The 72,089-nt window shown below is 39.4% G+C and overlaps 1 protein-coding gene and 1 long non-coding RNA gene across 2 annotated transcripts; both read right to left on the bottom strand.

Moving 5' to 3' along the window:
- Positions 1 to 32,610: 32,610 nt before the first annotated feature.
- Positions 32,611 to 33,182, bottom strand: LOC125196719 (uncharacterized). Its single transcript, XR_007171933.2, has 2 exons — positions 32,940 to 33,182; positions 32,611 to 32,867 (listed from the first exon to the last, which is right to left on the bottom strand). It is a non-coding gene; the product is annotated as an uncharacterized LOC125196719 (long non-coding RNA).
- A 25,909-nt stretch (positions 33,183 to 59,091) lies between these two features.
- Positions 59,092 to 59,559, bottom strand: LOC148927526 (uncharacterized). The gene is made up of 2 exons (XM_089056627.1): positions 59,378 to 59,559; positions 59,092 to 59,314 (listed from the first exon to the last, which is right to left on the bottom strand). The coding sequence occupies exons 1-2, from the start codon at positions 59,557 to 59,559 to the stop codon at positions 59,092 to 59,094; spliced, it is 405 nt and encodes a 134-aa protein (XP_088912753.1).
- Between the last annotated feature and the right edge of the window lie 12,530 nt (positions 59,560 to 72,089).

Below are 72,089 nucleotides of genomic sequence, written 5' to 3'. Positions count from 1 at the left end.
ACTTTCGTCGCACTATGGAAATGTTGTGATTGATGGATTGTTGAGAAAGTGGGGAGTTTGTTTGACTGGTCAGTCTATGAAATTATTTTTGTGATACTCGATGATATTTCCTTTGATAACTGCAAAAACTCGAGTTCACTATGGTAAGGGTGGCATAATTAATAAAATGTTTTGGCATGAGTCCACTGGTTATTTAGATGAATTATGAAATCTTTTGATGATAGTTAGATTTTTGGTGTTGTCGTGTCTCCATACATGACGTCACTCCTCTTGAACGTTTCCGCTAGAGTCTATAGTTCTTATCTTGCACTATTATTGAATTTGAATCTTTCTAGAGTTTTTATTTGAATTTAAGGCTTTCTTGTTGGAAAATACTAAATTATGGCTTTGTTATTTATCACATTTATTGATGGTCAAATTTTTTGATTAAACCCTAGTCTTTTTCTTCGTCTCTTTAAGATCCTTTAAGTCGTGATCGTTCGAATTTATTAGCCCTAGAAGGGCATGTTAGGTTTGGTATACTGAAAAGCATGTTTCGAGCAAGTTTCTCTCGAATAGAATCTTGCTTGTATACGTAAAACTCTATAATCCACTTTTAACCCGATTCAATATTATTCGAGCAGTTACGCATGAATAGAATCAGTATATTATTACATTGTGTTTGCTTGTACATTTATAAGATGTTTTATAAACATTTAAATGTATAAGAAGCAAACAAAGTCTAAGTCTTTTGCTTAGTAGACTGGTTGTGGGCGTCGTCCACTTTAAGGTAACACAGTCGGTTCTATGCAATGCTTTGCAAAAGGCAAAGAAGAATTTCACAACCCAGATAGGCTTAGACTACCTATCGTGAAAGGTTGCAATGTCAGTCCGATTATTTCTAAGCCTTACTGAAATAAGATGACGTTGGTGTGGTATAGCACTGAATGGATCTAACAGCAAGACGTGTCTTTATGCTATCTACTGAAAGACTAGGTCTTGATAAATAACTATTTCTTAATCTACATACATTAGCATTGAGCATACCGTATTGATTATGCACTACTTTGACATATCAAATGGTGCGGGTTTTTCGCCACCCAATAATCCTGATATATTAGGTAGTGGTGATTAATATCTAGCGGTGCTAGGATTGCTATTATGTTGAATCGTGCGCGAGGTGAGTCTTGTTTGATAATGTCCTTAAGAGGAGCTTGAACAAGGTTTTATTATTCAGAAAACTGGCCAGTTGGAGTTTTATCGCTCTATGAATAATAATTAAGTGTTTCTTGCTAAGTCCACTCTTGGAATTAATAAGATGTTAATTAATTATGTCCATAGCAGACATTAATTAATTAATGGACATTTATATCTTAAGCGCGGGAAATAAATAATGTAAAAAATGGAAACCCGGATTACTTCTGTAGTGGCTGCTCGTAATATTCCAATATAAGCTTGTATTAAATTGTGGGTTCAATTTAATTAGTAAAAAAGCTAATTGGGGGAGCCCATATCCAAAACCTTCCATAGATCCCTGACTAGGCCCAATACGAACTTAATATAAATAGGAGAATAAAGGAGAGACAGAAACACAATTAATTAGTTTTAGAAATTTTCGCCCCCCTCTGTTTTAGAGGAGATCGAAAATTCTCTCAGCTCTCCTCCGTGAGATTTTTCTGTCTTCTTTATTCGAGTCCTAGTATTTTGATAAGATCAGCCCACCCTGATATTGAGATACAGTTCGGGAACCAGTCAGAAGATCCGTGGTCTAGTATTGAAGATCATCGTGGAGAAGGCGCGAGCAATCGCCGATTCTTTGGAGAATCAAATCGGTAACTCTAAACCGTAGAAATCATGGTTAGGATTTATATTTTCTAAGCATGAATTATTTGCATTCTAGCATGCAATTATCTGTTTAACATGTGAATTGATTAATCGCATAATCGGCCAAATAGATCTGTATCTGATTTATTTGTTTTGTACAAGTCTTCCGTTGTGCAAGGGGCACCAAACCCCAGCAGGGCGGTCGTGACAGTGTTGTTTTAGATCTCTTTTTTTTTAGGATTCTGTGTTAAGTATAAACTGGTAAAAAATAAAAGCAAGATTTCCTTAGTAAGTGCGATCAAAGAGACGATGCATGTCAATTTTGAAACCTCTTTCCTTAATTAATCGAAATTTATTTGGACGAAGTAAGGAAGATAGAAAGGCCTTAGTTCGAACTAGTTGTGAAGCCCTCTAAAAAGCGAGTTAAAAGCTTAAAAGTAGAACACTTTCTACTGATTAAATAGAGGGAGAGACCTGCCACTTGATGCTTAGGTGAAAATGACATAGGGAGTAAGGACTAAAGGCAATAGGCGAAACGAATGAGCTTAAATTCTTTCGAATCTGATAGACCCGCATCATTGTAAGGACACCCAGTAGTTGACCAAGTTGAGCCTAATGAAAGTTGTTCCTTCTTTTGTCACCTCAGCCTTCATTTCATGTGAACAAGGGGGCGGAGTTGGGGCAACACACCAATTGGGGTAGAAAATAGGTTGATAGAATAGGAGATTCTTTAACTTGACCCCATAGAAATGTTAGTTAGAAAATGGACATGAAGAAAAAGAAAAGAAATTATAACTTAGCCCAGGAAAAGAATAGGGGGAAAGATAACGGGCAGGAAATATTGTAATCTGACCCAGTAAAAAAAAAGAGAAAAAAAAAATATATATGTTTAGAAAACGGGCAAGGAAGTGTATAGCCTAACCCAGAAAAAAATAGAAAAAGGAAAGTCAGAAAAGGTGGGTAGGAAAAAAATTGTTACCTGACCCAGTAGATGACAGTAAGGAAATAAGGGCCAAAATGGCCAAGGAGCAGCTTCAATTTTGGTAATACAACATTGTAAATAGGGAGGTTGTTCCGACTTTTGACCCTAAGTTCACATGTCCTTTGCATTATTGTTTTACATATACGCTATGAACTTAGGCCCCTGATAAGGCTCTTTCCATGCATTGGTTTTGGGTTAAAATTATGTGCATTTGGGGCGCTAATCTGTGTTTCTGAGTTCAGGTGCGTAGTAAATCTGCCGGACCTAGGAGTTGTTGTTACCTGACCTGGCAGATGCAAAAGAGATGAAATTGAGCGAAAATCACATGTCATCGTTCGGACCTGGGAGAATTAGAAGTTGGCGACAGGAGCGGAAAGAAGTAGAGAGCAGATATTTTAGAGCGTCTTAATCAAGGGCACAAGCGTCAAATCACCAAAAGGATGCCCTAGGGATCAGAGCCTCTCCTATATAAAGAGATCAACATTAAGGAAGAAGGCGGCACTTATCATCTTTTACATAGACAACTGGATATATCATCTCTCGATCAGCTTCAACACATCATACTTAGCTCCCTGTTTTTCACACTTCAAACTCGTTTCACTTGCTGCGCACTTGGAGATGGGGTGATTTCAGGCCGCCGTAGTGGTTCTCATCATTTTTCTGTCGTGTAACACCGCCTTGTGAAGGCAAAGAAACAATATTTATCTTGCTTTGTTTAGTTTGCTTTCGTTCCAAGTACTCGTTGTTTTAGTTTCGTACTTTGGTTTCTGACTTGGATTTCCTGGATCTGAACTATTTCTCTTTATTATGGAAGTTTTTTTTATGTTGGTTTTTATTGGATCTCGTTGAGTTGACGCTTATTTCTTGCTTTTTAGCTTTCGTAATTGTTGATTGTAGGATGTTTGGAGCTGAGATCTGTTGGTTTGTTGTTGGAGGTTGTGGATTTACGTATGCAGATGTTTAGATATGCTGAATCGTGGTGGATTTGAGTTGGAGTTTCGTAGATCTGGTGTTTGTTGTTTACGTTTTGCATGATTATGGCTATTTATTTTCTGTTTCTACATCCTCTAGGTCCAGTAGCGTAGATCTGTTAGTTTAGGCTTTAATTTCTCGTTTTAAGCTTAGATCTGAAGGTTGCTCAGTTTTCATGGTGTTTAATGCTCTATTTTATCTGCTATTCTTGTTTGATTCCCGAAGAAGATGAAGTTTGTTGATGGTTAGAACCAGATCTGCTTTTGTCAGTACTTTCTGCATGTACCTTGCTTTTCTGCATGTTCTCCAGACCCTGTCAATACTTTCTGCATGTCTTTTTACTTTTCTGCTTGCTTTTCCAGACCCTGGTAGTTTAAGGAAACTTGTCCCCACTGTTTGCTTTGTCTTTGTTTGTCCAAATTAGTAAAGTCCATCAAGTTAAGTTAACTCCAATTGTCTTAGAACTTTAAAATATTTTGATTCTCAAAGTCATGCATGTGTCGTACGTTCTCATTTCTTAGACCCAGTTGGTAGAGTAAAGTAGTCTAAGTCTCTCAGACCCAATAGTTTTGGAAATTGAGGCCATCTAGACAAACTGACAAACTGACTAGGTAGATGAAGGGAAGGGGAGGAATCTGAGACTGTAGACAATTGGAGAGACCTTAAGCTTGTGGGGATGACTGTTAAAATATTAAACCAGTTTATACATATGTGTTTTTCTGTGTTTGATTTCTTTTATGTGTGTCTATGTGTTTAAGTCTTTTTGTGTCTAGGTTTAGGACTTTTTATGTTTTCGTGTGTTTAATAAAAATGATAACCATGACCAAAATTTGCCTTATTTCTTTATTTTATCTTTCATACTTGAGGACAACTATGGTTTAAGTGTGAGCGGTTTGATAAGGTGATACGCTCGGACTTTGCAATATTTTAAGGCCATTATTTGGTTCGTTTTTAATGTCAAAGTCACTCTACATGTCCAATAATTGCATATTTTATACATTTTGGTATTTTGACGTGTTTTGTGAGAAATGTGCATAATTGAGCTGAAAAAAGGAATCAAAACGCAAAGTCTGGAAATCTGGAGTTCAGACGGCGACCAGCGACCACCGCAAAGTCTACGGCGATCACTGGCGCCCGGCGGTCAGTGATCTGTAGCGGCCCGCCTTGGAAAATCCACGCTTGGAAACGAGTCTCGCCCGGTGACCGCTGTAGATCATGCGGCGGCCCGCCGCCGAAGAATAGAGACTCTGGACTGCAACCCGGCGACCGCCACAGAATGTGCGGGGGCCCGTCGGAGAAAGGCGGCGAATCTGTATTGCCCTATATCTACTCCAAGATTTACCATATTTTAAAGACATTTTCCTTCTACAATGAGGATTGACTCTCCCCTATATATATGACCTCAAGCTTCATCAAATTAGAGCTTATTTTTGCAAAATAATTCCCAGAGATCAAAAACTAGAGTACGTCATTGTCCAAGTAGTTGAAGAAGGATTTCAAGAACATCCAGAACGACAAGGATTCAACATGTGGGTTTTATTTGCTTTAGTTTTATGTTCAAATTGTCTTCCCTCAATCTATGTGTTTAGCTTATTCCATTATATGTAACTAAACACATAGGATTCAAGGGATGTGTTGGTAGCGACTTTGGTTAGACAATTCCAGTTTTCTATTTATTATCCGTTTTGCTTTTACTTTGTTTCTTCCCTAAGTTAATATCGATGTTGCATGATTGAGTGACACAATTATGTATGATTTAATATAACTTGTTTCATAACTGTGAGAGAGTTCTTGTGAGTTATGTCCACTTAGTAGACGCTACAGTTAGCTTCCCTTAAAACGACATTGTTAATTGAGAGTGAGGACTTTTCAATGGTCTTAGGAGCTTTTTGGAGTTACATGTTAGGAATGACAACCCTAATATTGTAATCAACGTTTGTATCGCATGAGCATAGGCTAGGTGACTCGTTCTATCAAAGTAATAACTGTGTTAGGCTATTGTAGTTTGGAATATGTATAATCATAATTGTGAACACACATCCCTGGAATTCCCCCTATCTCTATACTTTCATCTCCGTGATTTATTTGCATCTAGTCGTTTATTGCTTTCTTTTGTTTTCTGTTTTCAAAATTTCCCAAAAATCACAGATAGACAGTCTGTGTTTGTTTTCCCCGTGTTCGATATCCGGTACTGATCTTTAGCTATACTATATATACTATGTATACTTGCAGGTTTATTTAGTGCTAAAAATATTGCTCTCATTTTATTTTTATTTTTATTTTTATTTTTAGTTTCTTTTTGTTTTAATGGATTTCCCCACAGGCATGGAGAATCCATACGGTTACTATGACGAGCAACAAGAGGGATACTACGAAGAGTGCTATAGCCCCGACCATGGGGGATCATACTATAACCCAGATAGCTCTGATTACTCCTACGATGCACAAGAGTACTATTCTGATGATTATTCTTAAATATGTGCTGGTATGGAGGATCAACCCCACTCTGATTGGGAAGAACTGTTAGAAATCTACATTGCTGAAGTTCTTGAACACAGAAAGGTGATAAATCGGTGGTTGGATAACGTGGAAAGGAGTACAAACATCTTGGAGAGAGGATTGGCAAACCTTGTCACTCAAGTAGGGATGCTGGAATTCAATATTGGTATTCTAGCTACAGCTATAGGGAGCAAGCACACCACGGGGATGCTTTGCCAGAAATCAATCCAAAGGGAAAGTGTCATGCTGTGCAGCTACGCAGTGGGACCACGTACCAATCCCCGGAAGTAGGAAAGAAGTTGCCGATGACGTGTGGCGGTCCGCTGCAAAACCCCACGGTGGTCCGCCAGTTAACTCACAACCAGTTGAGCTCGATTCTGGAACAGTCACTAACGAAGCCGCCGGCGGTCGCCACACCTCAGCGCGGTGGTCCGCCGGACAAGAGGCAGCAGCCAGACGATCAGCTACACGGCAGTGTCGCCATTCCATATCCTCAAAGGTTGAAAAGTAAGAAGCTTGATGCCTAGTGTCGCCATTCCATATCCTCAAAGTCCACATCATTATCCCACTGGTGGAGGCTCTGCAACAAATGCCCAACTATGCCAAGTTCTTGAAAGATGTTGTCGCTAAGAAGAGGAAGTGGGGAAAGTATGAGACAGTGGGCTTAACTGAAAACTGCAGTGCTATCATTCAGAAAGGATTACCCAAGAAACATAAAGATCCAGGGAGTTTTACTTTATCTTGTGTTTTAGGGAATAATGTAGAGGGTAGAGTATTGTGTGATCTTGAATCTAGCATTAATTCGATACCTTTGTCTTTTTACAGGAAACTCAATGTTGACAACATCTGTCCCACCTCAATTACCTTGCAAATGGCGGATCGGAGCACGACAGCACCAATGGGAATAGTGGAAGATGTTCTGGTAAGAGTTGGAGAATTTATTTTTCGAGCTGATTTTGTTGTGTTAGACATGCAGGAAGACAAGAATGTGTCGTTGATTCTTGGAAGGCCATTTTTAGCTACCGGAGGAGCCATGATAGATGTATAGAAGGGGGAGTTAACATTGAAACTACATAATGAGAGCATCACCTTCAACATCTACGACGCCCTAAAATTTCATGGAAAAAGAAGGGTATCAAGAATATAGTGTCATCCAAGTCGTCCCAGACTGTGTGGGGGAAGTGGAAGTCACTTTTCACCAAACTCAGGATCCCCTCGCATCTTGTCTCATCAATTCTTTCACACCTAATGTTGACTTATCTACTTGTGATGCTAATGTCTGTGCTATGGTTGCAGAACTTGAATTGCTACCGGAAAGAATCCCTAAAAAAGGGAATGCATTCTTACCACTGCGTACTCCCGAAGAGGAAGAGGAGCGAAAGAAGGCGTTGGGGAAGCCACGAGGACCACCTAAGGTAGAGTTGAAACCACTCCCCGAGCATCTCAGGTACGCATTTCTAGGGCCAGATAACACCTTTCCAGTTGTTGTATCTGCTGCTTTGAGTAAAAAAGAGTGTGAAAAGTTGTTGTGTGTGCTAAATAAGTATAGGTCTGCAATAGGATGGTCCATTAGTGACTTGAAAGGGATTATCCCAACCACATGCATGCATAGAATTCTACTTGAGGAAGGGCATAAAGCTCATGGGTAAGTCCTACACAAGTAGTAGCTAAGAAAGGGGTGATGATTGTAGTGCCCGGTCAAGATGGAGAGATGATAGCCACTAGAGTAGCCGCACGTTGGAGAGTTTGCATTGATTATAGGATGTTAAATGCAGCCACTAGGAAAGATCACTTCCATTTACCTTTCATTGATCAAATGCTTGATAGACTAGGGGATATGATTACTACTGCTTCCTTGATGGTTATTCTTGTTATAATCAAATTGCAATTGCTCCCGAAGATCAACATAAGTCTGCTTTTATTTGTCCTTATGGTATTTATGCCTATAGGAAAATGTCTTTTGTCTTATGTAATGCTCATGTTACTTTTCAAAGATATATGATGGCTATATTTCAGTATTTGATTGAAAAAGGGATGGAGGTCTTATGGATGATTTTTCTGTGTTTGACATATCTTATGATCATTGTCTTAAAAATCTAGCTAAAGTTTTGCAAAGATGTGTAGAAACTAACATCGTTCTCAATTGGGAAAATTGTCACTTTATGGTGAAAGAAGGTATAGTTCTAGGGCATAAAGTATCTTCTGCAGGGATAGAAGTTGACAGGGCAAAGATTGCAGCCATTGAAAAACTCCCACCTCCATCCAATGAGAAGGCAGGAAGAAGTTTTCTAGGGCACGCAGGATTCTACCGGAGATTCATCAAGGATTTCTCTAAGATCTCTAAGATTCATCCAATGTGAAATTTAATTTTAGTTCTGATTGCTTGTAGACTTTTGAGAACTTGAAGAAAGCTTTAGTAAGCGCTCCCATTCTCATCACCCCAGATTGGAGTCAACCATTCGAAATTATGTGCGACGCAAGTGACATTGCAGTTGGCTCAGCTTTGGGGCAGAAGAGGGACAAAATTTTTAGAGTCATATTATTCTAGTAGAACTTTAGACTCTGCTTAAGCTAATTATACGACTACTGAAAGGGAGATGCTTGATATAGTATATTCTTTTGATATATTTAGAGCTTATCTTGTTGGAACCAAAACTATTATTTACACTGACCATCCAGCTATTAGGCACTTGTTTGCAAAGTAGGATGCAAAGCCTAGACTCATCCGATGAATTTTGCTACCTCAAGAGGATTGGGTGGCCATAGTTGAGAGGTGTCATTCGTCACCAACTTGAGGACACTTTGGTGTGCAAAGAACCACGATTGAGATCTTGCAAAGCGGTTTCTATTGGCCTACCATCTTCCATGACTGTGCCAGCTTTGTTCTTCAATGCAATGAATGCCAACGCAAGGGATGAATATCTAAGAAGAAGGAAATGCCTATGAACACCATCATTGAGGTAGAACTGTTTGATGTATGGGGGATAGACTTTATGGGAACATTCCCAAAATCAGGAGAGTACCAATATATCTTACTTGCAGTTGAATAGGTATCTAGATGGGTGGGAGCAATTCCAACCAGGACTAACGATTATAAAGTTGTCACTGCTTTTGTTAGAAAAAACATTTTTTGTAGGTTAGGAACACCCCGTGCTCTCATTAGTTATGGAGGATCTCACTTCAACAATAGATGGTTAGACAACGTGTTGGACAAGTACGGAGTCAAGCATAGGGTCACCTCGCGCTACCATCCTCAAGCAAATGGGCAAACTGAGCTAGCAAACAAAGAGATCAAGTCAGTTCGTCAAAAGACAACGAGTGTGAACAGAAAAGATTGGGCCCTTCGGTTAGATGATGCATTGTGGGCGTACCGCACCGCCTACAAAGGTCTTATAGGTATGTCTCCTTATCAACTTGTGTTTGGAAAATCATTCATTTGCCTCTTGAGACGGAGTACAGGTTGTATTGGGCGATCAAGAAGCTAACCAAGATTTTCAAAAGGCCGGTGATGAGAAGCGTCTTTTTCTCAATGAAATGGATGAATTTCGAATGGAATCCTATGACAGCTCATCCACACACAAGGAACGAATGAAGGCTTACCATGATAGGATGATCAGTCCACGAGAGCTCACTTTGGGGGATGTAGTTTTGTTGCACAATTCGAGACTTTCTCTGTTCCTCGGGAAGTTGAAGTCTAAATGGACTGGGCCTTACATGATCAAGAAAATCTATGACAGTGGAACAGTTGAATTGCTAGCCCCGGATGGACATTGTTTCATGCCAATGGCCGCGGCGGACCGCCACCTGAGCAGAGTCTCCAGCGCGATTTTTCAAAATTTTTCGAATTTTCACACCGTCCAACCTCTACGCTAAATTTTTCAAGGTATATTTTCTTTTTAGTAGTTTACTCACATCCCAACCAACTCTACCAATTTATTTACATTTTGATTCCCAAAAATTTTGTATTAGGGTTTTCATTTTGTATTTGGGAATAAATAAGTTTGGGGGGATGAAGTGGTGGACCGTGAGTTTAGGTTTTTGTATTAGGGTTTTCATTTGGATTTAAGTTTTTGCTTTTTTTTTTCAACCCCGTAGGAGAATTTTATTTCTAAAAATTTCTTGAATCCATGTCATGAACTTAACGTGAAGAACTTAGAAACACGCATGCTTAGTGACACACTTTAGACAGAGTTGCCGATGATATTACATTCTATCTATGTTTTAAGTATGGCTTGACGTCTTGATTTGATGGTTTGGTGAAAAGGTACATAATTAGTGAATTGCTTGTTCGCCTTGATTCATGCTTATACCTTGTGAGGATTTAAGCTTTAATTTCTTTCTTGTGTGATTTATCTGTATTCGTGTATATGTTTCTATAACTTGCTCCTAGTCTTACCTAAGTTTACATAGTGTTTCAGTTGATTTAGGAGGATGATTGGCCATCATTTCTAGCTTAATTTTATTTAAAATTTTTCGATCCTCTCAAAATTTCAAAAATTTTCCCTTTGGAGCCAATTTTGAGCCTTTAAGCCTATTCTTTGGAAGCCAAAATAAATGGGGACAATTCCTTGGGTTAGGGACAGGGCGAGGTTTTATATTAGGGCGGCGACTCTGAGTGTGTGCGTGTCAACTGGCCAGGAGGGTGCCTAGACCTAGCCGTGTCGTTGGGTCTGTGCCTAAAACCTCTTGTCAACAAAAATACCTCAACCCACTTCTACTGGCTAGTATAGTGGAGTAAGGGTCGATCCCACAGAGATGGATGTAGGCGAAGTGAAATTGCAAAGACATTTTGGAAGGGTTGGTTAGCTACCACGCTTTTGGGGTTGAGTTCTACCTAGGCGTAAAATTAAAATGAGACTCTACCTATACTGACCAGTAAGTAACTAAATGCTTAATGCTGTTGGATGTGTACGTGAATGTGAAAGTTGGACACCTAGTTATGCATATGAGAAGCTACTAGACGAAACTTACTAAAAATGACTAGACAAAAGGTAAAGGGAATCAAAGGACATGCTGGCAGACTGGCTGCTGGGTTTGCAGAAAAGCTGAAAAAAGTGCAAGTACAAAAGCAAAAAGTAACAAAAGCAACATATCTTTGACTGTGACATTTTCGTCTTCACCAAGCTAAACTAACCAGATCTAACAAACTCCATTGATGAATGCTCGAGCTCAAAAATTCGTAAATGCAATATTTAACTTGAAATTAAGAACGAAAGCAAGAAAAACTGAAATTTACGCATACTGGTCAACAGGACAGGGTGACAGAAACAAGCAGAAACGAATTCCATGCATTTTTGAGAAACTTAACCATATTAAAACTTGTAAACACTTTTGGAAATACTATATCTAACTAAGCTAGGCAGATTCAAGCACTTAAACAACATAAAACTATCAGATCTAGCTAACTAGAGAGATTTAAAGCAATAACAAAGCTGAAACTCAAATAAAACCATAAAAACTTAACTTCATTCAAACTTTCAAACCAAAAGATGCTTTAAACAGATTAACTACTGAAATCCGAGACAAATGTAAGTAAAACAAGTTCTTAAACTAAGAAAGCATTTAAAGAAAGCATGTAAATGGCCGATGGCTTCTTCTGAGACTGGAACTGGCCTACGGCAGCTGGAATAATTCAGGCATGATGACTCCCTGCCGGCTGGTGGCCGGAATCTTCATGGCAGGCTGCCGGATTTAGGGAGTGGAACTTAGAGCTAATGGAGTTATTCTCCCAAAAAGTGTTCTCAAAGTGATGATAAAAGTCAAAAGTTATTCCTCCTTATGTTCAACTCCTATTTATAGGGTGGCTTGCCCTAATTTCTAGGGCTGCCTCTTCATGCGAAATGACAATTTTGCCCCTCTTTAGTAGTTGATTGTTCCAAGCAAGTCCTTCTTTCTCTTGTCCAGTTCCGTGGCATCCATCCTAGCTAGTTTGCACTGCTCATACTGACCAGTTTGCACACTTTTGCTGCTTTTTCACCCGAATTCCTTCTAATCCTTTTCATCTGATTTAGTACCTCAACCTGCACACTTTAGCAACTATATTGTAGATATTATCCAATAAAGCACGTTATACTGACCAGTAACCAAGGCTTAGAACGAGACTCATCAGTTAGTAAGTTTTTGTTATCTTATTTTGTAAAAGGAATTGGAGAGATAGGAAGGAAAGTATAAAAGTAGTGTGCTTAAATGTAAGAAAGTACTAGTTGTGAAATAGAAAAATTCAAAGTGTGTGCTTGATCTTAGAAAGGATGCTTATGAAAAGAAAAGAAAAGAAAAATAAAAGAAAAAGAAAAAGAAAAAAAGAAAAAGTGTGAAAGGTTGTGAAAGAAAAAAAAAAGAAAAGAATAATCAAAGGATTGGAAAGTGGGTTGAAGGAGAAAAATAAAGTGTTAACAGTGTCTTGGGTTTTAGAAAAGTGGGGTCACCTTAACTTTACTTGGGCTATTTTATTTTGAGTCACTTTTTAGCCAAATATTCCTCACCTACCAAAGAGCCTACATTACAACCTAAGATAAAGACCTTTCGGACTTTTGATGTTTAATCACATCTAGTAGAGGAGGGATTAGACTTTGAGCAAGCCTTTGGTTAACTTTTCATGATGCATGATTTGAGTGCTTATACACATTACCTTTATACACTTTGAGATTGAGAGAACACTTCCCATCTTTGAAAGTTTGCCACATGTGATTGCTTTAATTCAAGGTGTTCCACGAGTTAGTAATGATAGTGCACTAATCTTTTGATTGTGTTAATTCATGCTTAATCTATTCTTTCATCTTTTGAGGCAATTACGACGTCTAGTCCTTGTGCATTCCGTGTGTCTATTCTTCTGTCTTTATTGTTTTGTTCAAAGACAAACAAAAATGTAAGTTTGGGGGAGTTGATATGCTCGGATTTTGCGTTATTTTAAGGTCGTTATTTAGTCCGTTTTTAATGTCAAAGTCACTCTACATGTCTAATAATTGCATATTTTATACATTTTGGTATTTTGACGTGTTTTGTGAGAAATGTTCATATTTGAACTGAAAAAAGGAGTCAAAACGCAAAGTCTGGAAATTTGTAGTTCAAACGGCGACCAGCGACTGCCGCAAAGTGTACTGCGACAACCGGTGCATGGCGATCAGTGATTGATAGCGGCCCGCCTCGGAAAATCCATGCTTGGAAATGAGTCTCGCCGGGCGACCGCCGGAGGTCATGCGGCAGCCCGCCGCCGAAGGAACAGAGACTCTGGACTGCAACGCAGCGACCGCCACAGAATGTGCGGCGGCCCTCCGGAGAAAGGCGGTGAATCCGAATTGCCCTAGATCTGCTCCAAGATTTACCATATTTTAAAGATATTTTCCTTCTATAATTAGGATTGACTCTCCCCTATATATATGACCTCAAGCTTCATCAAATTAGAGCTTCTTTTTTGCAAAATAATACCCAGAGATCGAAAGCTAGAGTACGTTATTGTCCAAGCAGTTGAAGAAGGATTTCAACCTATAGGTTTTATTTGCTTTAGTTTTACGTTCAAATTGTCCTCCCTTCAATCTATGTGTTTAGCTTATTCCATTATATGTAACTAACCACATAGGATTCTAGGGATGTGTTGGTAACGACTTTGGTTATACAATTCTAGTTTTCTATTTAATATCCATTTTGTTTTTACGTTGTTTCTCCCCTAAGTTAATCTCAATGCTACATGATTGAGTGACACAATTATGTATGATTTAATATAACTTGCTTCATACTGTGAGAGAGTTTTAGCGAGTTAGGTCCACTTAGTAGACGCTACAGTTAGCTTCCCTTAAAACGACACTGTTAATTGAGAGTGAGGACTTTTCAAGGGTCTTAGGAGCTTTTTGGAGTTAAGTGTTAGGATTGGATTGACAACCCTAATATTGTAATCAACGTTTGTATCGCATGAGCATAAGCTAGGTGACTCGTTCTTTCAAAGTAATAATTGTGCTAGGGTATTGGAATTTGTATAACCATAACTATGAACAAACATCCCTGGAATTTGCATCTAGTTGTTTATTGCTTTCTATTATTTTATGTTTTCAAAATTTCCCAAAAAACTTTCGGTTCTCCAGAAAGTAATCGAGTCTTAGTAGAAGATAGACAGTTTGTGTTTGTTTTGCCCGTGTTCGATATTCGGTACTGACCTTTAGCTATACTATATATACTATGTATACTTGCAGGTTTATTTAGTACTAAACAATAGTGCATCAAGTTTTTGGCGCCGTTGTCGGGGAAGACAACTCACTTTGGAGTGATATCTTCAATCGGACAATTTTACTACTTTTGATCTGTGTCGTGTTATTGTGTCGTATCAAAAATTGCCTTCCCTATCTCAGTGGCGTATGTGAAGTCGAAACACGTGAAGAATTCTTGGGCCAGCTCTATTAGCATCATTGCCGAGCTTGGAGCTAGAAGCCAATTGATAAGGCCAATTTCATGCATCGGTTATGGGGGTAAATTCAGTGATTTGCAAAGTCTGACCCGTGTTTTAAGTCAGGTGTGTAGAGGAATTTGCTCGGGCTAGGAAATAAAGGAAGACATATGCCGGGCGGAGGAATCAAGCAGAAAGAGGAGCAAAAGAGCAACATTTTACTGGACGGGGGAGATTACTAGAAGAGGGGCAAAATAGAGAATTCAAGGGAATCCCTGTCTATAAATAATGGAGCACGTATCACAACATGGATCATCACACACATGCTCCTGCTCGTAGCTGACACCTTTTCACATACAATTCTCTACGCACTTCACAAATATGGGGTAATTCGAGGGGGTTTCATCTTGTTTATCGTCTGATTACTATGTAACACCGTCCTCACGGAGGGCGAAGATACAATTGTCCTTTTTAATTCTGTTCTTGTTGGTTTTGTGCCGAGACTTCGTTGTTTGAAGCTCGACGACTGTTAAATTTGTGTTGAATCTCTGGATATTTAGCTGTGGATGTTTATATTTCATTTTGGTTTCCGATTTATGTTGATCTATGCATTTTACTTGCTTTGGATGCTTTTCGCACTTGATTTTTTGGATCGGAGTTCAATCGTGGTTTAATTGTTGTTGATCGGAATAAATCTGTTGAATCGGAGTTAACGGAGATGGGTTTTATTGTTTCTGAGTTTGGATTGCTTGGAACCGGAGTGGATTGAGCGTTTGTAGTTTGGATCTGGAACAAGATGATGGAATTTTGCATGGTTATGGTTGTTTAGTTTCTGTTCTTTTTTTTACTTCGTCTAGTAGTTGTAGATCTGTTCGATTTCTGGTTAATCGTAATTTTCAACGTCCGGCTAAGCATGCTTTGTTTCGTTTTGTTTTCTGCTCTGCTTTTCTACAAGTTATTACTTATTTCGTTGAAGATCGCCATTAGTTAGAATTGGAATTTCATAGTCGCAGCTTTTCGTTCGTACTTTCTATTTTAGGAAAATGGTCCCCACTGAATGTTTTCGTTTGCTTAGCTGTTTATAGGAAGTCTGTTTGCCAAGTCTAGTAAATTCTAGTGCTAAGTTTTATATACTGCTCGATCTATATTTTATGATGAATGCGCATGTTGTCTTTTCCGTTTCCTAGGTCTTGCTGTTTGATTAGATAATTTTATATTTTCCCCAGTCTAGTAGTTGATACGCTCGGATTTTGCACGGTTTTAAGGCCATTATTTAGTCCGTTTTTTATGTTAAAGTCACTCTACATGTCTATTATTTGCATATTATAATTATTTTAGTATTTTAACGTGTTTTGTGAGAAATGTGCATATTTGAGCCGAAAAAGGGAGTCAAAACAAAAAGTCTGGAATTCTGGAGTTCAGACGGCGACCGGCGCCCGGCGGTCAGAGCTATGGATCTTGGAGATGTCAGATTCTTCGAGTAGTGCTTTGTTTTGTCCGAGGATGGTTTGGAGCTCTGACTTTGACTTCAAGAGTATGCTTGGATTGCGCATTAGCTCGGTCATTATCCACTCTACCGTGCCTGATGTCGTGTCTGTCCCTGCTACGAATAGATCATATCCAAATTTTGATTCACGGGTTATAATTAATCATCCAAATTTATATACTCGACTTACGATACTTTAGTTAAATTTTTTATAGAGCGGTAAAGTTTTAAAACATAATATTAAATCGTGAAATTTAATTTTTCATAATTGTTTCATTTGTGTATAACGTATGATCGTCATAATTGATTAAATAAGTATTTTATTTTATTTTACATTTCTTTCATTTCTATTTTTAAATTAAGCACCTTTATTTCATGTAGTTGAGATATATTAAGCACCTTTATTTCATGTAGTCATTTACGCTAGGAAACGAGTCTCGCCCGGCGACCGCCGGAAAAACATGCGGCGGTCCGCCGCCGAAGAACAGAGACTCTGGACTACAACGCGGCGACCGCCACAAAATGTGCGGCGGCCCGCCCGAGAAAGGCGGCAAATCCGAATTGCCCTAGATCTGCTCCAAGATTTACCATATTTTGAAGATCTTTTCCTTCTACAATGAGGATTGACTTTCACCTATAAATAGAACCTCAAGCTTCATCAAATGAGAGCTTCTTTATGCAACATAAATTCCCAGAGATTAAAAGCAGGAGTACGTCATTGTGCAAGGAGTTGAATAAGGATTTCAAGAACATCAAGAACGACAAGGATTCTAATTGTTTTAGCTTATTCCATTATGTGTAACTAAACTCATAGGATTCTAAGGATGTGTTAGTAACGACTTTGGTTATACAATTCCATTTTTCTATTTAATATCTATTTTGTTTTTTCATTGTTTCTTCCCTAAGTAATTCTGATGCTGCATGATTGAGTGACACAATCTTGCATGATTTAATATAACTTGCTTCATAACTGTGAGAGAGTTCTAGCGAGTTAGATCCACTTAGTAGACGCTACAGTTAGCTTCCCTTAAAACGACACTGCTAATTGAGAGTGAGGACTTTTCAAGGGTCTTATGAGCTTTATGGAGTTACGTGTTAGAATTGATAACCCTAATCTTGTAATCAACGTTTGCATCGCATGAGCATAATCTAGGTGGCTCGTTCTATCAAAGTAATAAATGTGCTATGGTATTGTAGTTTGGAATTTTTATAACCATAACTGTGAACGAACAATCCTGGAATTCCCTTATCTCTATATTTTATCTCCGTATTTTATTGCAATAATTTTTTTATTTGATTTCTATTGCTTTTAGTTTCAAAAAGTTTTCAAAACCTTTCGTTTCTCTAAATAGTAATTGAGTCTTAGTAGAAGATAGACAGTCTGTGTTTGTTTTCCCCTTGTTCGATATCTTGTACTGACCTTTAGCTATACTATATATATTATGTATACTTGCATGTTTATTTAGTGCTAATAAATAATGCGTCAGTAGTTAAATTACTCAACCCTAAATTGTTTGACAGAAGCTAACCCCCTTTTCTTCCCAAAGTGCTCTAGATTCACGCTCGCATTTTATCCTTCCCTGTGGGATCGATCCTTTGCTTCCCTATACTAGTTAACAGTGTAGAGGGTTGAGATTTTGATAGTTGGTTGACAGTGAGTCCAAAGACCTGAATCTTCTCTGGTTTGAGATCTCCTAGTGTAACATCCCGGAATTTAGAACCCTAATTTAAAGCCCTAGAATTAATTATTTGATGACATGGAGTCGTGAATGCATTTATTTCATGGGATGCCTTGGCCAAGTCGAGCCTAGGGTTTTTGTTGAAAGTTTGAAAAGTCAAACTAATTGATTTAATGATGTCGCATGTGATATATTAAGTTATGAGATTATGTGGCAATTTAATTGTTTATGGGTGAGTGAGAATATTAGAGAAAATTTCCATAAATACTTATCACCCTAATTCTTGTAATTTTCGAACCCTAGACCCCTTGGAGAAAGAATTTCTATTTTTCCGGAATTTATTTAATCCTTGGGATATTTATCCAAATTAAATTCCAAGAGCCAATTATTTCCTTGTTTAGAGATGGAAAAATCGAGCCTCCTTATTCTTCTAGTGATTTTCGAAAAACACTATAATTGGGAAGGAAGGAATTGTTTTATTTTATTTGATTCCTTACTTAATTTCCTTCCATACCTAGAATTTAGTTATTCTACCAAATCTTTCCATACTTCAAGAGATCTTGCCTTACTTTATTTTAGTCAATATTTAAAAATCCATGCCTTATGTAAAAGGCTAGAAATCGCCCCTTATCTTGTTTCATGGAGGATTTTCCTTATTTTTATTTTGCTCCATGATATTTTATTCTACTTGGAAAATATACCAAAAACAAAACCATGGCTAATTACCTAGCCTAATTTTCGAAAATTAGGAGATATTGCCATCTTCTATTTTTGTTAATTCTTCTTCCCTACTTCACCATATTATTTTATTCTATTTATTTATAAGGCAAAAGATCTTACCAAATATTCTATTCTAATTACCAAAGGATCTTTTTGAGCACTATAAATAAGAGAACACCCCAACCCTAGACCCCAAATTTTCGGCCCCCTCACTCACATTCACTCTCTCAATTTTTCTTCTACATTACTCCATTAATCCTTCATCCTTTGAGAAGAAATTGAAGTTTAATCCAAGAACTTTGAAGAATCAAGGATAATACTTGTTTTCTACCGATTGTTTTCGCTAAAGAGGTATTTTTGTTTAAGAGTTATGTTTGTTCTTCTTCTACCTTTTCTTTTTCTTCTTCCAACCGATTAATCGGTCTTCTTGAACCCTCATGCATCTTGGTTGAGTGAAAGAGGGATAAAAAGGGATGTGGGGACATGTGTATGTGTGTGCCGTGTGTGTGTGTGGCGTGTGTGTGTGTGTACCGTGTGTGTGTGTGTGTTGTTGTGTGGTGTGGTGTGTGTATGATAGTTAAATAATATGGTGTGATAAACATGATCTTGATTAATTAGTAATGATAAGATAAATCGTTGGGAAGAGGGAAAAGTAATGAGACATGCATGAGTATGAGTAGTATTGAACCTAATTTGTGATATGTGTCTATGTGATTAAAAGGTGAAACTTTGGTTGCGAAGCCGGATAACGGAAAAGCGAAACTACTTGAAAACTAAGCAATCGAGGTGGGCTTTACTCTTAAAACTCTCTTTTATTTTGTCAAAATGTTATTCGGTGTTATAAGGGTGGTTTAACCGTTATGCCATGCCTATGTTTGTTTTAATGTGATTGTTGGATATGCTTATAAGAATTCGGGTCTGAGTATGGGCCGCAAGCCCTACCAGGCTGTGTACACAATGGGATCGAGAGCCGTCCTTGCTAGTCGGCCGGTCTCGTGGGCGAAAAGTGTCGCCACACTTTCGTCGCACCATGGAATGATTGTTAATTTGATGAGAAAATGGGAGGTTATTTTGACTGGCCAGTCTATGAAAATATATTTTGTGATACTCGTGATATTTTTTTTATAACTGTTTAAAACTCGAGTTCACTTGGTAAGGGTGGCATAACTTATAAAATGTTTTGGCAACGAGCTCACTGAGTATTTCAAAATACTCAGCCCTGCATGTGTTTTCCTTTTGTGCAGGTTGAATGACGACGAGTGGTGGCGGGTGTTGAGCAGATTAATGAATTAAAAAGGATAAGTTGAACTTCAAGCGTAGTTGTGTCTTCATACATAGCTATACTTTCTCTTGGTCGTTTTCCGCTGAATTTTTGATATACTTTAGAATGTCTTTTTGGAATATCTGCATCTTTCCTTCGGTTTGAAGCCTTAGTCATTTCTTGTGATTTCGTCTGGGATAATGAGCCGTGCTCACTAGATATTTTGATTGCCATTTATGATATTTTTCTTCCTTTAATCTTCTAGGTTAAGTTGTTGCTTTTAATACTCTGATATCTCTATCAATTCTTTTGGTCAATACTCTTTAAATGAAACCCTAGCCTATGTTTACTTCTTTGGAGTCGGTTTTGGGTAGCAGCCGCCGCATTTATTGTACCCTACGAGGGCGGGCTCGTCTCGTTCAACCGCAAAGAAAGAGGTACTAGATATTTTGTGACTTGTGCTTGAAACTTGATGCTTTTGGAAATATTGTGAATGAGAAGTGACGCTTTCTGAATAATGATTTGTTGAATATGAGAACTTGTGAAAAGCATGCTCTATGTGCTAGAAATATTATGAATGCGAAGCGATGCTTCTTAAATGATTTGCTGAATGACACATGAGAACTTGTGAAAATTTGTGAAATGCGAATGTGATCACGTGAGACTATGTTGAAATGTTGCTATGCTTAGATTTGGACTTTTGGACCTAGCATGTTTAGCTACGATCACAGCGCTTGTACCAACAGTAGAAACGTGAAAGAACTAGTATAAGGCTGTTAGTGTATGTGGAGATTCGACGAAACGCGAATAGAGAACGCACGAATAGTCGTCTTAGGAACGAGAACTTTGGACGCGACGTTTTGAACCACCATCTTTTGACTCTTATACACTTTCGCAGCACCATTTGAGATCACGCACTATCTATTCTTTTCCACCTTTGTGATGGTGCTGACTTGTTCCTTTTCCCCTTTTGTAGATAGTCCAACCCTATCACGCCCTTATGCGTCGCCGTTACGCTAAGAATAGGAACTTTCCGGTGGAGCGCTATAGAGAGATGGAATGGGACGGAGAGCAGTTCCTTCTGAACTTCATCACCGACTTCTATGGTCATTGGCTTGATGCCTACGCGTACGGGACTACCCATCACGAGGGAATCATGTGACTTATCCATATACTGCCTTCCCCTTGGAGCGAGTGGACCGCTCAAGCCTCAGTATCCTACACTTGGTTTAGCCCGCCCAAGTACACGCCTCGAGGAGACTTCGTCGGCCTAATAGGAGTCTTACTTCCGGCCATGTCTGCCACCGTTGACGGACCACCACTCCATCCGTCAACGCAAAGGTACTCGCCAGGAGCAGCACGCCAGATGAAGTATCGCGATGACGAGGAACCGCACGTTGCTCGCGTTCCCCATAGAAGGACCCTTAGGATGCGTGTTTCGGCACCTCGAAGGATCATAAGAGAGGCTGAAGAGATGCTTACTTCGATTCATTCGCCCCTAAGCAGCGAGAAGAAGGACGAAGAGTTAGGATCGTTTGAGAAAGGAGAGAGTTCGAGCGCTGAAAGTGTCGGAGAGTCGGGAGAACCCGAAGAGGATGAGGGCAGAAGTGGCTAGTGCTCGAATAGCGACTTTGTTTTCTTTTCCCCACGTTTTGAATCGATAAGAACTTCTTTTTATGTTGTTATTTTCCTTCCGTGATTGAATCGCTCTTTTCCATTCATTGTACCAAGACCTTTTGGGATCATTTTTGAAATTATATGGGGAATCCGCACCTTTCATTCTATTACATGGCAATGAAGCCGTCTTCACTCTTTTTATCCTTATTGCATGAATATACTTGCTCTTTCTATTATCTTCCGAGTGTTTTCCACCTTATGGTGCAACCTTATTATGTTCTCTGTTTTCCTAACAACTGCTATTGTGTGGTCTTTCTTTGGACCCTGCTTGTGAATGAGTTTAAAATCTTTCTTTCAAAGTACCCTATCGCTACCTTGAAATGTTAAGTGAGTGCGCTAACCGTTCGAGTGTGATAAATCAGAATGCCGCCTAGACGCAACGTGAGGAACGAGGAACCATCTTCCCGTGCTTCGGAAGAACAAAGCGTGACGCAACCAAGACCGCCGTCACCACCACCACCACCTCCACGAGTAGATAGGGAAGTCGTGAAGCTTTTCCTTGACCAAAAGCCTCCTACCTTCGACGGAATGGGCGAACCTGCGAAAGCCGAAACTTGGATACGTGCCTTGGAACGCATTTTCAAGACGTTGGTGTGCAACGAAGCGGAGAAGATGATCTGTGTGACGCATCAGCTGACCGGATCTGCTGATTTCTGGTGGGATACTAAGTTAAAAACCATATCCCAGGATCGCATAGACGGGATGACTTGGGAGGAGTTCAAGACAGAAGTTTACGATAAGTACGTACCCAAGAGCTACCGCAAGGCGAAAGCAGCCGAGTTTCACAACCTCACCCAAGGATGTCTGTCTGTAACCGAGTATGACCGTGCACTTTGTGACATGACCCGCTATGCGCCGGAACAGACCGATACCGATGAGAAGCTGGCTGATAAGTTTCGTGAGGGCCTTAGGCACGAGATTAGGATGGCATTGGCAGTCCGCGGAACCCTTACGTACGCCGAGGCGCTAGCCCTCGCACTGGATGTAGAGGCAGCAATGCCAAAGGAGAAGAGTGCGGGGAACACCGCAATGACATTTTCCCCGCCACGTCCTAACTATGACAAGAGGAGATGGGAGGAGAGTAGGATCCACCATGACAATAAGCGATACCGCCCCAACGGAGGAGGACAGACTTTGTTCAATCCAAGGAGCGACCCCCGTGCCAGACCACCTCAGTGTAACGTTTGCACCAAGTACCATTTCGGGCAGTGTAGAGGACCGAACTCGAATAGATGCTTCAACTGTGGAGGAAACAGGCACTTCTCGAGGGAGTGTCCGAGCAAGGGAAACGGACCAAGGCAGAACCATCAGGGTTTCCGTCAGCAGCCGAGAGCGCCACCTACGAGCTCGGGAGCAAACCCGAATCAGCAACTGCGACTGCAGCAGCCTGTCCGCCCAAGACTTCCAGCCCCGGCTAGAGCGTACGCTATAGAGCAGAAGCAGCCCAAGACCGAGCAAGGAAAGCCCGAGAGTGGGAACCTAGCAGGTATAGGTGAAATCCTTGATACCCCTATTGTTGTTTTGTTTGACACGGGCGCATCTCATTCGTTCATCTCTGAGTTGTGTGTGCATACCTTAAGCTTACCTACTAGGAAGTCTGAACATAGGATGATGGTGTCCTCACCAGTAGGAGGACTGGTTGAGATCTCTCGTTTTTGCTTGAACGTAGAAATCGTACTAGGAGAACTTCAGTTAGTTGCTCACGACCTGCGAGTTATGACGATGAGAGACGTTGACGTGATCCTAGGAATGGATTGGTTAACTGCGAACTTTGCAACGATCCGTTGTAAAGAGAGGCTAATAACCGTACAAACCCCGGGTATGGAACCCGCCGTGTACCACGGAATCTCAATGAACCGACGAATCGCTGTAGTCTCTGCGTTACAAGCCACCGCCATGTTGAGGAAAGGACGCCCGACCTACCTTGTCTATCTCCACGGAGAAGAGAAAGAGAAAGCAAGGCTTGAAGACGTTGCTGTCGTACGAGATTTTCCTGATGTTTTTCCCGAGGAGTTACCTGGACCGCCGCCAGATAGGCAGTTAGAATTTACGATCGATCTCGAACCTGGAGCCGCCCCCATATCGAAGGCGCCGTACCGCATGGCACCTAAGGAGTTAGAGGAGTTAAAGATTCAGCTGCAAGAGCTCATGGACTTAGGTTTCGTTAGGCCCAGTGTTTCGCCATGGGGCGCACCGGTGCTCTTCGTTAAGAAGAAAGATGGGTCAATGAGAATGTGTATCGACTATAGAGAGTTGAACAAATTGACCCTCAAGAACAAATACCTTTTGCCGAGGATAGATGACCTATTCGACCAACTCCGAGGAGCCGGAGTGTTCTCTAAGATGGATTTGAAGTCCGGATACCACCAGCTGAAAGTACGAAAGGAGGATATCCCTAAAACCGCATTCCGTACCAGATATGGTCACTATGAGTTCGTGGTGATGCCATTCGGTCTGACGAACGCCCCAGCCGTGTTTATGGATTTGATGAACCGTGTTTTCCACCCGTACCTAGATACGTTCGTCTTAGTGTTCATAGATGACATCTTAGTCTACTCGAAGGACGAAAAGGAGCACGCGGAACACCTACGGATCGCGCTGGAGACGTTGAGGAAGGAGAAGCTGTACGCCAAATTCAGCAAGTGTGAATTCTGGCTGAAGGGAGTCAACTTCTTAGGGCACATTGTGTCAGCAGAGGGAATCCGAGTGGACCCCGCTAAGGTCGAGGCGGTACAACAGTGGAAGTCGCCATCAACGCAGAACGAGATTCGGAGATTCCTAGGTTTGGCAGGATACTACCGAAGGTTCATAGAAGGATTCTCCAAGATAGCGAGACCGATGACCCAGCAGCTCAAGAAAGGAATCAAGGTGAACTGGACGCCGGAGTGTGAAGCAAGCTTCCAGCTTTTGAAGGAGAAATTGACCACCGCACCAGTGTTAGCTGTGCCAGAGCTTGGAGTCAACTACGTAGTTTACACCGACGCTTCGAAAGTCGGATTAGGATGCGTGTTGATGCAGAACAACAAGGTGATCGCTTACGCGTCGCGACAGTTGAAACTGCACGAGTTGAACTACCCTACCCACGATTTATGAGTTAGCCGCAGTAGTGCATGCCCTAAAGATTTGGAGGCACCATCTCTACGGAGTTAGGTGTGAAATCTTTACGGACCATAAGAGTTTAAAGTACTTCTTCGAGCAGAAGGATCTGAACATGCGACAACGGAGATGGCTCGAGCTAGTGAAGGACTACGATTGTGGTATCAACTACCACCCCGGCAAGGCAAACGTAGTAGCAGACGCTTTAAGCCGTAGAGACCATTCGCAACTCGCTGTTTTTCTAACAGAAGAGGAAAGTTTAGTGCGAGAGTTGAGTAAGTTGCGGATAGAAGTAGTTAGAACACCCGATAGCGTGAAAGGCCGAATCGCCGCGTTAGTAGTAGAACCTGATCTAAGGACGAGGATCGTTGCAGCTCAACGGCTAGATGAGAAATTGGAGGAGATTCAAGTCGAAGTAAGGACCGGTGAGTCCGGACAGTTTAGCGAGGCTTCCGATAACGCTCTCACCTTAAACGGGAGACTGTGCGTGCCGAACAACGAGAGTCTTAGGAATGAAATCTTGAGCGAAGCGCACGAAACCCCATACACTGCTCACCCCGGGAGCACGAAGATGTACCAGGATCTGAAAAAGTCCTTTTGGTGGAACGGCATGAAGAGGGATGTCGCAGCTTTCATGGAACGTTGCTTAGCCTGCCAACAGGTGAAAGCCTTACACCAACGACCGTACGGGAAGCTACAACCGCTTGAGATACCCGAGTGGAAGTGGGAGCACATCGCTATGGATTTCGTGACTGTGTTGCCGAAAACCCTTAAAGGGAACACCGCAATTTGGGTGATCATCGATCGACTTACCAAGAGTGCGCATTTCTTACCAATCCCCGTAACCCATGGATCAGATAGGCTAGCTCGGATCTACATCCAAGAGATCGCGCGATTACATGGAGTCCCAGTGACGATTACGTCTGATCGTGACCCGAAGTTTACCTCGAAATTTTGGATTAGCCTACAACGCGAGCTTGGAACACACTTGAACTTTAGTACCGCTTTCCACCCACAATCCGATGGACAATCCGAGAGGACGATACTAACTCTCGAGGATATGTTAAGAGCCGTGGTGCTCGACCGAGGCGGAAGTTGGGAGACCGCACTCCCTTTGATCGAGTTCGCCTACAACAACAGCTTCCAAGCAACGATCGGCATGGTGCCATACGAAGCACTCTATGGGAGAAAGTGTAGATCTTCGCTCTACTTGGATGAGGTTGGCGAACAAAGAGCACTTGGACTCGATGCAGTCGAAGAAATGGTCGAAATCGTTCGACAAATCCGCGCGCGAATGAAGGAAGCTCAGGACAGACAGAAGTCGTACGCCGGCGTTCGACGGACGGACTTACAGTTCCACGCTGGTGATAAAGTTTTCCTCAAAGTATCCCCGTCGAAAGGGATAGCGCGTTTTGGAGTCAAGGGCAAACTAAAACCGCGTTTTATCGGGCCGTACGAAATTCTAGAAGGAGTAGGACCCGTAGCTTATCGTTTAGCGCTACCGTCCAGCCTTGGGAATGTGCACAACGTTTTTCATGTGTCGCAATTGCGAAAGTACGTGTTCGATCCGAAGCATGTGATTCGTTACGAGGATATTGCTGTAAGCCCGGATCTGAGCTACGAGGAGCAACCCCAGTTAATCTTAGATCGAAAGATCCAAACCTTGAGGAATAAAACCATTGCCTTCGTGAAAATTCAATGGAGAAACCACGGGCCCGAGGAAGCCACGTGGGAGCGTGAGGATAAGATGATAGAGCTTTACCCGGAACTTTTTCCATAAAAGGTACTAAATTTCGGGACGAAATTTCTTGTAAGTGTGGTAGGATGTAACATCCCGGAATATAGAACCCTAATTTAAAGCCCTAGAATTAATTATTTGATGACATGGAGTCGTGAATGCATTTATTTCATGGAATGCCTTGGCCAAGTCGAGCCTAGGGTTTTTGTTGAAAGTTTGAAAAGTCAAACTAATTGATTTAATGATGTGGCATGTGATATATTAAGTTATGAGAATATGTGGCAATTTAATTGTTTATGGGTGAGTGAGAATATTAGAGAAAATTTCCATAAATACTTATCACCCTAATTCTTGTAATTTTCGAACCCTAGACCCCTAGGAGAAAGAATTTCTATTTTTCCGGAATTTATTTAATCCTTGGGATATTTATCCAAATTAAATTCCAAGAGCCAATTATTTCCTTGTTTAGAGATGGAAAAATCGAGCCTCCTTATTCTTCTAGTGATTTTCGAAAATCACTATAATTGGGAAGGAAGGAATTGTTTTATTTTATTTGATTCCTTACTTGATTTCCTTCCATACCTAGAATTTAATTATTCTACCAAATCTTTCCATACTTCAAGAGATCTTGCCTTACTTTATTTTAGTCAATATTCAAAAATCCATGCCTTATTTAAAAGGCTAGAAATCGCCCCTTATCTTGTTTCATGGAGGATTTTCCTTATTTTTATTTTGCTCCATGATATTTTATTCTATTTGGAAAATATACCAAAAACAAAACCATGGCTAATTACCTAGCCTAATTTTCGAAAATTAGGAGATATTGCCATCTTCTATTTTTGTTAATTCTTCTTCCCTACTTCACCATATTATTTTATTCTATTTATTTATAAGGCAAAAGATCTTACCAAATATTCTATTCTAATTACCAAAAGATCTTTTTGAGCACTATAAATAAGAGAACACCCCAACCCTAGACCCCAAATTTTCGGCCCCCTCACTCACATTCACTCTCTCAATTTTTCTTCTACATTACTCCATTAATCCTTCATCCTTTGAGAAGAAATTGAAGTTTAATCCAAGAACTTTGAAGAATCAAGGCTAATACTTGTTTTCTACCGATTGTTTTTCGCTAAAGAGGTATTTTTGTTTAAGAGATATGTTTGTTCTTCTTCTACCTCATCTTTTTTCTTCTTCCAACCGATTAATCGGTCTTCTTGAACCCTCATGCATCTTGGTTGAGTGAAAGAGGGATAAAAAGGGATGTGGAGACATGTGTATGTGTGTGTGCCGTGTGTGTGTGTGGCGTGTGTGTGTGTGTACCGTGTGTGTGTGTGTGTTGTTGTGTGGTGTGGTGTGTGTATGATAGTTAAATAATATGGTGTGATAAACATGATCTTGATTAATTAGTAATGATAAGATAAATCGTTGGGAAGAGAGAAAAGTAATGAGACATGCATGAGTATGAGTAGTATTGAACCTAATTTGTGATATGTGTCTATGTGATTAAAAGGTGAAACTTTGGTTGCGAAGCCGGATAACGGAAAAGTGAAACTACTTGAAAACTAAGCAATCGAGGTGGGCTTTACTCTTAAAACTCTCTTTTATTTTGTCAAAATGTTATTCGGTGTTATAAGGGTGGTTTAACTGTTATGCCATGCCTATGTTTGTTTTAATGTGATTGTTGGATATGCTTATACGAATTCGGGTCTGAGTATGGGCCGCAAGCCCTACCAGGCTGTGTACACAATGGGATCGAGAGCCGTCCTTGCTAGTCGGCCGGTCTCGTGGGCGAAAAGTGTGGCCACACTTTCGTCGCACCATGGAATGATTGTTAATTTGATGAGAAAATGGGAGGTTATTTTGACTGGCCAGTCTATGAAAATATATTTTGTGATACTCGTGATATTTTTTTTTATAACTGTTTAAAACTCGAGTTCACTTGGTAAGGGTGGCATAACATATAAAATGTTTTGGCAACGAGCTCACTGAGTATTTCAAAATACTCAGCCCTGCATGTGTTTTCCTTTTGTGCAGGTTGAATGACGACGAGTGGTGGCGGGTGTTGAGCAGATTAATGAATTAAAAAGGATAAGTTGAACTTCAAGCGTAGTTGTGTCTTCATACATAGCTATACTTTCTCTTGGTCGTTTTCCGCTGAATTTTTGATATACTTTAGAATGTCTTTTTGGAATATCTGCATCTTGCCTTCGGTTTGAAGCCTTAGTCATTTCTTGTGATTTCGTCTGGGATAATGAGCCGTGCTCACTAGATATTTTGATTGCCATTTATGATATTTTTCTTCCTTTAATCTTCTAGGTTAAGTTGTTGCTTTTAATACTCTGATATCTCTATCAATTCTTTTGGTCAATACTCTTTAAATGAAACCCTAGCCTATGTTTACTTCTTTGGAGTCGGTTTTGGGTAGCAGCCGCCGCATTTATTGTACCCTAGGAGGGCGGGCTGTTACACCTAGACCTAGTGATCTAGTGAATTCTCTTGACCTGCAGGTTGTGTGATATAGAATTGGTATTGTACTCTCAGCTTGACCATCACCAATCAAATCCAATCCCTATGATGTACTCCAAAGACTCTGTTTCTTCTTCTAGTTCCTTTAAAGTCTCTTCCTTCAGTCGTCTTCCTGACATTCCTTTCCGCTCCAACCTGGCCTTGCACTCCTTTGTGAATTTGGGGTCGTCGAAGGTGATCTTACGCCTGAGTAGGTTGTCAGTTAAGTCAACCTGCGGTTTCTAAAAAAATAGTATATCATGTTTTTGGCGCCGTTACCGGGGAAGACAATTCACTTTGGAGTGATATTTTCAAACGGACAATTTTGCTACTTTGGATTTTAATCGCTTTCATTTTATTTTTATTTTTATTTTTATTGTCTTTTTGCTTTAATGGATTTTCCTACGGGCATGGAGAATCCATATGGTTACTATGATGAGCAACAAGGGGATTATTACGAGGAGTGATATAGCCCTGACCATGGGGGATCATACTACGACCCAAACTGCTCTGATTACTCATACGATGCACAAGATTACTGTTCTGATGGTTATTCTGAAATATGTGCATGTATGGAGGATCAATCCCGCTCCAATTGGGAAGAATTGTTAGAAATCTGCACTGCTAAAGTCCTTGAACATAGAGAGGTGACAAATCGGAGATTGAAACACATGGACAGAAGTACAAGCATTTTGAAGAGAGGGTTGGCGAACCTTGTCACTCAAGTCGGGATGTTGAATTCAATATTGGGATCCTAGCCACAGCTATGGTGAGCAAACAAACCCTAGGGACGCTTCCTAGTTTACCAGAAATCAATCCAAAAGGGAAGTGTCATGTTGTACAGTTACATAGCGGAACCACGTACCAACCCACGAAGGGCGGAGATCTAGGCAGGGGAAGAAAGGAGGCCGAAAATTCACCCACATACACCTCTGCCAAAGACGTGCGGCGTTCCGCTGCACCTTCCCACAGAGGTCCGCCAGACAGCCCCCAGCCAGGAGAGCTCGATTCTGCAACAGACACTGACGAGGCCCCGGCGACCGCCACACACCATCATGGCAGTCCACCGACCGGAAAGCAGCAGCTAGACACTACACCGCATAGCAGTGTCACCATTCCATATCCTCAAAGGTTGAAGAGTAAGAAGCTCGACGCTCAGTTCGCCAAATTCTTGGAGGTAATGAGTAAAGTACACAACAACATTCCACTAGTGGAAGCTCTGCAACCAATGCCCAACAATGCCAAGTTCTTGAAAGACGTAGTTGCTAAGAAGAGGAAATGGGGGAAATATGAGACAGTAGGCTTAACCGAAAATTGGAGTGCTATCATCCAAAAGGGACTACCCACTAAACACAAGGATCCTGGGAGTTTTACTTTTTCTTGTGTTGTAGGGAATGATGTGAAAGGTAGAGAATTGTGTGATCTCAGATCCAGTATTAATTTGATGCCTCTGTCTTTTTACAGGAAACATGATGTCGATAACATCCGCCCCACGTTGATTACCTTGCAAATGGCGGATCGAAGCACAACAATACCAATGGGAGTAGTGGAAGATGTCTTGGTAAGAGTTGGAGAATTTATTTTCCCAGCTGATTTTGTTGTGTTAGACATCCAAGAAGACAAGAAGGTGTCGTTGATTCTTGGAAGGCCATTTTTAGCCACTGGGGGAGCCATGATAGATGTACAGAAGGGGGAATTAACATTAAAACTGCATGATGAGAGCATCACCTTCAACATCTACGACGCTCTTAAGTTCAATGGAAAAGTAGGGGCAGAGGGCTACCAAGAATGTAGCGTCATCCAAGTCGTCACAGACTGTGTGGGGGAAGTGGAAGTCACCTTTCATCAAACTCAAGATCCCTCGAATCTTGTCTCATAAACTCTTTCACTCCTAACACTGATTTATCTGCTTGTGATGCTAATGTTTGTGCTATAGTTGGGGAACTTGAGGTGCTCCCTGAAAGGATCCCTCAAAAGGGGAATGCATTCTTGCCACTACGCACTCCCGAAGAAGAGGAAGAAAGGAAGAAAGCATTGGAAAAACCTCGAGGACCACCTATGGTAAAGTTGAAACCACTCCCCGATCATCTCAGGTACGCGTTTCTGGGCCAGATCTGATAGTGAATGGGTGAGAAAGGAGGTGATTAAGTTACTAGATGCAGGGATTATCTATGCGATATCTGATAGTGAATGGGTGAGTCCTACACAAGTAGTAGCTAAGAAAGGGGGGATGACTGTTGTTCCTGGTCGGGATGGAGAGATGATAGCCATGAGAGTAGCTACAGGTTGGAAAGTGTGCATTGATTATGGGATGTTAAAGGCAGTCACTAGGAAAGATCATTTCCCTTTGCGTTTCATTGATCATATGCTTGATAGACTAGGGGGATATGATTACTACTGCTTTGTTGATGGTTATTCTGGTTATAATCAAATTGCTATTGCTCCCGAAGATCAACATAAGTCTGCTTTTACATGTCCTTATGGTATTTATGCTTATAGGAAGATGTCTTTTGGCTTGTATAATGCTCCTGCTACTTTTCAGAGATGTATGATGGCTATATTTCATGATTTGATTGAAAAAGTGATGGAAGTCTTAATGGATGATTTTTCTGTATTTGGCAAATCCTATGATCATTGTCTTGAGAATCTAGCTAAGGTTTTGCATAGATGCGTAGAAACTAACCTCGTTTTCAATTGGGAATAATGTCACTTTATGGTAAAAGAAGGTATAGTTCTAGGGCATAAAGTTTCTTCTGTAGGGATAGAAGTCGACAGGGCAAAGATTGCAGCTATTGAGAAACTTCCACCTCCATCCAATGAGAAGGCAGTAAGAAGTTTTCTAGGGCATGCAGGATTCTACCGGAGATTCATCAAGGATTTTTCTAAAATCTCTAAAACTCTTTGTAAGTTGCTTGAAAAAGATGTGAAATTTAATTTTACTTCTGATTGCTTGCAGGCCTTTGAAAACTTGAAGAAAGCTTTAGTAAACGCTCCCATTCTCATTACCCCAGATTGGAGTCAGCCCTTCGAAATCATGTGCGACGCAAACGACATTGCGGTTGGTTCAGCTTTGGGGTAAAAGAGGGATAAAATTTTTAGAGTCATTTATTATGCTGGTAGGACCTTAGATTCTGATCAAGCTAATTATACGACTACTGAAAGGGAGATGCTTGCTATTGTGTATTCTTTTGATAAATTTAGAGTTTATCTTGTTGGGACAAAAACTATTGTTTACACTGACCATGCAGCTATTAGGCACCTCTTTGCAAAGAAGGATGCAAAGCCTAGACTCATTCGATGGATTTTACTTCTTCAAGAGTTTGATGTTGAGATAAGAGACAGAAAAGGGTGTGAGAATGTAGTAGCAGATCATTTGTCACGGTTGGAACACCCGATGAAAGGAGAAGTTTTGTCACAAGAAATCAACGAGAACTTCTGTGACGCCCAACTTTTTCTATTCCTTGGGATACTGTCGAATTTTTTTTTTAAGCCAAATGTCGTTCCGTTTTATTTTAAGAGTCTATGGAATTTTTTTACTTTTAGATGCCCAAAATATTAATTATTCATTCTAGTCATGCAGTCAAATTTTGGTCAATTATAATTTTCCTAACCCATCACCATACGGTTTCTCCCCATCTCCACCCCCTGAAAAATCTCCAACAAACTAAATCCAATCTTTACAGATACACATACCCACAGTTATATATATATATATATCCTTCCATGATACTGATCGGTTTCTGCCTACAATTATTCTATATCTCCGCATTCTTCAAAATCCAAGATAAATAAAAATAAAAAGTCTGAGAGAGAGGTTCCAGAGGAGAAAGCCGTGAGTTTCATTCCTCCTGCAATTGCAATATCTTTCTCCCTTACATAAAGGTATATTTCTCCCAATTACATATGAAATTCCTGCTGCATATTTTCATGAATCATGGTAGCACACTCACAGTAGGCCACGAGAATTTAGTTCATCCTTGCAACTTCTTGAATAATTCCTTGAATAATCTGTAACCGCTCCCAAGATATAATCTTTGGCCATTTTGTTTGAAACTATTTTCAACATGAACCTCTGCCCGAACTAATCGAATTTGAATAATGATAGTTATAAGAATTAAAAGGGAAACGAGGGAGGCGGACTTACCTGTCGCCGAAGGAGAAAAGGGACGGAGAATGAGTGGCTGCTCTAATTTTTTTGGACATGGAGAGAGAGAGAAGACGATATCGATTACTGAGTTGAGATTTAGATGAAGAGAGATGGGTATTTCCTTAATTTTTGTGAAGAGAATGTCGAGAGGGAGAGAGTTGATGGTAGGAATTGGTGAGGAAGACGCGTTGGTGACGGCTGGGAGTATGCAGTACCTATTCTTTTTTTTCTTTTTGTATACACATGTGTTGCGAAGAGAGTATGGACGTGTAGTATTGTGGGAGCATAGGTACTAATCCTTTTTCTTTTCCTTGGTTTAATAAATGTCTTAGTTAGGGGAGTATATAGGGGAATTATGTGGGAGTATCAAGTATTTGTTGATTTGACTTTTCTTTTTGGACTAAATCATATAGCTAGTTAATTAGTACTAATAACGTTTGGTATAGTTTATCAAGTATTTGGACTTTGGAAATTTGCATATTGCCTTCTTCCAGTGACAACCGAGAGATTAACTATGTTGGTAATTTAATTGATGAACCTGTTTTTATTATATGAGAACGAAGAATATTTTGAGCACACACTTAGGATGCATGCATTGGTAAATTTAGTTATTTTGCAAAGTCTAATTTTAGCGTATCATATTATTTCAAAGGGTGAACTTTACAAGTTGTTTGTGGTTGGAGCAGAAAGTGATTGAGGAGCTAAGTGAAGGAGGTGGGCTTTCTTTTTAAATAAGGGCAATGCCCTAAGTATATTTTTATGTGAAAATGGATATTTGCCGTGCCGTGTTTTGTTTTATCTATGGAACCTATCTGCTATGGCTTTTGCCATCTATGGATAATCGAATTCGGGTCTGAGAGTCCCTACTCAGGCTAGTGTACAACAATGGGGATCGTGAGCCGTCTTTTGGGTCGGTCGGTCTAGTGACTTGGAATGTGGCCACATTCCTTGTCATCAATGGATCAGATATGGTAGACATCTATGGGAAAATGACTGATCAGTCGAATTTTACAATGAAAATGATTTTAGTGTCTCGGGCATTTTTAAAGTCAGAACCCCGAGGACACTCAATGGTGGCATGATAAATGTATTTTATAAAATGTTTTCGGCATGAGTCCACTGAGTGCATCAAGTACTCAGCCATGCATTCTTTTTAAAAATGTGCAGGTTGAGCTGTGATGAGCGCGGTGGGTGTTGAGCAGAGCTGGTGAAGATTTGTGTTTGCTTTTAAATATTCTGAATATATTATGTCTTCATAGATAATATGATTCTTCTCTCGAATGCTTCTGTTAAATGTTGTTTCTTTCGAGTTCATTTATTGATGAGATATTGTATTCCTTTGAGTTGTCAGCTGTTGAGATAATACTCTGATTTTATTTGAATTGCCCCTATTATTTCGAGCTATGGTCGAGTTTCGTTTATTTACCCTTTCTTCCCCGCTTCTTTAATCCTCCCCTAGTCACGATCAACCGTGTTTTCTATCCTTAGAAAATGTGGTCGTGACAACTTCCTAGATTAACATTTATTCTTCACACAAGCCACCTTTCCATGGTACGCTGATATTGTTAATTATTTAGCAGCTAAGGTACATCTCCTGATCTTACTCCTTATCAACGGAAGAAATTTTTAGAGATGTATGATCTCATTTTTGGGATGAGCCCTACTTGTTCAAGAGATGTGCAGATACTATACTCAGGAGATGTGTACCTCAAGATGATTGGGCGGCCATAATGGAGAGGTGTCATTCATCACCAACTGGAGGACATTTTGGCGTGCAAAGAACTGCGATCAAAATTTTGCAGAGCAGTTTCTATTGGCCTACCATCTTCCATGATTCTGCCAGCTTTGTTCTCCAATCCAATGAATGCCAACGCACGGGAGGAATTTCTAAGAAGAAAGAGATGCCTATGAATACCATCATTGAAGTAGAATTGTTTGATGTATGGGGGATATATTTTATGGGACCATTCCCAAACTCAGGAGAGTACCAATGTATCTTATTTGCAGTAGAATATGTTTCTAGATGGGAAGAAGCAATTCCAACCCGAACTAACGATTCTAAAGTTGTCACTGCTTTTGTTAGAAAAAACATTTTTTGTAGGTTTGGTACACCCCATGCTCTTATTAGTAATGGAGGATCTCACTTCAACAATAGGTGGTTGGAAAACTACGGAGTCAAGCATAGAGTCACCTCGCCTTACCATCCTCAAGCGAATGGGCAAACTGAGCTAGCATATAGGGAGATCAAGTCAGTTCTATAAAAGACAATAAGTGTTAATAGTAAGGATTGGGCCCTTCGGTTTGATGATGCATTGTGGGCATACCACACTGCCTCCAATGGTCCAATAGGTATGTCTCCTTATCAACTTTTGTTTGGAAAGTCATGTCATTTGCCTCTTGAGATGGAGTACAGGTCATATTGGGCAATAAAGAAGTTGAACCAAGATTTTCAACTTGCATGTTTATTTAATGTTAATATATAATGCATCAGTAGTTAAATTACTCAACCCAAAATTGTGTGGCAGCAGCCAACCCCATGTTCTTCCTAAAGTGCTCTAGATTCAAGCTCGCGTTCTATCCTTCCCTGTGGGATCAATCCTTTGCTTCCCTATACTAGTTAATAGTGTAGAGGGTTGAGATTTTGACAGTTGGTTGAGAGTGGGTCCAAAGACCCGAATCTTCTCTGGTTTGAGATCTCCTAGACCTAGTGATCTAGTGAATTCTCTTGACCTGAAGGTTGTGTGATATAGAATATGTACTGTACTCTCAGCTTGACCATCACCAATCAAATCAAATCCCTGTGATGTACTCCGAAGACTCTGTTTCTACTTCTAGTTCCTTTAAAGTCTCTTCCTTCAGTCGTCTTCCTGATCTTCCTTTCCTGTCTCGCTCCACCCTGGCCTTGCACTCCTTTGTGAATTTGGGGTCGTCGAAGGTGATCATACGCCTGAGTAGGTCGTCAGTCAAGTCAACCTGCGGTTTTTCAAATTGCACTTCAGCCATCTCTGGCCTCTGCTCTGTCGTTTCCCTCGCCACGTCATTCCTTCGCTTTGATTAGCGCTCCCTTCTCAACGCCTCTTCTTCCTCCTCATCATTGTCCTCCGCTCTCTGTCGTCCTTCATGGATTACTAAGGTAGACGAAGCCTGTCGCGGCTTCTTTCTCACTGGGCCGGCGACGGCTTTCCCCATCCTTTCATTTCACTCTGTTCTCTCGCAGTATCCTCTACTTTAGCATGTGGGGTAGGGTGCCCAGAGCTTGGAAGTGCTTCAATCAGTGTGAAGAAAACTTCATCCTCCTCTTCGTTTGGTTCTTCATCAAGAAGGAGTCTCCTCCTGTGACGTGGTGGTTCCACAGCTCTTCCTTCTGGCCCTTCACTAGCCCCATCTGCTTTCTTCGTTGGGGTTCCTTTTTGTTGCTCCTCACTAGATTTCTTCCTTGAGGCTTCTTCTCTTGCTGGCCTCCTCTGGTAGATATGCATTGTTGCTACCCTAGACCTAGCAGCCTCTTCTTTGGGAGTTGCTCGCCTGATTCTCCCCTCTTCATTTGCCACGGTCGGCACCTTTCTTTCCTCCATTGTTCCATTTGTGGCTTCATTTACCCTCTCAGTAGGGTTTTCAACTCACATCTCCATTGTCTCCTCAGGAATCTCAGTATCTCCCGCTGCCAAATTCGCTACAACCTCTTCAGGCGTGAGTAATGGTTGTTCGGCTTCTTCCCTAGCGACTTCTGGTAGTTTTTCTTGCTCATTAGTGGGCCCTTCTGCGTCCCCTTCTACCGCTTTGCTCATTCTCGTATCAACTGTTGACGGCGGGGTAGGCACAATTCCCATCTTAGCCATTAGGAGATCAGCGTCAGAGTCGGGCTTCATCGACTGGATTAACATTCTCAATGCCTCCACTAACATTGTGACTTTTGCCTGGCCGTTGCTTCAGCGGTTCTAGGTGTGGCTGCACTCCCTGAGGCGTTCTGCAAATTGCCTTTCATCTCTTCTGGTTATTGTGGTGGAGTTGGGAAACTAGGGTTTGTTTTCGCCTGAATCTGCAGAGAGAAAGTGTGATGAGAAAATTAGGGGAAAGTGGGGGAATGGAGTACGGAGGTTTTTAATTACTACTATTCTATTCGACTCTTCGATATCCCTCCTAAAACCTCTGTTTTCCCCCCTTTTTTCCTTACACATGCCGGTCATCACCTCTTTTAACACTTAGCGGAAAAAAAGAAAATTTTACCTAAAAAAACTTGGGACCTCAAACTAGGTGGATCAAGCTAGATAATTATCACTTTTAACACTTGACTCCCCAAATTGGGTCCCAAAAATATTTTTTCACTTTTGGAAATTCACTTTGTTTGGATTTTCATTTTTTAAAGCTTAAGAAGACTCTATGTACAACTATATACAAGCTCTGTCAATGCCCTATGAATTCACTTGATCCATGCATCATTCGGCATTCTTCGTTCAATTGATCAAGTGAATCACCTAAGACATTTACACTCAAGTCAACTTAGGCGAGAACATCGGCTGTGCGCAGTGGAATTTCTTCCACCGTACGCACCTCCGAGTTGTCCCTAAATGGCTTCTTCACGAATGTTTCGATTTATTTTCCTTTGCGGGTCCCGATGTGCCTTGGCTCCTTTCTCTAGTCTTGTATGGTGCATAGAGAGGTTGGGCCTGATCCCGACTAAATCCGATAATGTCCCCCAGGTAAGCGTATTTTAGAACATGAGGTAATGTTTTCAGTTCCTTCTTAGGTGTAACTCCCTCTTAGGGCAAAGGGTTTTTCTCCAATTGTCTTGCCGTTAATTCTCCAAAATCTGACACTCTTTCCACACTGCTTAATTGAGCAAATTCAATCGGTCCAATTGATGAGGATTTTTTACAGAACCCCATAATTGTCTCATTTATTTCCCCATCATTAATGTTTTGCGTTAATAGAGTCTCACACCATTCCGACACTTCTTCCTCAATCGAGTCCGTCATCTCCGCAGCTGCCAGCTGTCCTTGGATTAGTTCAGCCTCCAAATATTGTTGGATCAACGGATAGATCACATCCGTGGAGTGCAAATTTTCGGTGTTCATAGGTTTCTTCATAGCCTCATCAATGTTGAATGTGAACTTTTCCCCATGATAGTCCAAACAAATGGTACCATCACTTACATCAATGATGGTCTTTGTTGTCCGCAGAAATGACCTCCCCAACAACACTCCACTGGCCTCTCCGGCTTCAGACTCATTCATTTTAATTACATGAAAATCTGCACAGTATAAGAAATCATGTACCCTGTATGGGTAAGGTTTCCGAAAATCTCCATGAAGTTAGTTGGGTCTTCCTTCTGCCTCTTTAGCTCTTCCCTGTATGGGTAAGGTTTCGTGCGCTTCACAGCAACAGCGTTGCTGGTTCCTTCACCTGAATCTTCTCGCTCATGCTTTCTTACTTCCTCAGGTTTGGGGTTTAGCGGTTGTGGTTCAGCAATCTGTGGACATGGTTCTCTTTCCTCTATCACCTCCCAAAGGGGAGTTCCCTCACTGTTCTCTTCTCTACTTTCCTTCCATGTTCCGCCCAGGGGTTCATCATAGTCTTTTCCAAATCTCAAGGTGATCTTGCTTATGTTCGCTTTATCTGGAATTTTAAGCGTTGCAGGGAGTAGGCCATCATGCCCCCGCATCTCATTCGGTGTTTTGCCCATTTGTGATAGCTGTTTGGTAAGCATATCCACGGCGACTCTCCGCTCTTGCTGAGCATCTTGTATTTTATGCACCAAGTCATTATTGGCTTGGATGTTCCCTCGAATGTGTTGTTGAGCATTCAACAAATCCCCTGCTGCATCATCAATATGTCTGGACCCTCTTCCTGTGTTCACTCCTGGTGGGGGATTTGATGAAGACCCCCGCCCCTGGTGAAAGTTCCCATGTTGCTGCGGTTGAGGGTGTTGGTTGTTGTTCTGATAACCTCTCTGGTGTGGCGGGACATAGGAAACCATTTGATTATTCTGATTCATGTTCTGCCAGTTTGATTGGTTCCCTTGTTGTTGTTCCACACCTTGTTGGTTATGATTTTTCCAATGAGGCTATCCTTCTAACTGTTGTTGATACCCAATAGCTGGTGGTTGCTGATATGAGACTGCCATCGGTGGTTGTTGAGCTGTATTGGGATCTGACCACCAGAAAGCATGATTATCTCTCCATGGGGTATCCTTGATCTTCCACTGGTTCCAGCTGGGACTCTGGTTCCAGTTCCCCGCTGCATTCGCTTGTGCCTGGAACTCTTGATCTCCGGAAGGTAAAAAATTAGGATAGGTTTCCTCTTGATTTGTTACCGCCTTCACCTTCTCAATAGAATGGATTTGTGCATTCTTTTCCAAAGCAGCTAGTATGGCCTTCTTGAACTTATCCATTCGGGCATCAATCCTGTCTTCAATTGCTTCCACCGTGGTATTTGCCGCCACCCGCCTCATCATTAGAGCTTGGGGCAAATCATATGCTCTTTTGGCATTCACCAGCCTTTCTAGTACTCTTTTGGCTTCACTTACTTTCAACTTTGAGAAATCTCCTCCATTGGAGGAATTCGTCAGATCTTTGCTCTCCGGAGTCATTCCTTCATAGAAGTTGTTGAAAATTTCCACCTCCTCCATATGATTATTCAGGCAATCATCCAATACTGAGTCAACGGTTCATCTCAATCTTGGTGGGCTCGCTGGATTTCCTTCTTCAGTGCATTTGTCTTGGTGGACGGAAAGAAATAATCCAGTAATTGAGACCTGAAGTCAGCCCATGTTCTGATGGAGTTTGGAGCTAACCTCATGAACCAAGTATCAGCTTCCGATCGTAGGGCGAAAGTTATCACCCTAAGTCTGTAATCCTCTTCAGTTGACCCAGCAGGACGTTTTTGGATCCCACAAATCTTGCATAACTCTTTCAAAAAGTTATATGGGTTCACAGTTGGTCTCCAGCATATTGAGGTAGAGCGGAAAATATGTTGTTCTTCACATTGATGTTCGCCTTCCTTGGAGTAACCACTATTGCCCGAGCTAGTTCTTCAGGGAGGTGGGCGTTGAGAGTCCCGATCTCCAGATCACCATTCACACCTCCAGCCATTCTGATTGGTACTGCCTCTGTAACAGGGTTCTCCTTACTGTCCGCGAATGGATTCTGATCTTATTCTCCTTTTGAGCTGGTATACGATGGTCCCCCTGTGTCGTAGTGTCCGGGTTGCCTGTTTCTCGGATCCTCCAGTTAGATTTTGTATCTCTCCAGTAAGTGGGATTATTCCAGTGCCTAAAGTTCAGGCCTTGTTCATAAACTGCAAAAGAAAAAGGAAAAAAAAAACAAAACTATGTACGCCAAATATCTCAAACACAAACATTCATAACGCAATCCATCCCCGGCAACGGCGCCATTTGAAACTGCTTTTCTTCGTACTCAACAATTCACAAGTAAATTAAAAACACGTAGAGCATGCACAACCTGATCAAGTCAAAAGATAACCGGTTCAGGTTGGATAACTACTACTGGTCGTTGGGCAGTGAACAAGAGATGCAGAGAGCAATTCAAGACCTTAACCCACAATACTATTAAACTAATAAAGGGAAGTAAGGGTCGAATCCCTCAGAGATGGATGTGGTTGGAGTCAGGAATGAGACATCTGGAAGGTTGGTTGCGGCCACGCTTAAGTTTGGGTTAAGTTAACTAAGGGGAAAAATTGATCGGCTAAATAACTGAACGGATCAAGTTAAACTAAGACATCTTGGACTGTGGAAATTGACTGGATCAACTAAGCTAAAAATGGAAAGACAAAAGGTACGCAGGACCACTGACACAGACGCGCGCATTACACAAAAGCTGTAAACACCGAAAAGGTGACAGAGACTGCAGTTATAACATATTCCAATGTACTTCTACACGAAGCAACTAGATTAAACAGGGGAAAACAGATCTGAACAGAGCACAAACGTAAGCATGAAATCAAATAGAATGAACGTAGATCCATAAGAAAATCACGTAAATATAAGCAGATCTAAGCTATCTGGACAATTCTCGTGCAAGTCGATCTGTAAATAAAGGATCTCCAATGAAAAGTGACGGAAACAGAATTCTAGCACAAATGCAAAAATAAAGCAACAGTGAAAAGAAAACTAGAGTAACAGCTGAAAGCAAACATGACAAAACAGCTAAACTATGAAAGCGATGAGCGAAAAAAAACAGATTGTAAATTGTTTAATCCCTCAGGTATTACAAAAGCGTTGAGCTAAGATGACTTCTACGTAGATCCGATCTCGTCTCCCTAGATGAGGAAGAAGAGATGAATGAAGATGACTCTACTCCATGCTAAGAAAAGTAAGTTGAATTTGAGGTAAATGAAGATGATGCGTGATAATGAGTCTGTGCACTCTCGCTATAATAATAGAGCGAATGTGGGCCTAAATCCCTACGGTAAGCCCATCTTGTTCTTTGACAACTCTGTCCTTCTATGGTAGCATTTGTTCTTTCTCTCTCATGTGACTCAGCATTGCAGCTGCACGACTCCACTTGATCAGTTCGGCCGCGCAGCAGATCAACTTGGCTCTATTCCATGTTGTTTTAACTCCTTTTCTGAGTTGATCCGGTCATTCTTGCAATTGCCGGTTTCTTTGTTTTACAGCTCCTGCACACTCGAATTCGCCATTCTTCTTGCACATTGTTAGCCATGTTAGTGTAATAAACCCTATAAAACCATGCATGTAACGAGCCCAATCAGGGTGTCCTGGCAACTGGCATTAAATGAGTTACGGACTATGATCCGAAAGGATTCTTGGAAGATTTGTGACTCTAGTTGATGAGAACAGGTCCGGCCAACCTTCCCCGATCAAAGCTCTATCCAACCTTTCAAATGTTTCCCCCCTTTCCCATGAAAATTTTGCCCCATCTGCTCCAAGGTGCAGTAACTGGCAATCATTTAGGGTATCCGCAAACTCAACCATTTCTCTTGTTCTATTTTTATTGCTTCCCTGCCGCTCATCCTCAGAAAGAAAAATATTAAAATTCCCCCCTCCCCACCAGTCACGGAAGGCCCTCTGTGCGAACAGCAACCTCCCTAAGTTTATCCCAAAGAGGATGCCTACCAACCCTGGTACATTTCTCATATACCACCGAGATATGAAATGGAAGGGGTAGAACTTGTGTGGAGACTCTAGCATGGAGTACATGCTCCGATATGTCCCACTGATCCACCTCAATATCATACACCGCAAACAACCAAACTTCCCCTCGAACATGTAGCGAAGGCCGTTCCCGTTTCCCACATCACACAACGCCCAAAAGTCCTCCGTGATCCCCAAAGTTTGGAGAGGGAAATCGTGGGGGTACCTCGAGGGCGCCGTCTCTCTCGCCGACAACTTCTTCCACATAGCCTTTTGCTCATACGAGGCAAGGCTAATGCCATAGTTCTTTGCATTCTCGGGCTTTCCATTTGATCCCATTTTCCTACAAAAGAAGAATATATCTTTTTTTTAAAAAAGTATATCAACCAATGGGCAATCAAAGGTTCCCCCAAACTTGCAATCTTATAAGCATGAACAAAGAATTAACAATCAATTGCAAGTTTGTGTTTTATATCATCCTAGATGGTAGCATGTAAACATGTAGAGCATAATCATCCAAACTAGGACACAAAAATCCATCCCCCCAACGTGAATTTATCCCCCATGCAGAGACGTATCAACAATAAATCAATACAAATCAACAATCTCTTTGAAATTCTCAAGTATTGCAATTCATGGAAGTAATAATAGCCTCACAATGCTATGAACATGATTACAACATATTAACAAGTATAAACAAGAGGGAGCCACTATTCACCAAGCTTCAATCATCACCCATACACAAATCAACCATGGAAATTCAAAAATACGCATACACAATCATCCCCCATCATATCATAAGAGTTTCTACCGAACAATTCATCCGAAACATGCCAAAATCCATGAATGAATTGAAACAAAGCTCAGAAATTGAGTTAGGATTCATACCTTGTGTTGATGAGAATTGGAGGAGAAGAACTCTTAACTTGGAGAGAATTGAGAGAATGAGAGTGTGGGTGTGTGAATTTGGTTATTTATAAAGGTGGGGATTATGTACAAGGAAAGAAATTTGAGAAGGAATGGGAGAAGGAATAGAAAACATACCTTAAATAGGCCATTCTTGTTTCTGGACTGCGTAAGGCGGTCGCCGCATGCTGCGTGGCGGGCCGCCGCACGGGCCTTCGTAAATGGCACGTCTCGGCGGGCCGCCGCGGCCCATCCAACGGTTTCCTCGGCCCGCCCTAAGCTTGCCCTAGACCCGACCTATCCTGCACATGTGAACAAACGTGTGGAAACCGCCGTGTTGTGCTCGGCGACTGCCACCCGTAATTTTTTTTTTTTAGAAAAGAAAAATGAAAAAAAAAAATAAAAATGAGAAGAGTAAAAAACTGATAAATAAAGGAGATTGGGTTGCCTCCCAACCAGTGCTTTTGTTTTTAGTCGTTAGCTCAACTTGAAGTGGCCCACTATTTGGGCGGATCAGCGACGAGTGTTGAAAATTGGCATAGGGAGCAACTTGGTCCCCAGCTTCTTCCACCACTTGTATTTCCCCTTATTGGTTTTAATAACATAAATCTCGGGGTCCTCCTTGGGTGCTTTCTTCTTCTTTTTCCTTTTCTTCTGCAGAACAGAGGTAGAGGAGTTAGGATTGTCCATTTTGGGAGAACGTCTTACCTCATTGACAATGTAGATAGTAGAGGTAGAAGGATCCTCCATTTCAAATGGGTCTTGGGGATTTGTCAAATCCGTGACCATGATTGCCCTGCATTGCCGTTCCATCTTCACCCGCTTCGCCTACTTAAACTTGAGCATCTCGCTCTCGATCTTATAGGTGGAGTGGCTATAGTTGTCACTGATTGTAATCTCGCCACGATCTACATTAATCAAAGCTTTGCAAGTGGCAAGAAAATCTCTCCCTAAGATTAGAGGAACTTTCTTGTCTACTTTCATGTCAAGCACAATAAAGTCTGCGGGGAAAATAAAATCATCGACTTTAACTAAGACATCCTCAATCATACCTACAGTTTTTATGGACGAGTTATCGGCCAACCTTAGTGTCATGTCTAAAGTTTTGAGCGGCCCGATGTTGAGCTTTTCGTAGTACTTCAGTGGCATGAGATTGATGGAAGATCCTATATCGCATAGGGCTTTGTCAACTTTCCCTTCTCCAATCCGGCATATGATAATGAATTGGCCCGGATCTCTCTGCTTCACTGCCCTTTCTTTTTGGATGATCTCGCTGCAATGATGCGGTAGCTTAAGGTCGGCTTTCGTTGGCTTTTTCTTCCTCATCACCGTCTCCCTTAGTAGCTTTGCATACTTAGGTATTTCCTGCAACGATTCAACTAGAGGAATGTTATTATGAACTTTGCAAAACATGTTCAAAAAATGTTTGAACTGCTCTTCGAGTTTAAACTTCCTCTTTGGTTGGAAAGGTAGCACAATCCCATTATGCCGCACGAGTCCCTGCTGAGTAAGTGGTTCTGCCGTCTCAGTGGCGGCCCGCCGCGGGGTGTGTGGCGGTCCGCCGGCGGTCTGGCAGTCTCCAGATTTCTGTCTCGCTACCCACTTTTTGTTAATGTCATCCACTTGTGAGGATGCCTTTGCCATGTCCTCATCTAACTTCTTTTGGATCTGCTCCATTTGAGTGTTGATGTTTGCTATGACAGTTGAGATCGTGTTCGTTCCTTGCTCGAGGTTGTTTATCCTAGCTTCAACCACTTCAATCTTGGTATCATTAAATTTTCTGTCTTGCGTAATTATTTCCAAGATCCTCGTGATTCATTGATCATACTTCTCCTCCTTTTTGGTTGTTTCAACTACTCCTCCTTTGACAACACTAAATCCTACAGGGGGTTGCAAGAAATTATTGTTAGAATAAGAAAGGTTTGGATGAGGTCGGTTTTCATTATAATTATTGAAATTATCGCCCCCCTGATTAGGGCGATAATTATTGTTGTAGTTTTTGTTGGAACCGTCTCCTTGCATGTAGTTTATTTCCTTCACTATCGGGGCAGGGGTTTCGGGTTAGAGACCTCTATGATGGAGGTTGGTGGAATCGGATCCTCCTTCCTCGAGGTGTCCATTTGGTCTATCCTAACCCTGAGTTCGGCCAATTCCTTCGCAAAAGAGCTTTCCTCGGCCTCTTCAATTGCAGCTATCATCTTCAAGTTGTGCCTTTCTTTCGACCACCCCCTGCTATTGGTGGCGAATTCCTTGATCCCTGCCATGGCATCTTCACCTGACCTTCTCAAGAGGCCTCTGTTTGCCCCTGAATCCAACATAGCATAAATTTTTTCATTAAATCCATTATAAAGCATTCCTACCTGGTGGTCCATGGTGAAACCGTGGTTAGGGAACTTTCGGAGAAGATCTTTGAAATGAGCAAACGCCTCATAGAGGGGCTCATCATGGCCTTGGATGAACTGAAAGATTTCGCTTTTCAGCTTCAAGATTGTGCCTGGCGGATAGTACTTGTCGAGGAAGGCTGCAACGATGTCCTTCCATGTGGAGACCTTCTCTAGGGGCATACACTCAAACCACTCTTTAGCATAATCAGTCAATGAGAATGGAAAGAGTCTTACCCTTATGGTATCGTCGTCGACACCATTTAACTTGAGCGTGTTCGCGATTTCCACAAATTTGGAGGGATGGCGGTTGGCGTCCTTGGTGGCCCTACCTGCAAAAGGAGTTTTCTCGACCCTTTGTATAAGGGTCATGCGTAACTCGAAGTTATTAGCGTCAATACGAGGGCCTTCGGGAAAAGTAATTGTATTCCCATGATTGAACATGTTCATTACGGGTAGAATTTCCTTGTTCTTTTTCTCTAACTTCTCTCGGGCTGCCCTTTCTGCATCTTTCTCGTCCATTAACACCTTGACCATCTCCTGCAATTTTGTGAGGTCCGTTTTGACACCCATCGATCCTGATCCTTTTTCACTCCTTATTTTCCTACGATTTCGTTCAAGTTCTAAATCGAACGTTTCTAGGTTGTCCTACCTAGAGCGCGTTCGCATACAAAACCTATAAGAATCAAAAGCAAAAACAAATTAAACTAAAAATAAAAACTAAAAGCAATTAAAATCCAAAGTAGTAAATTATCCGTTTGAAGATATCACTCCAAAGTGAATTGTCTTCCCCGGCAACGGCGCCAAAAACTTGATGCACTTTTTATTAGCACTAAATTAATCTGCAAGTATACAGAGTATATATAGTATAGCTAAAGGTCGGTACTGGTATATTGAACACGGGGAAGGCAAACACAAAGTGCCTATCCTCTACTAGAACTCAATTACTATCTAGAGAAACAAGAGATTTTGAAAAATTTTGAAAACAGAAAATATTCGAAAGCAAATAACAACTAGATGCAAATAACTCACAAGATAAAATATAGAGATAAGGGAATTCCAGGGATGTGCGTTCACAGTTATGGTTATACAAATTCCAAACTACAATACCCTAGCACAATTATTACTTTGATAGGACGAGTCACCTAGCTTATGCTCATGCGATGCAAACGTTGATTACAAAATTAGGGTTGTCAATCCTAACACGTAACTGCATAAAGCCCCTAAGACCCTTGAAAAGTCCTCACTCTCTCACAGTTATGAAGCAAGCTATATTAACAGTGCCGTTTTAAGGGAAGCTAACTGTAGCGTCTACTAAGTGAATCTAATTCGCTAGAACTCTCTCACAGTTATGAAGCAAGCTATATTAAATCAAACAAGACTGTGCCACTCAATCTTACAGCATCAGAACTACTTAGGGAAGAAATAGAGTAAAAACAAAACGGATATTAAATAGAAAAATGAATTTGTATAACCAAAGTCGTTACTAACACATCCCTAGAATCCTATGAGTTTAGTTACACATAATGAAATAAGCTAAACACATAGATTGAAGGGAAAACAATTTGAACATAAAACTAAAGCAAATAAAATCCGTAGGTTGAATCCTTTTCGTACTTGATGTTCTTGAAATCCTTCTCCAACTCCTTGCACAAGTGAAGTACTCTAGCTTTTAATCTCTATGAATTATTTTGCAAGTAGAAGCTCTCTAATTTGATGAAGCTTGAGGTCTTATTTATAGGGGAAAGCCAATCCTTGTTGTAGAAAGAAAAGATCTTCAAAATATAGTAAATCTTGGAGCAAATCTAGGGCATCTCGGATTCACCGCCATTCTCCGGCGGGCCACTGCACATTGGCCGGCGGTCGCCGCGTTGGAGTCCAGAGAGTCTGTTTCTCCGGCGGCGGACCGCCACATGACTTCCGGCGGTCGTCGGGCGAGACTTCTCTTCCAAGTGTAATTTTTCAAGGCGTACCGCTGCACTGCTCTGCCCACCAGGCGCCGGCGGTCGCCGGTCGCCGTCTCACTCCAAATTTCCAGACTTTTCCTTTTGGTTCCCTTTTTCAGCTCAATTATGCACATTTCTCACAAAACACGTCAAAATACCAAGATCGACAAAATATGCAAATAATGGACGTGTAGAGTGACTTTGACATAAAAAACGGACCAAATAATGGCCTTAAAACAGTGCAAAATTCGAGTGTATCATCTTCGTCCTCAAACAAACCAAAATAGACTCGCTAATCAACTACGACAGATCTGAAACATAGAATGTAGTGAAAAACGGGATATTAACCAATTAGCACTAGATCCATGCAATTTAAACGAATTAAAAGCAGATCGACAGTAACTACCCTAGTTTCATGAAAACTGACATATGTAAGCTTAGATCTGACGTAAATCTAACTACATACAGCTAAATCTAACATATCAAACAACAATCAGAACATTTTGAACCTAGATCTAAGTAATCAAAAGAAAATCAAACATATCCAAACATGAATAAAGCAAAATCGAATGCTGAAACTCTAAATAGAGGCAACAATCATCAGCAAGATATCTCTCTCGGCTCACTCTTAGCTCACACACACTACATTACTCTGCACATTTAGACACTATGGGGTAATTTCTGAGAATTGGGTGATAGTCTAGTCTTGATTCAGCGGTGTAACACCGTCCTTGTGAAGGGCGAAAATACAATTTACTATTTTTCGCTTTTGATTTTCGTCGTTCTAGCCGAGACTACGGAGTTTAGAAGCAATTTACTATTTTTCACTTTTGATTTCTGTCGTTCTAGCTGAGACTACGGATTTTAGAAGCTCGGCGTCTTTTGATTTTGGTGTTAAACTTTGAATATCGTTGCTATGGAGTTCTATGTTTACGTTCCAGCTGATTATACTGTTTGATTGTTGGTATTTAGTGTTTTGGGTGCTTTTCGCAATTGTTGTTTGTTGGAGTTGAGATCGGGTTGATCGGAGTTGAATTACTGTTGAATCGTGTGAATCGGAGATGAGGAGTAAGGGTTTGACAGATTGAAGTTAGATTTTGTTTAATTAGAGACGCATTGTTGAAAGGAGTTGTGGATCTGATTGGTGTTATTTTCAATTCTGCATGGTTACGGATGTTCTGTTGTTGCTTTCGGTTTACTCGACCCAGTAGTTTTAGATCTGAATTTGCTCTGTTTTAATGTGCTTAATCGTAGTGTTTAATGTCCGATCTGAATTTGCTTTGTTTTAATGCTCTATTTCGTTCAAGTTCATGTTTATTTTCTGAAGAGGATGAAGATCGTTGGTAGTTAGAGTCCAGATCCGTTATTTGTTTACTTTTGCAACTTTATCTGCCATAGTAGCTAAATCGGGAATCTGTCCCAATGCTTTTTCGTGTTCTTTTGTCTGTCTGTTTTAGGAAACTCCTTTACTTGACCTAGTAGTTTGATAAACCGTTTGGAGTTAATTTTAAGTTTTCGAACCATGGGTATGTTTAAGTTTCCCTATTCTTAGGTCTAGCATTTGAAGTATTTTTAATTTCTCGTACCCCAGTAGTTGAAATTACTCAACCCACTTGTTGCGTGGCAGCATCCAATTTTCCCAAAACCCTCTAAATGCATGCTAGCACATCTTTCCTCGTGGGATCGATCTCTTTACTTCTCTATACTAGACCTAGTGATCTAGCGAATCCTCTGGACCTAAGAGTTGTGATATATCCAGTACACGATACACTCTTTCTAAATCCTGCACTTCACAAGGCATGGTTCTTATTCAAAGATGTTGTAATATGTAAAAGTTCATGAAAAGAAAAACATAGGTAATTGTAACACATCGTCTCATGAAAGAAAGGATGGAACTGGTTTACGTTATTGGCAATTGTCCCCACAAGCTTAAGGTCAATCCAATTGTCTACAGTCTCATATTCCTTTCCCTCCCCCTTCTACCTAATCTGCTTGTCCGTTTGTCAAGATAGCTTTCATCATTCCAACTGTTGAATTCTCTTAGTGACTCATTCTTTACCAGAGATGTCAGAACCATTCACTCATTCATTTTGTCATACCACTAATGCCTTGAGTTCTACTGACACACAAAAGTTCCTTAAGGTCTTTAATTCGGTTGTAATGGGTACAGAGGGCTGCATTGTGTATAGGTGAGAGTCCTAAGGGTTCTAAGTTCAAGAAATATAAGTAAAATATGTGAGGACATGTGAACTTAGGGACAAAAATTACAGACAACCTCCCTATTTACAAATCTAATTTCCCACTTGGAGACTTCCCTGGCCATTTTGGCCTTGTTTCCTAGCCTCTTCTGCTGGGTCAAGTTTTTATAAATTTTTCTGCCCTATCTTTTTATTTTATTTTCTACCAGGTCAGGTTACAAACCTTTCCTGCCTGTTTTATTTTCTAAACTTTCTTTATTAAAACTTTTTATGATTCCCCCCTAGGTCAGGTTGCACAAATTTTTCCTGCCCATTTTCTAATTTTCTATCTCTTTTTCTACCGGGTCAGGTTACAAACATTTTCTGCCCGTTTTCTTTTCTAAATTTTGACCTTATATTCCCCTATTTCACAACCTTTCTCCTACCCCAATTGGTGAGTTGCCCCCATTCCTGCCCCCTCGTTCACATGGCACGAAAGCTTATGGTTTCAAAAAAAGGGACAATTACAGTTCAGGCTCAAAAAGTATTAACTAGGGGTGCCTTTCCAATGAGGTAGGTCCAGTAGTTCAAAAAAATTAGGACCAAATGGTTATACCTATTACCTTTAGTCCTTACTAGCCTATGTCATTTTCTTCTAAGCATCAATGGTGGTATCTCTATTTGTTTTAATTTCGGTACCAAGTGTTCTACTCTAACTTCTAACTCACATTTAGAGGGCTTCACAGAGGGATTAGATTAAAGCATTTCTTGATGGGGTTTTGTGCCCCTTGCACAGCGGAAGACTTGTACAAAATAAATAAATCAGACGTAGGATCTATTTGACCGATTATGCGATTAATCAATTCACATGTTAAACAGAAAATTGCATGCTAGAACGCAAATAATTCATGCTCAAAGAAAGTAAATCCTAAAACATGAATTCTACGGTTTAGTGTTACCGATTTGATTCTCCAAAGAATCGACGATTGCTCGCGCCTTCTCCACGTGATGATCTTCAATACTAGACCACGGATCTTCTCTCTGGTTCCCGAACTATATCTCGATATCAGGGTGGACTGATCTTATCAAAATACTAGGACTCGAATAAAGAAGACAGAAGAAATCCTTCTCCAATTAGGAGAGAAATTCGAACTCCTCTAGGTAGAGATGGACGAAAATTATGAGTAATAATGAATGAATGATTTCTGTCTCCTTTATTCTCCTATTTATGTTAAGTTCCTTTTTGGGCCCAGACAGGGATCTATGGAAGGTTTTGGATATGGGCTCCCCCAATTAGCTTTTTACTAATTAAATTGAACCCACAATTTAATACAAGCTTATATTGGAATATTACGAGCAGCCATTACAGAAGTAATATTGAACTCTCCCCATCCAAATCCGAAATTACAAGTAATCCGGATTTCCACTTTATTATTTATTTCCCGCGCTTAAGATATAAATGTCCATTAATTAATTAATATTTGCTATGGACTTAATTAATTAATATCTTATTAATTCCAAGAGTGGACTTAGCAAGAAACACTTATTTATAATTCATAGAGTAATAAAACTCCAACTGGCCAGTTTTCCGAATAATAAAAGCTTGTTCGAGCTCCTCTTGAGGACATTATCAAACGAGACTCACCTCGCGCACGTTTCAACATAATAGCAATCCTAGCATCGCTAGATATTAATCACCACTACCCAATATATCAGGATTATTGGGTTGCGAAAAACCCGCACCATTTGATAAGTCAAAGTAGTGCATAATCAATACCGTATGCTCAATGCTAACATATGTAGATTAAGAAAAAACATTTTATCAAGACCTAGTCTTTCAGTAGATAGCATAAAGACACGTCTTGCTGTTAGATCCGTTCAGTGCTATACCACACCAATGTCATCTTATTTCAGTAAGGCTTAGAAATATGCGGACTGGCATTGCAACCTTTCACGATAGGTAGCCAAAGCCTATCTAGTTTGTGAAATTCTTCTTTTTCTTTTGCAAAGCATTGCATAGATCTGACCGTGTTACCTTAAAGTGGACGACGCCCACAACCGGTCTACTAAGCAAAAGACTTAGACTTTGTTTACTTCTTATGCATTTAAATGTTTGTAAAACATCTTATAAATGCACAAGCAAACACAATGTAATAATAATAGTGATTCTATTCGTGCGAGACTGCTCGAATAATATTGAATCGGGTTAAAAGTGGATTGTAGAGTTTTACGTATACAAGCAAGATTCTATTCGCGCGAAACTTGCTCGAAGCATGCTTTTCAGTATACCAAACCTAACAATCTCCCACTTATACTCAAAACATGCTTTCGAGTATACCTACTGCCAAAAACTCTCCCACTTATACTCAAAGTAGGTCTTTGTACTAGATATATCGAACTACTATTCATTTCACTAAGTGAAAGAAAAATCTGCTTGGTTGTTCTCTGATAATATCTTTTTCATCATAATGTATTTGCTGCGTACTTGATCTTTAATTATTTTCATCTTCATATGTGATTGCTTAGCTTAATAAACTCGCGTGTCCCTTGAGTTAGCCTTCACTAGAGTAATCAAAAAATAATACTCATAGGCATACTCAAACTTACGATTAAAGCTATTAGGAAGATTTTCCTAAGGTAAACACATATTCAGAGGATGACTTACTCGATCACTGATTAGTCATAAAACTAAGACAGTGTAACCCCAAGGACATTACATGAATGACTGATAAACTAGAATATAGTTACTAGTCTTTCTCAAGCACTAGGGTATATTCATTACCTCAATCAAAATCATTTGCCATGGTTAATATGATATATACTTGCTATGCAAAAGCACAACTAATATCAAACTTAGTACACATTATAGCATACATGAGACATCTATCTCCAAAACTGGTCTCATAATTCTTGATCTCACTAAGCGTCAAACGACACTTGACTAGAGACAAGACAATTCCATCTTGAGAGGTATAAACCTTTTCATGGAATTTCTAATGCTTAAATGTTCCAAGCAATGTGTAGATATAGGATTCCTAAGAGAATCTCAACATTCTTACTAGCGATCTTAAAAGAACTTAGATGCTAAGAATGTAATTAGTTTCTCTTAAATCATTTATCTTAAACTGGGTAGACAACCAGTTTCCTACGCCAGATGTCAATCTTAGTTGTTTGCAACTTTTGTAGATTTCATCATCGTAGAGTACCAATAATACCATATGTAATGCACTTTCAACTTCCTTGTGCTTACAGCACTGCTATGGGCAAAAGTCAAATTCCAAATATTTGACAATTTTGATAAAACACATATACTCTGATTTAGATGCTTGCCTAAGACCACGAAGGTCTATATAAGCTTCCAATCATGCATTTCTTGCCCTTAATTACATATCCATTAGAATGTTCTAGTAGATGATTTCCTCAAGACTTCTATTTATAGAAGACTGTCTTGACAATCATAATACATACATTCTAATTTATGTAAGTTCTAATAGACAATATGATCAAAGAAATCCTGGCACAACGATAGCGAGAAGATAATTCTCTTTGGGCATAACTCATTGTCATTGTCTAGCCATTTGAGATCCACATTTACACTTGCAAAGATACTTGCTCCCACTAACTTACACAACCTGTAGGTAGTATTGCAAGTCTTGTAAAACATGTTGTCTATCTTAGATTGTAATATGGAATCTATCACCTTTTCAAAGATGATTATCCAAATTAACCAATACTACTTTGTAGTTAAAGGGATTATGTTCAAGTTAATCTAAGACTGAGTCTTACGACACTCTTAGACCCATGAACTTGTTGTGTTCCAGTGGAACGCTCCCACTACGATATGGTTCTTACAATCTTAGGTACTAAAGTTGATTTTATTAGTGCAATAGTTTCTAATGGTATGACTTCTTGGTAATGTGGAAAATCCGATATCTCTCTCTTTATTTTGAGAGTTATCACGCTGTTAGGCTTGTAGTTCATCTCTTGATCTTCATACAAGAATTATATCTTTGAAGATTACAGAACTTATAACCTTACATCATTTGGGACAAACCTTAAAACATGCCTCAGTACTCAACTCCAATTTATTGGACACTTTTCCAACACGTGTTGGAACAACATTACACCTTGAGATGTGCTAGACCAGAGTCGCTCTAGTCCACAACTCGTGTTTTGTAGAAGGTACTAATGTTGGTAGTTTCTTTAATGTTCATCCCATCAATGATAAGATTTTAATGAGTACAACTCATCACTTAATCAAACTTGTCTTAGAAAGACTTAGATTCCTTCTTACATAACTATCTCATTCACTAGATGAATGCTTGGATTCGTTAATGGAGATTAGACTCCCACTACTGATCATAACCCTTTGCTCGTCTCCTTATGGTGTAAACCATTAAGACTTGCTAGTCTTTCTATGTTGCACTTCTATAAGTATTCTGAATCTCTTGAAAAATCAAATGATTCTAACTCATAGTGCATTAAACAGACTTTCTCAACTGTCAAGCTATTTAACGAAATGTTAAAATCTTGATAGTCTAGATCAGTTCGAACAATTTCTAAGTATTTTTTTGGCCTTAAGGCCTTAGCCATAAATACTTTATCATTCAATGATTAAGAAGTTGATGTGTTGTTGAATACTCAACCTTGTCGCACTTATATTATTTTAATACTATGATGCCTTAAGCATCAACCATAAAACAATAGTTGAGCATTAATAGCTCTCACTGCAACAAAAACCTAACTGGATCAAGATCTCTTACTTGGAAGTTGCATTGTCATGTAATTCATTGTCCTTCTATAAAATAGGTCAATCCAACTCACAAAACATCTTTTCTCGCTTTAAACAAACTTCGATGACAATCCAGGCTCTCCTATTTCCATATCTAGTTTTTTGTTCAAATGAACTAGGACCTAAGAAAAATGCAGCCTTTATGAATTCGTCATCTATCATGTTACTTTCCTCTAACAGTAATATAATGACTATTATTCTGAAGATTTTCTACTTTTCAGCTAAACCTTCTTGTAGTAATTTCTTATTACTTTAGGCGATGACTTGTGTCAGAAACTATTTGAGGATCTGTTGATCACTCAAAACATTCTGTCACTCCAGGATATTCCAATCGAATCATCTTGACAGATTCTATTGATATCCATCTTTCATCGTCATTTACCAAGACTTGTCGAGCTACTTAAAGGAAAATAGTTTGACCTTATTCCTCAAAGAGCTTGTCAAGTACATGCATAATGCATTCTCGAACATTCTTCGTGGAATTATGTCGAGGAAATGGAGGACATGAATCATTGAGTATAAACTCCAAGCTTTCAGCGATGAGAATCTTATCCATTTTCGTTTCCGGTCTACATAATTTAGGCATTCAAGTTTTCTTTCTTTAAGGATCGCAGACAAATATTAAATGACATAATGAAGATTTGACAAATAAACTTATTATCACATACTCATGCTCAATACATAATCACAAATAACCACAAAACAATTATGTATCTTACAACTGCAAAATTAATAAATTGTATCCTCCTCTGGAGGTTAATATGCATTAAAATTTTGACAATTTTACTGGTCACAACACCGACGCATCAATTGCTTCCTCCTCTGGAGATTGATACGTCTAATGCTGCCTAAGCACGACCATCAGATTTAGCATTACAGAATTTTATTTCTGCAACACACTCCCATAACAATGTTCATGTGCTGACAACAAAACCAAGCTATCTCATAAATTCTGATTATTGAACCCTGAAACTCGCAGTTCCTTAGGCTTATTGTCCCCACTCTGCAGGTGGCAATAATATCGGGAACCACTTTCTAGTTCATTCTATTTATTATGTGAGAAGTCCGCCCTTATGAACTTGCTGTTTTCGTAGGATTATTGTCCCTACTCTGTGGGTGGCGATAATATTAGAAAATCAGCTTCACAAAATTTGGCAGACCAACCGATGGAGACCGTATACAACGCACTTGTTGTAATCATCACTTAGATATTTTTTATGGTTTTTGCATAATTATCACATAAGCAGATAAAGCAGATAATCCACTTAAAATAGATAAACACCAAATAAACAGATAAATCCATTTAATGCATAGCATTTAAACACACATGATAATTAACGATAATTATTTAATCTAGTCAAGGGAGAATCAATTAAATAATTAAGTTTTACATTGGATCATAATTATTCAATTTCTGATAGGATTTATCAAGATAGTATTAACTATCTAATCCCATTTAGGATTATTCTAGATTTTATTTCGATAAAATCAAATCCTACAATTCAAGAAAATGTTGATCTATGATTATCATTATTTAAATCGTACTAGGATATTACTAGATAGAAACAATTCCATCATAATCCATAAGATAAAAATTAAATCCTATCAACCAGGATTTATACAAATCTTAATTCTATTTAGAATAGATATCCAGAATATATCAAACATTACTTAGGATTTCTTAGATAAATAAATTTATCTAAATCCAATTAAATGGGGATTTTCTTATATATCATTAACATCCGAATCTATCTAGGACATAAATCCAAAGGATAAGGATAACTTGGATTAATACATATTTTAATCCATCTAAGATTTGTCTTAATAGAATTAAATCTATTCAAATCTATAGGGTAAAATAAATTAATATAAATATTAATCCTAATCCATCTAGGATTTAACTTGGAGTAAATCCATATAAATCCATAGAATTAAATAATATTATATTATAATTATTCAAATCTATCCAAGATTTATCTAGGAACAAATCCATATAAATCTATAAGATACGAATAAAATATTATATTATCACTATCCAAATCCATCTAGAATTTATCTATGAATAAATTTATAAAAACTCATAGGATAAGAATAAAATAATATTATATTTATTTAAATCCAACCAGGATTTGTCTAGGGATAAATCCACATTAATCCATAGGATATAGATAAATATTAGATTGTCATTATCCAAATTTAACTAAGATTCATCTAGGATTTAAATCCCTACAAATCCATAAAATAAGGATAAACTCTATAATTAATCCTTGATTTAATACAAAATCAAATCTTATATAATATATAAAATCCACAAGATATATTCAAATCTTAATTCTAAATTAATCTTGAATTATTTTCGAAATTGAATCCAAGGATTTGGAAATCCTAATCAAATTTGGAAACCGAAGTCACGGGACAAGACATAGCAACGTCACGCGGCTGCTCACGGAGGGACGCTGCTGCTTCATTTCCGACGCTGCTCCGCGTCACCTCCGACAGCCTGCCGGGCATCGCAGCCGCTGCTGCCCGGAACTCCGGCGCTTCTGCATCCTCTCCGCCGTCGCTGCTGCCAGCATCCGGTCACCGTTATCAACGTGCAGCTGCATCTCTGGCCCTGCTGCGCTGAGTCGTCGTCGCTGCTGCGACGTCGACTTCGCCGCCGCCTCGCTGCTGCGTTGCTGTCCGTCTTCTCGCGAGGATGCACCTGACGCTGCGTCGTCTCTATGTTGACAACGCTGCTGCGTCATCGCCTCCGAGCTGGATCACCGGTGGTCTCCGCTGCCATTCCTGTCGTATCTGCAGCCGCCGGCGATGCACACGTGCAAACCACCGTCCTCGGCCACACGACTCGAATTGATTCATCAATTCATATCTCCAATTCAAGTGAATAACACGGAAGGCAACAATAAAAATAAAGAAGCCGACACCATGTTCACGCCATGAATAAATCCTTTCACACGATTTGCATGAAAATTGCACTCCAGGTAATCACAAATTTAACTCATGTAATCATTACATGCAAATAAATGATCACGTATTATGAATTAATTGATAAACAAGGTCAAAGCTTATAATTGATTCTCGCCGGCGCAGTGGACAAAATCGCAATTAGTCATACTTCAATTAATTCACAAAAACACAGCGAAACAGCGAATAAAAACATGCATTCAAGCATTTCACATAACATGAAATTAATCCACATAATCAGAGCCAAAAATCTGGCTCTGATACCAATTGATGGAGTTTTGTGCCCCTTGCACAGCGGAAGACTTGTACAAAACAAATAAATCAGACGTAGGATCTATTTGACCGATTATGCGATTAATCAATTCACATGTTAAACAGAAAATTGCATGCTAGAACGCAAATAATTCATGCTCAAAGAAAGTAAATCCTAAAACATGAATTCTACGGTTTAGTGTTACCGATTTGATTCTCCAAAGAATCGATGATTGCTCGCGCCTTCTCCACGTAATGATCTTCAATACTAGACCACAGATCTTCTCTCTGGTTCCCGAACTGTATCTCGATATCAGGGTGGACTGATCTTATCAAAATACTAGGACTCGAATAAAGAAGACAGAAGAAATTCTTCTCCAATTAGGAGAGAAATTCGAACTCCTCTAGGTAGAGATGGACGAAAATTATGAGTAATAATGAATGAATGATTTTTGTCTCCTTTATTCTCCTATTTATATTAAGTTCCTTTTTGGGCCCAGACATGGATCTATGGAAGGTTTTGGATATGGGCTCCCCCAATTAGCTTTTTACTAATTAAATTGAACCCACAATTTAATACAAGCTTATATTGGAATATTACGAGCACCCACTACAGAAGTAATATTGAACTCTCCCCATCCAAATCCGAAATTACAAGTAATCCGGGATTCCACTTTTATTATTTATTTCCCGCGCTTAAGATATAAATGTCCATTAATTAATTAATATCTGCTATGGACTTAATTAATTAATATCTTATTAATTCCAAGAGTGGACTTAGCAAGAAACACTTATTTATAATTCATAGAGTAATAATACTCCAACTGACCAGTTTTCCGAATAATAAAAGCTTGTTCAAGCTCCTCTTGAGGACATTATCAAACGAGACTCACCTCGCGCACGTTTCAACATAATAGCAATCCTAGCATCGCTAGATTAATCACCACTACCCAATATATCAGGATTATTGGGTTGCGAAAAACCCGCACCATTTGATAAGTCAAACTAGTGCATAATCAATACCGTATGCTCAATGCTAACATATGTAGATTAAGAAATAACATTTTATCAAGACCTTGTCTTTCAGTAGATAGCATAAAGACACGTCTTGCTGTTAGATCCGTTCAGTGCTATACCACACCAATGTCATCTTATTTCAGTAAGGCTTAGAAATATGCGGACTGACATTGCAACCTTTCACGATAGGTAGCCAAAGCCTATCTAGGTTGTGAAATTCTTCTTTTTCTTTTGCAAAGCATTGCATAGATCTGACCGTGTTACCTTAAAGTGGACGACGCTCACAACCGGTCTACTAAGCAAAAGACTTAGACTTTGTTTACTTCTTATGCATTTAAATGTTTGTAAAACATCTTATAAATGCACAAGCAAACACAATGTAATAATAATAGTGATTCTATTCGTGCGAGACTGCTCGAATAATACTGAATCGGGTTAAAAGTGGATTGTAGAGTTTTACGTATACAAACAAGATTCTATTCGCGCAAAACTTGCTCGAAACATGCTTTTCAGTATACCAAACCTAACATTTCTATCGTTCTTACATCCTCTAAACTGACTGGTTTATTGAAGGAGAGAATCTCACAATTTGACATGCATCATCTCTTCAGCTTGAGCCTTGATTGGAATAAGAGCACTTTCTGACCTACTTGCAATTCCTTGACCCGGATGTTTATGTCATGCCACAATTTGGTCTTCTCCTTGTACCACATCGCAGCGTCAAATGACTCAAGTCTAAGTTCCTCTAGCTCTTGCAGTTGAAGCTTTCTCTCCTCCTCACAGGCCTGGAGCTTCATGTTCATCTCCTTACTGCCTAATAAGCTTTATGTTCACCGCCGACAGGTAGGTGGCACATCATGCCAAAATATAAGCCTGTAGGGAGACATTCCAATGGGAGTTTTGAATGCAGTTCGATAAGCCCATAAAGCATTGTCGAGCCGTTTACTCCAATCTTTCCTAGATGGGTTCACTGTTTTCTCCAGAAGAGCCTTGATTTCTCTGTTCGAGACTTCTACCTGACCATTTGCTTGGGGATGGTAGGGAGTAGATAACCAAGTGAACGCCATATTTCCTCATTAAAGCTTCGATTGTCCGGTTGCAGAAATGTGTCCCTTTATCCGAGATGATCGCTCGGGGTACACCATACCGATTGAATATATTGGCCTTCAGAAATTTTGCGACTTCTTTTGGCCTCTATTCAATTGGACACATAGTCCACCGCAATCAGTATATATAAGTGTTCCCATATAACGATGGAAAGGGGCCCATGAAGTCCATTTCCCAAACATCAAAAATCTCACAGAAAATTACCAGGACTTGCGGCATCTCATCCCGAGTAGAAATTCCCCCAGTCTGTTGGCATCTAGCGCAGCTCTGGCAGAATTCGAAAGAATCCTTATTCAACATGGGCCAGTAAAACCCGTTATCTAAAACCTTTCGAGCTGTCTTTCATGGCCCAAAGTGACCACCACATGCTAGTGCATGGAAATGATTTAAGACATCTTTTTTCTCCCACTCGGGGATACATCTTCTGATCAGTTGATCTAAACCCATCGTCTAAAGGTAAGGATCGTCCCAAAAATAATACTTGGCTTCACTCTTGAGTTGTATCTGAAGGGGTTGGCAGCGGAAGCATACATAAATCGATTACATAATTATCTTGATCTATTTAGCAAATTATTTAGATAAATTATATTCGCGCAATTATCACAAGTATCATGCTCATAACTTGAATTCATACACGTTTTAGCATAATTGGAATCATAAAACATGTTCCTACGGATTTAGCCAATTTACCTTTATGATTCTCCAAAGAATCGAAGATGGCTCGCGCCTTCTCCACGTGAAGATCTTGATTACTAGACCATGGATCTTCTGACTGGTTCCAGGACAGTACGTTGATGTCAGTGTGGGCTGATCTCACCAAAGTACAAGGACTCGAATAATGGAGGACAGAAAAACTGCTCACAGAGGGAGCTGAAGGACGAAAATTTCGTCCTCTCCTACACACTGAAGGGATATTCTCCTATTTATATTAATTCACATATTGGGCCCAGTCAGGGTTCTATGGAAGGCTTTGGATATGGGTTCCCCCAATTATCTTTTCTCTAATTAAATTGAACCCACAATTTAATACAAGCTTGTATTGGAATATTACGAACAACCATAACAGAAGTAATATTGCACTCCCCATCCAAATTCAAGATTACAAGTAATTCGTGTTTCCAATATTTATTATTATTTATTTCTCGCGATTAAGATAGAAACGTTCATTAATTAATTAGTGTCGGCTATGAACTTAATTAATTAACATATTTACTCCAAGAGTGGACTCAACAAGAAACACTTATTTATTATTCATAGAGTAATCAAACTCCAACTAGCTAGGTTCCGAATAATAAAGACCTCGTTTCGAGCTCCTCTTGTGAACGTTATCAAATGAGACTCAGCTCGCACACGATTCAATATAATAGCAATCCTAGCACCACTAGATATTAATCTACTCTACCCAATATGCCAGGATTCTTGGGTTATGGAAAACCCGCACCTATTGGCAAGTCAAAGTAGTGCTCAATCAATACCGTATGCTCGATGCTAACGTACATTGATTAAGAAACAAATTATCAAAACCTCATCTTTCAGTAGATAGCATAAAGACTCGTCTTGCTGTTAGATCCAATTCAATGCTATACCACACCAACGTCATCTTATTTCATTAAGGCTTAGAAATAATCAGACTGGCATTGCAACCTTTCACGATAGGTAGTCTAGGCCCATCTAGGTTGTGAAATTCTTATTTTCTTTATTTAGACTTAGACTTTTTTACGTTGATTACACATTTAAATATGCAATAAACATACATTAAATGTAAAACATAACAACATTACGACAAAAATAATCTGTTGCATTAATTGGAAAATAAACTATAGAGTTTTGCAGTATCCAATCACTCGAAATGTGATTTCTAGTATACAAACTCTAAATATCTCCTACTTATACTAAAAACACTTTCGAGTATACAAAAAAATGTGCACTACGTCTAATTTCTCCCACTTATACCGAAAGCGAGTTGAGGTCCTGAATGAGTCGAACCCTCATCCCTTCGACATGTCGCTCGAACGGTTTGACCGTCAAAGTCTTAGTAAAGGGATCTGCAAGGTTGTTCTCTTACGCAATCTTGACTACTTGAATGTAAAAGATAACAACATTACGACAAAAATAATCTGTTGCATTAATTGGAAAATAAACTATAGAGTTTTGCAGTATCCAATCACTCGAAATGTGATTTCTAGTATACAAACTCTAAATATCTCCTACTTATACTAAAAACACTTTCGAGTATACAAAAAAATGTGCACTACGTCTAATTTCTCCCACTTATACCGAAAGCGAGTTGAGGTCCTGAATGAGTCGAACCCTCATCCCTTCGACATGTCGCTCGAACGGTTTGACCGTCAAAGTCTTAGTAAAGGGATCTGCAAGGTTGTTCTCTTACGCAATCTTGACTACTTGAATGTAAAAGATAACAACATTACGACAAAAATAATCTGTTGCATTAATTGGAAAATAAACTATAGAGTTTTGCAGTATCCAATCACTCGAAATGTGATTTCTAGTATACAAACTCTAACATAGGCTAAGCTCAAAAGTCAAAGGTTTATTGTAGCTCCAACAAAACGCAATATTTCTCAATATTCCAAATCAAAGAAATAAGTTCAAACCAACCAAAGATAATAAGTTTCAAAAATAATCTGTTGCATTAATTGCAATATTTCCCAATATCTCCCTGTTTGCTAACTCTGTTTGCCCATTCGCCTGAGGATGGTAGGGCGAAGTAACTCTATGTTTGACTCCGTCCAACACGCTGTCCAACCATCTATTGTTGAAGTGAGATCCTCCATCACTAATAAGAGCGTGGGGTGTACCTATTGGGGATAATCGCAGCGGAAAATGCAAATTAAATAAATCCACATAAGAATCTATTTAGGTGATTATGTGGGTCGATTCAATTTCATGCTTGAACATGTAGATACATATTATTGCGCAATTAATCACATAGTTTAAATTAAATTATGATGTTGAATACTTACAACAATGATTCTCCAAAGAATCGAAGTGGCTTGCTACTTCTCCACGTGTAGATCTTGAAGCTTGATTGTGAATGCAAGACCAAAGATCTTCTAGCCTATGACCCTTGACTCTATAGATCTAAATTCCTTGTGGGAGGAATCTCTTAGAAATTATAAGGAACTTGAAGGAGAAGACAAGAAAAACCAATTGCACACACTATGCAAATTTCGAAATCTCCTATTAGTGAGGAGCTCGAAAATTGCAAGCTTGGAGGCTAGGTTTAGGTTTTGTGTAATGTGTATTGTCTTCTCTCCTTACATCCTTAATTATAGAGTTTATGATGGGCTAGGTTAGGGATCTATGGGGCTTGGATTGGGCCTCCCCAATTGGACCTTCTAGACTAATTAAATTATAACCCATAATTCAATATAAGGCTAATGGAATATTTCTTGTGCCACTATCAAAGAAATACTGACCGCCCATCCAATCCATGATTACAAGCAATCTGGGTTAACCTCTTTAATATATTATTTCCCGTGTCTAAGACTTTCTATATCCATTAATTAATTTGTAGTCTGCTATAGACTTTAAATTAATTAATATCTTTTTATTTCCAAGAGTTTGTCTAGTACGAGATGTATATCAAAATATACTTTTCCTTTTCTATTTATTCTTGGATTAAATCCAAACCGGCCGGGTTTCCGAATAATAGAACTTCTCTCGAACACCTCTTGGGGATAGAGTCAAACCACGCAGGCACACGATTCAATGTAATAATAAAACTGACACCATACTAGTTATTAATTACTACTACCCAAGATATCAGGAATATTGGGTTACGAAAAACCCGCACCTATTGATAAGTCAAAGCAGCGTATGATTAAATAACGTGTGTCCTATATTATTACAAAGATTAGGAAATATTAAATCTCCAAGACACCGTCTTACAGTAGATAGCAACAAAGACGTGTCTATACTTTAGATCCATTCAATGCTATACCACACCAGTGTCACTAGTCATTCTCAAGGTAAAGACGACTTTCGGATGGACACTGCAACCTTTCACGATAGGTAGCCAAAGCCTATCTAGGTTGTGAAAAAGTTTTACTTCTACAAGGTACCGGTTGGGCCACCTACTGTGATGACCTGTTCCACGACCCAACCTTCAATGTAGAAGACTTAGACTGATTTTACTTTCCGGCGCTTTAATTATATAATTTAATATATAATTAAATACGGTCAATACCCATTAAAGTAAAATACACAGTATGAAGAAAACATTTATTATTCTCATTAAATGAAGAGTGTTTACAATATACAAGCAATTTATCAAATTCAAAATAAACTTGAAAAATGCTTTTTAGTATATATGTTCCAACAATCTCCCACTTATACTCAAAACATGCTTTCGAGTATACTACTGTCAATTTTCTTCAATTTCTCCCACTTATAGAGAATGCAGGTCTGAGTCTTTAATGCACTTAACACCTATGCCTTTCATATGACGATTAAACGTCTCGCCCGATAGGGCTTTCGTGAAAGGATCACCAAGATTGTTTTCTATTGCAATTTTGACTACGTATATGTCTCATCTCTGTACAATCTCCCGAATGATATGATACTTCCTCTCTTTGTGTTTGTTTAGCTTTATCAGGTCGTGTTTCCCTTGAGTTAGACGCAAGGCTAGAGTAATCATAACAAAATATAATACTCATTTGCATACTCCGGATCACGGTCAGAGCTAATAGGAAATTACCGAGTCGAATAACTACCTTAGCAGTTTCTGATGAAACCACACTTGTAATTTTCATGATAGAGTCTATGATGTAATCACACTCCTTCATAACTCAGTTTTCAACTCCTTACGGAACACATAGTCAGAGGATGACTTGCTCGATCATCGATCAATTATTAAAATCTAATCGATGTAACCTAAAGGACATAACATGGATGACTGGTAAACTAGAGCATACCGATTAGTCTTCTTCAAGTACTATAGTATGATCTTTACCGAATCCAATGTCCTTGGCCATGGTTAACATGATATCAAACTTCTATGCCAACGGCAAAGCTAATATCTTACTTAATACACATCATAGCATACATGAGACTTCCACTTGTGGAACTTGTCTCATTCTTCTTGATCTCATTCAGTGTCGAAAAACACTTGACTAGAGACAAGATAATTCCATCTAGAGAAAAACTTTTCTTTGGAATTTTCAATGCAAAAGAGTCTAAGTATTGTATAGATGTAGGATTTTGTTAAAATAACATAACATTCTTTTCTAGCAATCTAAGGACTTAGATGCTTAGAATGTAACTAGTTTATCTCAAATCCTTCATCATTAAACTGGGTAGACGACCAGTTTCCTACGCTAGACAACCCTCTTAGTTGTTTGTCAACTTTTATAGATGTCATCATCGTAGAGTACCAAAAAAAATACCAAATATAGTGCTCTTTCAACTTTCTTGTACTTGTGGCTATGTTAAGGGCCCTTGTCAAAATCAAAAGGTTTGACAATGATGATGAAACACATGTTCTATGATTTAGATCCTTTCCTAAGACCACAAATGATCTACATAAGCTTCCAAATCACGTGTTTCTTGCCCTTCATTACATAACCATTAAGATGTTCTATGCAGATGATTTCCTCAAGACTTCTACCAAAGAGAACAGTCTTGACAATCATAATACATACATCCTAATTTATGTAGGCTATAATAGACAATATGATACAGATTGACTTAGGCATAATGGCAGACGAGAAGATGATTCTCTCTGGGCACAAAACCCATTAGCCATTATTCTAGCCTTTTAAGATCCATGTTTACACTTGTCGATCCACTAGCTCCCACTGGCTTAAATAGCCCATGGGTAGTATCGCAAGTCTTGCAAACATTCTTGTCTATTTAAGATTGTTATTCAGAATCTATCATCAAGAATGATCAACTGATGAGTCAATCCTTGTAGTTACAGGGATTAGGTTCAAGTTGATCTAAGACTGAGTCTAAAGACTCTCTTAGGCCCATGAACTTATAATGTTCGCAAACGTTCCCACTACGATATGACTCTTACAATCATAAGTACAAACATTGTTTTTAGTGCACAAGTTTCTAATGACATGACTTCTTGGTTAAGATGGAAAATAGATATTCTCATTATCTTGAGAATCATCAAGTCTATTAGGCTTGTAGTTCTTCTCATAATCTTCATCCAAATCTAGTATTCGTATAAACAAATACCTTTTAGTTCTGAAGAATTTAGAACTTATACCATTTCTATCATTTGAGATAACCTTAAAACACACCTCAGTACATAACTCCAATTACTTGGATACCTTTTCCAAGACATGTGTTGGAATAACTCCACACCTTGAGATGTGTTGGACTAGACTTACCTCTAGTCCACAACTCGTGTGTTGTAGAAGGTACTGGTGTCATGGTAGTTTCTTTAAGGTATAACTCGTTTCCAATGTATATCCCGTCAATGATAAGGTGTTATTGAGTAAAACTGTTCATATATCGAACTTATCATAGAGAGACTTCGATATCTTCTTATATGACAATCCCATTCTTTAGAAGAATGCTCGAAGTAGTCAACTAGGATTTAACTCCCACTACTGATCTTAACTCATTGCTCGTCTCTTATGGTATAAACCAATTAGACTTGTTAGTCTTTCTATGTTGCATCTCTATAAGTATTCTGAATCAAATGATTCTAACTTAAAGTGCATCAACTAGACTTTCTTGACTTTCAAGCAATTTAACAAACAAGCTACTAAAATCACTTGAGTTAGATAAAATCAGTTTGAACAATCTCTAAGTACTTTCTTGGCCTTATGTCTAAGTGCCACAAATACTTTATCGTTCATAGTTTAAGAAGTTGAACGGTTGTGTAAAGCTCAATTTTGTTGCATTTATATTGTTTAGATTAGATACTATAATGTTTTTCTATGATACTATGATAAATGTTCGAATCACATTTTTCAATAATGCACGCATTATAAAATGACATCGAACATTGCTCAACCATATACAAGTTTCGAAACTGAAACTGAATTCTTTCTAAACAGAATTGTACCAACAAAATATTACTTATCAAATCAAAATAATAAAGTGAGCATAAATAAATAGCTCCCACTGCAACAACTGCCCAACTGGATTTGGAACTCTCTTTTAGAAGTTGCATTGCTAACTAAGTCATTGTCCTTCTAATGAAGAGGTCAATCCGACTTATAATGCATCTCCTCTTAGCTTCTTCACCAAAAAATTTTCTTGTCTTTCTTGCTTTCTAGCAGACATCGATGACAATTCAACTATTCTCTCTTTTCATTGCTAGTCTTCTGTTTGATAAAACTAAGACATAGAAAAGATGTTGCTTTAATGAATTCGTCAACCATCATGTTATCTTCCTCCAACAGTAATAAAGTGAATATAATGCTGAAGGTTTCCAACTTTTTAGTAACAACCTTCTTATAGTCACATCTTATTACGATTGTCGATGAACTGAGTATAGAACTATTTGAGTAACCGAATCATATGATTCTTCAAAACATTCTATCTCTGTTGGATTTCCAATAAAATCTGGACAACGTCCTCATTGGATATCCCTTTAACATCGGTATGAACCAAGACTTGTCCTACTACTTCCAAGAAAGTAGCTTGACATTCTTCCTTAAAGAACTTGTTGAGTACATGCATAAAATGCATTCTCAAACTTTCTTTGTGAAGCGTTGTCGAGGAAATGGAGGACATAAATTTGGTGAATACAAATTTCAAGCTTTTAGTAATGATAATCGTATCCATTTACATTTCCAGTCTACTAAATTTTGGCCTTCGAGTTTTCTTTCAAGATCACAGATAATGGATAACGCGACATAATTGATATTGACTGAGAAAAAATAAAAGGTATTCCTCATACAACCATACATGATAAAAGAATGTAAAAACCATAAAATATTCGAGAATCACATATGCTATTAAAACGCTAAATAAACAAGCACCAAAAGATGTCATGGATTATTTAGATTTTAAAAAAAAATTCTTGGTCACAATACCGACAAATAGTCCAGAGACCATAAGAATGGCATGGCTGCCTAATATTGCATAAGCTAGTACCATAATTCTAGTCCTCAAGAATCTTATCTTGCTTTGAATACTCCTCTAAAGAAAGGTCGCACGCCACTCAATGAGATTCTAAGACCATGGTTAACATCTTTTAAACAATGCTCACTTCATGATAATATCGCTCCCACTGGATACAATATTTCTTCAGAAATATGCCTTTCATTTAAAAGAACCATTTTAGTTATTCAAATCTTATGAAAGCTGTAAATATTACTAATAACATAACTCCTCTAAAGAAAGGTCGAAATGTTATCTAATTTACTTCACATTTGAATACCATTTATGGAGACCATATACAACATGATTGTTCGTAATTATCGCTTAGTCAATTTTAGATAAAATGGTTTTCATTTGATTATCATGCAAGCAAATAATTATTTAACTCACATAAGATGTAAATCACATAGGCAAATAATTTTGCACACTTTGTCACATCACACATAATCAAATAGATCATTTGATTTTAAACCACTAAGTGTATAAAACCAAATAATTAAAATAAATCACAATTTATCCTTTCCATGAACCATGGTACTCCGGATAAAAAGGATTAACTAAAATATATACCCCATTTGAATAAATCAAATATCTACGGTATAAAAATTAGGTCAAGACCACACATTGGGCCTTGCCTATTAATCGGGCCACCTAAAACCCTAATTAGGGTTTGGCCCTAAGATAAAAACAACTAGCCGCTGCTGCCTTCTAGGGATCCGTGCCACCGCCGTCTGATTCGGGACTGCCCTCCCGCCGCCGAGCGTTGCCAGCCACCGCCGCCAGCTACACCGCCGCCAGCAGCCCAGCTGCCTTGACCCGCGTGCGGCCGAACCCGCTAAGGTTTCGGCCGTCGCCAAAGCTGCGCTCGTTGCTGACCTGCTGCCGCCGTCAGCCCGTGCCGCCGCCTTGCCCAGCCGCCGCCAACGCCGCCAGCCTGGAGCCGCCGTCGCAGCGCTGCTGCCGCTGCTTCATGAAGCAGCCGCTGCCGCCGCATGGCCTCCTGCCGCCGCCGCCGTTTGCCGCTGACCAGATCTGCGTGCGGCCGAGCCCGCTAGGGTTTCGGCCGCCGCCTAGGTCTCTCTCGTCGGCCTCGTTCTTCGTCTTGTTTGCTCCATTGTATTACATTTCTTTGTATTCTAACTATTACATTTGTTTACAAAAGAAAAGTACAAGGAAAAACAAAACCTAATCTACCACGGTCAACCCCCGTGGGTTTACAATAAAACGAAGAACAACAAGATTCAACAATCACGCAATATTACAAGCATGAAAACAATCATCCATCACATTTTTCAAACATAGATCTACATAATTAAAACACATATGTAGAACATAACAATATAGATCTAGAATATACTATCATAGATCTACAATATTCTTGATCTAGAATATTCTCTCTTGGATCTAGAATAAAATTTCAAAGATCTAGAATATTCTCTCAGATTTAGAATATTCTTATAGATCTAGAATATTCTTTCTTCCAACTATATTAAAAAAAAAGATCTAGAATATATTCTATAGATCTTGGAATATTCTTTTCGTAGATCAAGATATTCTTTACTGATCTAGAATAAAATTCATAGATCTAGAATATTCTAATGCAGATCTAGAATATTCACTTACGGATCTAAAATATTCTTCACGGATCCATAAACATTTGAAAAAACTAGATTAAATCCACATAATCAGAGCCTAAAACTGATACCAATTGTTGGGGATAATCGCAGCAGAAAATGCAAATTAAATAAATCCACATAAGAATCTATTTAGGTGATTATGTGGGTCGATTCAATTTCATGCTTGAACATGTAGATACATATTATTGCGCAATTAATCACATAATTTAAATTAAATTATGATGTTGAATACTTACAACAATGATTCTCCAAAGAATCGAAGTGGCTTGCTACTTCTCCACGTGTAGATCTTGAAGCTTGATTGTGAATGCAAGACCAAAGATCTTCTAGCCTATGACCCTTAACTCTATAGATTTAAATTCCTTGAGGGAGGAATCTCTTAGAAATTATAAGGAACTTGAAGGAGAAGACAAGAAAAACCAATTGCACACACTATGCAAATTTCGAAATCTCCTATTAGTGAGGAGCTCGAAAATTGCAAGCTTGGAGGCTAGGTTTAGGTTTTGTGTAATGTGTATTGTCTTCTCTCCTTACATCCTTATTTATAGAGTTTATGATGGGCTAGGTTAGGGATCTATGGGGCTTGGATTGGGCCTCCCCAATTGGACCTTCTTTACTAATAAAATTATAACCCATAATTCAATATAAGGCCAATGGAATATTTCTTGTGCCACTATCGAAGAAATACTGACCGCCCATCCAATCCGTGATTACAAGCAATCCGGGTTAACCTCTTTAATATATTATTTCCCGTGTCTAAGACTTTCTATATCCATTAATTAATTTGTAGTCTGCTATAGACTTTAAATTAATTAATATCTTTTTATTTCCAAGAGTTTGTCTAGTACGAGATGTATATCAAAATATACTTTTCCTTTTCTATTTATTCTTGGATTAAATCCAAACCGGTCGGGTTTCCGAATAATAGAACTTCTCTCGAACACCTCTTGGGGATATAGTCAAACCCACGCAGGCACACGATTCAATGTAATAATAAAACTGACACCATACTAGTTATTAATTACTACTACCCAAGATATCAGGAATATTGGGTTAAGAAAAACCCGCACCTATTGATAAGTCAAAGCAGCGTATGATTAAATAACGTGTGTCCTATATTATTACAAAGATTAGGAAATATTAAATCTCCAAGACACCGTCTTACAGTAGATAGCAACAAAGACGTGTCTATACTTTAGATCCATTCAATGCTATACCACACCAGTGTCACTAGTCATTCTCAAGGTAAAGACGACTTTCGGATGGACACTGCAACCTTTCACGATAGGTAGCCAAAGCCTATCTACGTTGTGAAAAAGTTTTACTTCTACAAGGTACCGGTTGGGCCACCTACTGTGATGACCTGTTCCACGACCCAACCTTCAATGTAGAAGACTTAGACTGATTTTACTTTCCGGCGCTTTAATTATATAATTTAATATATAATTAAATATGGTCAATACCCATTAAAGTAAAATACACAGTATGAAGAAAACATTTATTATTCTCATTAAATGAAGAGTGTTTACAATATACAAGCAATTTATCAAATTTAAAATAAACTCGAAAAAAAAAATTTAGTATATATGGTCCCATAAAATCTATCCCCCATACATCAAACAACTCTACCTCAATGATGGTGTCCATAGGCATCTCCTTTGTAACAGCCCGGCATTTCTAGGGTATAATAAATACGGCGACTGTTAACTTGGCGAACTTAAGACGACAAGAATGTAGACTAGGGTTTCATTTAAAGAGATTTGACCAAGTGTTTAATGAAGATCAAGGCAATAAGTCAACGGCTCTAAATACGAAAAACAAGATTTAATAGCTAACATAGGCTAAGCTCAAAAGTCAAAGGTTTATTGTAGCTCCAACAAAACGCAATATTTCCCAATATTCCAAATCAAAGAAATAAGTACAAACCAACCAAAGATAATAAGTTTCAAAATATTCAGCGGAAGCATTCAAAGAGAAAGCGAAGCCATGTATGAGGACACGACTACACTCAAAATCCCAACCGTCCATATTATTCGATTCAACTGTCTCAACACCACCGACCGCCCATCGCCGCTCAACCTGCACATAGGGAAAACACATGCAGGGCTGAGTATTTTAAGCATACTCAGTGGACTCATGCCAAAACATTTTATAGTTATGCCACCCTTACCATAGTGAACTCGAGTTTTGCATTTATTTAAAAGAACAGCATCGATTATCACAAAATATTTCATGGACTGTCCAATCAAACAATACCTCCCATTTTCTCATCAATCAACAATTCATATGTTGCGACGAAGTGTGTCCACACTTTCGCCCACGAGACCGGCCGACTAGCAAGGACGGCTCCCGGTCTCCCGTGTACAATACCCTGATAGGGTTTGCGGCCCTACTCAGACCCGAATTCGTTTTTATTGCCCTATAGCCTAATGGAGCGCACTCACAATCTAGGCATCAGGCACACACAATATCCAAAATAATAAATTTCAACGAATTCTTCAACGAATTCTTGAATTTCAGCTTCGATTCTTCACCAAAGATGAAGAATAAATGGAGAAAGGTAGAAGAAAAATTTGAGAGAGTGGGGAGAAAGAGAGAGTGACGTGAAGTAGAGGGGGGGCGATTTTTCTGTAGTGCTAGGGTTTAGGATTTCTCTCCTATTTATAGAGTTAAGATATAATCCAACAATTAAATAATAAAAGATTTGGAGTAGATTTGTTTGTTGAAGTGGCCGAAAATTTGAAGAGGAAAAATAGGGAATTTCG

The sequence above is a fragment of the Salvia hispanica genome, chromosome 4 (assembly GCF_029641045.1).
Source record: "Salvia hispanica isolate PSC_SH4W2 chromosome 4, Shi_PSC_v1, whole genome shotgun sequence".
In the NCBI taxonomy this organism is placed as follows: Eukaryota; Viridiplantae; Streptophyta; class Magnoliopsida; order Lamiales; family Lamiaceae; genus Salvia; species Salvia hispanica.
Note: the sequence above shows the minus strand (reverse complement) of the source record. Positions and strands in the feature narration are given on the sequence as shown.

Excerpts from the sequence above, each read along its gene's own strand:
- LOC148927526 (XM_089056627.1), bottom strand. The coding sequence starts at position 59,559 with ATGGCGTTCACTTGGTTATCTACTCCCTACCATCCCCAAGCAAATGGT. Across the intron at positions 59,315-59,377 it reads TTCAAAACTCCCATTGGAAT|CTTATTAGGCAGTAAGGAGA; the intron begins GTCTCCCTACAG and ends GTGAACATAAAG.